Below are 72089 nucleotides of genomic sequence, written 5' to 3'. Positions count from 1 at the left end.
ACTTGCAGAGCCCCCAAGATGCCAGAAGAGCAAAAAAAAACTACACCTACCCCATTTTGTAAAACTAAACCCTGCAAAAAATTAATCTGGGGGTGTGAAGAGCATCTTTTATCCTATAAATATTTCACCAATTTCTTTACAATTGGGATGTGTGAAAATAAAATTTTACAGTTGTTAAAATAAGATTTAAAATGTTTCGTCTTTATCAGTGTTACGAAGAAAAAATGGACCCCATAATTTATTAGGCTATTTCTCCTAAATATGGCAGAGAGCCATTTGGCTTTTAGGGCACAGGGTTTCCTAGAGTAGTTTGTTCGATTTGTAGCATAACCCCTAAGCTCCCAAACAGCAGAGTCAAAAAGTTACCCCATTTTGCAAACTACACTGAGGGAAATCATCAATGGGTGTAGTGACTATTTTGAAACCACTTGCGTTTTGCAGAAATTAGTGTGCAATGGATGTTACAGAGTGAAAATTGTAAAGATGCCTTTTTAGGGCCCAATACATAGTGTTCACCTTGTATTTCCAGAGACACATGTCCCATAGATTCTTTAAAGGATTGTCCAGGACTTAAAAATTCTTAATATGAGATTGGTGTGGGTTCAACATTCTCACGATCAGCTGAAACTGCTCCGGCAGCTGCCCAAACTAACGCTAGGTTCACACTACGCTTGTGGACACTGTTGGGTGTATATACCCGGAAGATATGCGCCCATCAATGTTCAATGTCAAGATGGATCTCGAAGTATCCTTTCACCATAGTGACCCATGTAAAGAGATGTATATCTAATCATATACATGGCTTTGCAGTGAGCCCCTGTGTAATCACGTGCAGTTTGCTGCTCTTTCCTATACAGTTACATAAGTGCATGCCACCAAACAGAGACACACTTTACATTATAGTATATGTATGGAAAAGTTTCCAGACATATATTGTAGGCTAGGTGCATGGACGCAGTGTCCACCTGACCTACGCGAAGTGTGGACTAAATACTGCAACCCTGTACATTGATTGGTGTCTTCTGCCAGAATACTGTACTAAATTCACTTCAAAGGGAGATAAAGTGCAGTACTTGTTTGGGCCATTAAGTAATGTACTGGACTTCTGTATTCCACCCATATATTGCTTAGGTCTGGCCACTGCCGGAACAGTTTTCAGCTAATAAGTGGGTGTGTCGGTGTCAAACCTCCATCGATCTCATATTGACCCCCACTGATCTCAATGATTAGACTCAGGGAACCTTTTTAAGTGCGTGCCCCTGTCTGCAGCAGTGTCTGAAGTCCCCATCACACAGCGATCTCGCTGGCAAGATCGCTGATTTTATGATGCCACAGCGTTCTTGCCAGCGAGATCGCTGTGTGTGGTGGGGATCAGCGACCGGCTCCCCTGCCGGGTATCGCTGATAGTGCTTGATCGGTCTGGGCCACTGGTCTCCCGCTGGCCAGCACGCATCGCTGTGTGTGGCAGCGGGAGCCAACGATCAACGAGGCTCCCAGCACTCTAAGCAGGCGCTGGGAGCTGGTCTCTAAGGTAAAAATCGGGTTATAAGCGGCATGTGTCACTTAGTTACGCGTTGTGTACCTTAGAAACCTGCATGCTGGCAGCTCCCGGCACGAGCACGCAGGTTTCTAAGGTACACATCGGGTAACTAAGTGACACGCGCTGCATAGTAACCCGATATTTACCTTAGAGACCAGCGTCCTCGCTGGTGCTGATCGCTGGTGAAGCTGCCTGTTTGGCAGCTCACCAGCGATCCTGACAAGGTCGCATCGTTGTCGGGATCCCTGGTGCATCTTTATGTGTGACGGGGCCTTAACATGTTAACATTTAGTATGCTTTGTGCACGTTGCAGGGCTCAGAAGGGGAGCCATTTGGCTTATCTAATGTAGATTTTACTGGATTGTATTTTGTTGTGTTTCCAATGCCTTTAAACTACTAGAAGCATGTAAAACTTCAATTTTTGCATTGACAGATGACAGGTCTGGGAAAAGACTTGGTTTTGAAGGATAAGATGAAGTTTTGGTGCCATTTTGGGGTATACATTTTTTATTCACATTTTATTTCACTTTTTGAGAAACAGAATGAACAAATAAAGAGCAATTCAGGAATTGTCTTTAAACTGTCTTAAAATTTTTATGCCATTTTGAACTGTTCACCGTGCGGTAAACGTGATAAGGTGACTTTATTCTTCGCGTCAGTACAGGTTTATATTTTATTTTTAGAAATAAATATTTTTGCACTCTAAAAACGCTGGTTTACAAAAAATGTATTTATTATTTCATTGACATATTGTTTGAGCTTTATCTTTTTTTAACTTTAGGCTGAATGAGCAGTGACTGGGCTTGCTTTTTGCTGGATGAGTTGAAGTTTTTAGTCGTATGATTTTGATCTACGTAACTTTTTTTTTATATCTTTTTCTTGATTTTTGGGGGGCAAAGTGAACATAAACCAGCAACTCATAAAAGGTATTTATTATTTAATTTTTCATGTAATTCATGATGCAGTAATAGTAATCAAACAACTTTTTATTCTTTGGGTCAGTATGATCGCAGTGATATCACATTTATAAAGTGTTTGTATGTTTTGCTTCTTTTGCACACTAAAATCAATTATTTTCAAACATTTGGTTTTTCCATTATTGTATTCTGATAGCCTTTTTTTTATTTTTTGCTGATAGAGCTATGTAAGGGTTTGTATTTTGCGACAAGAAGTGATATTTTAATTGATATAATTTTCTTTGAATATGATTTTTTGATCACTTTTTATTCTCGTTTTTTTGTTTCAGTATAACAAAAATAAACTATATTTCTGGCTTGGTTTTCACTTATTTTTTACAGTGTTTACCAAACAGTATAATTAATATGTCAGTTCTATGGATTGGATCATTCTGAATGCGGCAATACCAAATGTGCATTTTTTTTCTTTACTTTTGTTTTTACAGTAAAACAGCATTTTTACTTGCAAAACAATGTTCATCCTTTTTTTCTTTCCCTTAAATTTTTCCACACTACTAGAAACTTAATTTGACTTTTTTTTTAACTCAGTCCTACTATGGGACATCAACTTTCACCTGTCAATCTCACTCTGGTAGGAGGAGTGTCAGGTCCTGCTTATGTCAGGATTTTACAGTGCACCTGAGCTATAAGTGACCCCTTGTCTATTATTTGACCTGGGGTCACTATGGAGAGTATCGGCATGCTGCATTTACAATCACGTGGCATCAGAGAGGTTAAAGAACCGTGACTGGAGCTGGCACTGATTATTTCAGTTACTGCAGGGTGTCAGCTGTGATATACAGTCATATGTAAAAGTTTGGGCACCCCTATTAATGTTAACCTTTTTTCTTTATAACAATTTTGGTTTTTGCAACAGGTATTTCAGTTTCATATATCGAATAACTGATGGACTCGGTTATATTTCTGGATTCAAATGAGGTTTATTGTACTAACAGAAAATGTGCAATCTGCATTTAAACAAAATTTGACCGGTGCAAAAGTATGGGCACCCTTATCATTTTCTTGATTTGAACACTCCTAACTTCTTTTTACTGACTTCCTGAAGCACTAAATTGGTTTTGTAACCTCATTGAGCTTTGAACTTCATAGCCAGGTGTATCAAATCATGAGAAAAGGTATTTAAGGTGGCCACTTGCAAGTAGTTCTCCTATTTGATTCTCCTATGAAGAGTGGCATCATGGGCTCCTCAAAACAACTCTCAAATGATCTGAAAACAAAGATTATTCAACATAGCTTTTCAGGGGAAGGATACAAAAAGTTGTCTCAGAGATTTAACCTGTCAGTTTCCACTGTGAGGAACATAGTAAGGAAATGGAAGAACACAGGTACAGTTCTTGTTAAGCCCAGAAGTGGCAGGCCAAGAAAACTATCAGAAAGGCAGGGAAGAAGAATGGTGAGAACAGTCAAGGACAATCCACAGACCACCTCCAAAGACCTGCAGCATCATCTTGCTGCAGATGGTGTCACTGTGCATCGGTCAACAATACAGCGCATGCATAACGCCTTTTTGTATGACCAAACAACTCAATCTTTGTTTCATCAGTCCACAGGACCTTCTTCCAAAATGTAACTGGCTTGTCCAAATGTGCTTTTGCATACCTCAGGTGACTCTGTTTGTGGCGTGCTTGCAGAAACGGCTTCTTTCGCATCACTCTCCCATACAGCTTCTCCTTGTGCAAAGTGCGCTGTATTGTTGACCGATGCACAGTGACACCATCTGCAGCAAGATGATGCTGCAGGTCTTTGGAGGTGGTCTGTGGATTGTCCTTGACTGTTCTCACCATTCTTCTTCTCTGCCTTTCTGATAGTTTTCTTGGCCTGCCACTTCTGAGCTTAACAAGAACTGTACCTGTGTTCTTCCATTTCCTTACTATGTTCCTCACAGTGGAAACTGACAGGTTAAATCTCTGAGACAACTTTTTGTATCCTTCCCCTGAAAAGCTATGCTGAATAATCTTTGTTTTCAGATCATTTGAGAGTTGTTTTGAGGAGCCCATGATGCCACTCTTCATAGGAGAATCAAATAGGAGAACTACTTGCAAGTGGCCACCTTAAATACCTTTTCTCATGATTCGATACACCTGGCTATGAAGTTCAAAGCTCAATGAGGTTACAAAACCAATTTAGTGCTTCAGGAAGTCAGTAAAAAGTAGTTAGGAGTGTTCAAATCAAGAAAATGATAAGGGTGCCCATACTATGCACCGGTCAAATTTTGTTTAAATGCAGATTGCACATTTTCTGTTAGTACAATAAACCTCATTTGAATCCAGAAATATAACTGAGTCCATCAGTTATTAGATATATGAAACTGAAATAGCTGTTGCAAAAACCAAAACTGTTATAAAGAAAAAAGGTTAACATTAATAGGGGTGCCCAAACTTTTACATATGACTGTATAGCTGACATTGGCTGGTGATTTTGGCGGCTCTGCTAGTGAGCAGGCACGGTCATCGTGCTGTACATGTATGGCGGTTTGCGAGAATGCCCTTTCCATTGTGCCATGGATGTACTGCGGATGTTGGGGAGGGGATAAAACAGGTGGCATGATGAGAAGTTTGTGAGAGAGGAAAGCATGTGGACACGTGTGTGTGGGCATTCTGTGAAAGAGTGGGTAATAGGAAGCAGTCAGATCATTGGGAGCAGTTCGCGTGAGGGGACGACATTGAACACAGTCTCAGTGTAGTGGGAGAACTATGGGAGCAGTCTGTGAGAGAGATATGGCATGAATAACCATTCAAATTAAAAGTGGTACATGGAATGTAAGAGAGGGGAACAATAGGTCTATGAGAAAGATTCAGGGATGAATATCAATCTGAACTTCCCTGTAGCATAGGAAGCAGTCTGATAGAAATAGGGCATGGATAGGATGCTAAAGAATGAGAGGACAATAAAACGCATTTTGTGAATATGCTAAAACTGTCTATAATTCGATAACCATTTATTACAGCTTAAGTGAAAATGTTTTGGATTTCCAATAACAAGATCAGTCATATAAATATGACTCCTGTACGTGTGGTGCCTTCATACTTTATGTCAGTCATTAGTCTTATATGATTGAGCAAAAGTAGCAAAGTAGGTTTCTATCTATATATACTGTATATATTTTAAAAAAGTAAGATAGAAAAGAAAGACTGGAAGGATATACGAGTAATACTTACTAGTGTAGGCAGATATTTCTATGCCATTTCCAAGCATGTTAGGTTCACCGACAACAGAAAAAATTTGGAATGAGTATAATTTTCCAGGCGTCAGATCTTCAATAACAGACTCATTTATAGATGTCTGTAAATACACAATGACAGGACCTGCCATCTCTATCAGGTAGAAAGTGACATTTCCATCTGGTATTTGCCAGCCTAAAGTTATAGAAGTGGTGCTGATATTTAATGTTCTTAGATCTGTGACAACATCGGGCTCTGTAGAAGTAAAAATAAAGAGTATGATGTTACATTTCAGGACAACACTTATTTATGTGTAATATATATATAACACATCACTGCATTTAGAATAGGTCATAAATATGGAAAGTAGACGTCCAGTTGTCTTATCTTTGCAGCAGAATGACATTCATGTATGTATTTGGCTGTGGCTATTCAGACATCCAGCTATGTATCCCCTTTGCAATAGGTGACATAAGGTTAATAGAGTCTAATGGACACAGAAAGAGGGTAGGAAAGGTCCAATGGCTGCATGTTTTACAGGGCAGAAATGTCCAAAAAGGATGGGAAATTTTGCTAAATGAAATTCTCACTGCACAATCGGTAGCTAACAATCCCAAAAAGAAGGAATAATTGGAAGTATTTAAAGAGACCAGGATGGATGAACAGAGAACATAATAATTTGTTGAAAAGGAAAAAGAAATGAATATTAAAGAGAAAGAGGGGGGCATATTGAAAGAAGAATATAATGCTGATTGCAGGGAATGCAGGGCAAGCGTTAGAAGAGCTAAAGCCAGTAATGAACTGAGGCTTGCAAGGGAGACTAAAAGCAGTAAGAAAGGATTTTGGGGTATGTCAAAAGCAAAAGAAAAGTCAAAATGCTATAGGATTTTTACAGGATGAAAAGGTGAAGTGGTAAAAATGATGTTGCGATGGCCGAACTTTTAAATTCTCAGTTTGCATATATGTTCTCTAAGAAAGCAAATGTAACATCAACTGATATTCACTTTGATATCAAAGGAATAAAAAAATCCACACTATCTACAAACAGAGAGATGGTGAGGGAACACTTAGCTAATTTAAATGAATTGAAATCTCCTGGTCCAGGTGAATTGCATCCTAGGGTACAGAAAGACAACAGAGGAAATTGCAAAATCACTAGCCAGAATCTTTGAAAAATCCGGGAGAACAGAAGTACCAGAAGATTGGAGAAGGGCAAATAATGTCCCCATCTTCAAAAAAGGAAAGAAGATGGAGCCAGGAAACTACAGACCAGTGAGCCTTACTTCTATACCAGGAAAGATATTTGAACAAATTATTGAACAGCCTGTATGTAAGAATACAGTAATTAACCAGAGCCAGCATGGGTTTGAATCAAACAAGTCATGCTAGACTAATCTAATTTCCTTCTATGATGAAATCACTGCCTGGGCGAATCAAGAAAATGTAGTAGATACAGTATATCTCGACTTCAGAAAAGCATTTTATAAAGTATCACTTTCTATCTTTACTAAAAAATTGACCAAGTATGGGATTTACAAGGCTACGGTTAGGTGGATTTATAATTGGCTAAGTGATTGTATTCAAAGAGTGGTAATAAATGGTTGCACATCCAATTGGAAGAGTGTTTCAAGTGGGGTACCACAAGGCTTCGGTCCTTGCCCAGTGTTGTTCAACATTTTTATAAATGACGTAGTTAAGGGAACTGAAAGTATACTAATCAAGTTTGCAGACGCTGCAAAGCTAGAAGGGATAACTAACATTAGAGAAGCCAGAGAACGATTTCAGAAGGATCTAGATAAATCTAGCTTGAAAAATGGGCAGCGACTAATAGATTGGTATTTAACAGCGAGAAATACAAGATTCTACATATGGGCAAGAAAAATGAAAACAACATCTATTGAATGGGAATAATAGAACTAAGCAAAAGCAAATATGAAAAAGACTGGAATATACTAATAGATCACAGAATGCACATGAGTCAACAGTTTGATGCAGCATTAAAAAGGCAAACACAGTCCTGGGATGTATTAAGAGAAGCATAAAGTCTAGATCACGTGAAGTAATTATCCCCCTCTACCCATCCTTGACCTCATCTGAAATACTGTGTCCAGTTCTGGACACCACATTTTGAAAGACATCGGAACCTGGAGCAAGTTCAGAGAAGCGCTAGCAGGATGGTGAGCAGACTACAAACAATGTCCTACAAGGAATGGTGAAAAGATCTGGGAATATTTAGCTTGCAAAAAGGAAGGCTAAGAGGAGACTTAATAGCTGTCTACAAATAGTTGAAGGGATGTCACAGTGTAGAGGGATCATCATCTTTATTCTCATTTGCACATGGAAACACGAGTAGTAATGGACTGAAACTGAAAGGGAGAAGATACAGATTCGATATTCGAAAAAACTTTTTGACAGTGAGTGTTATCAATCAATGGAACAGGCTGCCATGGGAAGTGGTGAGTTCTCCTTCAATGGTAGTCTTCAGAGGCCGTACAGACATCTGTCTGAGATCGTTTAGTGAATCCTGCATTGAGCAGGGGGTTGGACACGATGACCCTTGAGGTCCCTTCCAACTCTAACATTCTGTGATTCTATTATTCTACTGAGTGGTCATGAAATGCACCCTAATGATGATGTAATTGTAAAACAGTGATAATGACTCACTTGTGTATGTATACGTAGTATTCTTTTTTCCTTGTACACTGTTATTTCCCACAAGAGCAAAGACCATGAATGTGTAATAATATCCAGGCATGAGGCCTCCAACTGTATTGAAAGAAGTTGTCACAATTCCGTTTAAACTTGGATCTTCAATGATCTGGATCATATAAGAATCAGCATTCCCATTCGGTTCCTCCCAGCTCAGAGATATAGAAGTGGTTGTGATATTCTCTGTCCTAAGATTCCCCACTATGGCTGGTTCTAGGATGTAACCACAAGCAGCATTTATATTTCAATTTACAACAAACTAAGTATCATTATAAATTATTTAGTTATGTGCTTAAAGGCATGACGGTCCCATCAGCACACCAGTAGATTTATCCGTGCCATAGAAACCCACCTGTATATGTAGATATGGTATTCTTATCTCCTTGCACCGTGTCATTTTCCACAAGACAAAAAACCATGAAAGTGTAAAAATATCCAGGCATGAAGCCTCCAATTGTATTGAAAGTGGTGTTCACAATTCTGTTCATACTTGGATCTTCAAGGACCTGGATCATATAGGAATCTGCATTTCCGTCTGGTTTCTCCCAGTTTAGAGACACTGAGGTAGTAGTGATATTGTCCACTGTAAGATTCTTTACTACACCGGGATCTAGAAAGTAAACATAATCCTGTAGTTATATCCCAAGGTGAAGCATATAAAATACTAATCCCTTCATGACTTTTGGCATACAAGTACTGCAGAAATACATCATTACCGCATGGAGCAGCACAGGAAATGAGACAGCTCCAAACGGCATTGATTACAGCTGTGTGATATAGTTGGCACCCAAGAATAACTGCTGCGTATAATCGTTTAGCCCCTTTGAGATGGAACCTGTTTTCACCTTCCTGACAGGCCAATTTTTACAATTCTGACAATTGTCACTTTATGAGGTCATAACTCTGGAACGCTTCAACAGATACCGGTGATTTAGAGTTTATTTTCTCATTACATATTGTACTTTATGATAGTGGTAAAATTTCTTTGATATGACTTGTGTTCATTTGTGGAATAAATGGAAATTTGGCAAAAATGTTGAAAATTTTGCAATTTTCAAACTTTTAATTTTTATGCTCTTAAATCAGAGTCATATCGCACAGATGAGTTAATAAATAACATTTCCCACATGTCTAATTTACATCAGCACAATTTTGGAATCATAAATTTTTTGTTAGGAAGTTATGAGGGTTAAAAGTTGACCAGCCATTTCCCATTTTTACAACACAATTTGCAAAACCATTTATTTAGGGACCACCTCTCACTTGAAGTGACTTTGAGTGGCCTATATGACAGAAAATACCCAAAAATGACACCACTCTAAAAACTGCATCCCTCAAGGTACTCAAAATCACATTCAGAAAGTTTATTAACCCTTCAGGAGCTTCACAGGAAGTTTTGGAATGTGGAAGAATTTAAATGTGAAATAAAAATAAACATTTACTTTTTGTTCACAAAAATCTTCCTTTAGACCTATTTTTTTTACTTTCACAAGGGGAAGGCTATGTGCCCACATTGCAGAAATGCTGCGGAATTGTCTGCAGCATTTCCCAAACTCCCCGCACTGGGTTTTAAGCATGCGGAATTCCCACAAAAAACAAGCGTTATGCAAGCATTTTTTAGCTTGCGGAATTCAAGCACTTTTCAAAGCGATTTGAATCATTGCTTGGAAAAGTGATTGACAGGTTGGTCACACTTGTCAAGCATAGTGCTTGACAAGTGTGACCAACTTTTTACCAAGTTTTGCAGCATCAATAGTAAAAGATAGAATGTTTAAAATAATAAAAAAAATATGGATATACTCATCTTCAATCGGCTCCCGATCTCCTCAGCCGTGCTGCCGGCAAGTTCCATTCCCAGGCGTGCTTTGCGAGACTGACCTTCATTGACGTCACGCCACCGCGACGTCGCAAAGGTAATTTTGTCGCAAAGCACGCCTGGGAAGCACCGTTGAGTGCCAGGAGGACTCCAGGGGCCAATAGAGGGTAACTATATCCCTATTTTTCATTTTAGTTCTATTTTTAACAGGAATATGGTACCCAGGGCATGGAGGAGAGTCTCCTCTCTTCCAGACCCTGGGTACCATCCACACATGAAATGCTCACTTTACGTATGGTGGGCATAGTCACATGCGTAAAGTGAGCCTTTCAATGCAATCCTATGGCCGCGATTCTGCAAAATTAATGGACATGCTGTTGATTTTTCCGCAATGTGATTCCGCAGCGGAAAAAAACACAACATTGGCAAAGCAACTGCAGAATCCCATAGGATTGCATGGGATGCGTTTAACTTGCATTTTTTAAGCATTTCCACAGCAGCCTTACTGCTGCGGAAACGCTTAAAAAACGCAACGTGTGCACACAGCCTTACAGGAGAAAATGGACCATACATTTTGTATGGCCATTTTCTTGGACCATACATTTTGTTGGGCAATTGTTGGGAAATTTCTCTTGAGCATGCTGATCCCCCATAAGTGGGGGAAATCTACTGTTTGGGCACACGGCAGGGCTCGGAAAGGAAGGAGCACGATTTGACTTTTTGAATGTAAAATATGCTGGAATAATTAGCAAATGCCATGTCTCGTTTGGATAGCCATTGATCAGCCTAAATAGTGGAAACCCCTCACAAGTGACACCATTTTGAAAACTAGACCCATTTGGGACCTTATCTTGATGTGTATTGAGCACCTTGAACTCTCAGGTGCTTCATAGAAGTTTATTACGTTAAGCCGTGAAAATAAAAAATCACATTTTTCCCATAAAAATCTTTTTTAGCTACAAATTTTCTATTTTCACAAGGGCAAAAGGAGAAGATGGACCCCAAACTTTGTTGTGCAATTTCTCCTGAGTTCACCAATACCACCAATACCCGATATGTGGTCGAACACTATTGCTGAGGCAAGGTGCAAAGCTCAGAAGGGAAGTAACGCCACATTACAGTGCAAATTTTGCTGCATTTGTTTGAGGGTGCCATGTTACATTGACAGAGCTCCTGAGGTGCCAGAACAGCAGAACCCCCCATAAGTAACCCCATTTTACCAATTAAACCTCTCAATGAATTCATTGGGATCCAGTGATTATATTGACACCACAGGTTTGTCATAAACTTTTATACCATTGGGCAATGAAGAAAAAATTATTTACATTTTTACCACCAAAATTGTGTTAGCCCCAAGTTTTACATTTTCACACTTAAAAATGGATAAAAATGGCACGCGACTTTGTCCTATAATTTCTGCTGAGTGTAGAAATATCTCATATGTGGCTGTACAGTACTACTTTGCCATTTGGAGTGACTTGAGAGGGTCAGAGCGCTATTTGCTTCCTTGAGCGCAGATTTATCCTAGACTAGTTTGTGGATTCCATATAAAGATCCCATAAGTGCTGGAAAAGCAGAATTCCCCCTCAAGTGACTCCATTTTGGAATTTATAACCCTTTAGGAATTTATCTACAGAAGTAGTGATGATTTTGACTCAATGGGTGTTTCCCAGAAGCAGACAGCAGTGGATGTTGCTGAGTGAAAATTGCAAACTGCCACAGTAGTGACCGTACAGTGTAGCGACCAGTACGTTGCAGTCACCAGTACATTATGCCCAGCTCATGCTTCTTGAGACATGCACCTGTAAATTAGGCGGTCCCTCATCACTACTGAAATGCCAAACATGTGGGCGCTATATGTGGTTTAGGCACACTGGGACTCAGAAGGGAGCGGGCATTTGAACTTGGGAGCAGAGAATTTGCTGAATTTCTTTTGGCGAGTGAGGAGACGTTTAGCTTTTTCCAGAGCCTTAGTGCTACCAGTAGCATGGAAGCCCCCTATATTTCCATTAACAAATGAGAGAGCTGAGTGGGGACTTGTTTTTTTGCGGATTGAGTGGAAGGTTTTATTGGGAATATTTTACAGAACGTTTGGGATCAGAGTTATCCGGCGCTCTACGCTGGCCACTTACTTTGGGGTTTCCATCTGAATCTCTGAGTGACATGATTTAGATGAAACTCCTGATGGATCCATTCACTATAGTGAGGCAGCAGAGTTACTCTGGACTCCGTCTGGCCTCTATTCCATGGTGTCCTTTTAAGAAGTTCACAAAACTGTGGCTGACGGCACTTTCATGCAATCCTAAAATGACTGACACCATCAGATCACAGGTCAGACAGCATCCACAGTGCCTCCATCTGCCTCATTATAGGGAATCTTTAGACAGAGGTTCTGTCTGAATTATGTATTTCAGAGATTTACACGGAAACCACGGTGTAAGTGCTCAGCGTAGAGTGCAGGATAAATGTGTGCTGAGCCTTACTGCTATCTTTGAGAGGCAGAATGACAAAATCAACAGCATGTGAAGAATTGGTTTTATTTATTTTTTATGCCGTTCCTCGTGCGGTATAAGTGATTAGGTGACTTTATTCTTCGTGTTGGTGCGATCACAGCGATACCAGATTTACATCAGGTTTTTATTTTTGGCTGCTGTAACACACTAAAAGACGCTTTTTATTGCGAAAACTAGTTTTGTCGTCACCATATTTTGAGAGCTATAATTTTTACTTATTTCGGCCGACAGAGTCATGTGAGGGCTTGTTTTTTGCGGGATGAGCTGACGCTTCTATTGGCATCATTTTCCGGCACATGACATTTTTTGATTGCTTTCTATTCCAATTTTGGGAGACAGAATGAACAAAAACCAGCAATTCAAGAATTGCTTTTTTTATATACCCGTCTGCGTGTGGTAACATTGGAAAGGCAGCTTTATTATTCGGGTCAGTACGATTGCAGTGATTCCTCATTTTTTTTATGTTTTGGCACTTTACACAATAAAAACTATTTTATAGAAAAAAATAATTATTGTTTTATTCTGAGAGCTATTACTTTTTTATTTTTCTGCTGATGGAGCTGTGTGGTGGCTTGTTTTTTGCGGGACAAGATGATGAGAAAGCATTATTTTTTGCCTTTTTTTTGGTGTTCACGGTGTTTATACAGCTGGTCATTACGGATGCGGCGATACCAAATGTGTATTTTTTTTATTTTTTTTTATTTACATGAATAAATTTATTTATTGGAAAAATATTTATTTCTTTTATTTTTCTTTAGTTAAAATTTTTACACTTTATAATATTTTTTTTTAACTTTTTTTACATTGTCCCATATGGGACATTACTATATTGCATCAGATTGCTGATCTGATGCTCTGCACGGCAGAGTATCAGATCAGAATCTGACAGGCAGGGAAGGAGGCATGCCTGAGCCACAAGCCACCTTCCCTGCAGGACGTTATTCTGATAGAAAGCACACAGAGAGCCCCCTCCCTACTCAATGCTTCTCTATGCCGCTGTAACTATTGACAGTGGCATCAGAGGGGTTAAATGCCCACGATCGGTGCAAGCACCGTTTGTGGGCATTGCTGTGGGGTGTTAGCTGTCATATACTGCTGACACCCACACGCGATCGCTGCGGCGCTCAGCATTAGGCCGCGTGAACGTGGCTAATACTGTGGTTAGCACGAACACACCTTCCACAGAGCAGTACTAGTACGGCACATGTCGCGAAGGGGTTAAATACCACTGCCAAGCACATCAACACCCAAGTGGCTTATCTATGGAGCCCATTGTTCCCCAGTCTTCATATGGAATGCCTCCTTGTCTGCCATGGTATTACCTCTATGAAGCCCTGTATGTGACTGGGTTTCATAGGATACCGGTAATTGTACAACAGACTGAAATATTGCAGAATTGCTTTTTTTTCTTCATTTCACAATACTTGGAATTTTTTCCCCATTTTCCAGTACACGTATCAGTATAATAAATGATGCCTTTCAAAAGTACAACTCGTTCTGCAGAAAATGCCGTATTACTTTTTATGTGACTTGAAAGAAAGTTAACATGCTTATATGCTGCATGTATACCGACTTTAACAAAGCTTAATTTTTGTGTGTTTTGATACTTCCCAAAATAATGAAATATAAACATAGGAGAAAGTCATACAGATACCCCATGGTAGGAACCACTATAGCTCAGTTTATAAAACAAGCACGTTTTACACTGATCCTCACATTTGGCTTGCACTTCCCTTACTGTGGAGATCCCTTCTGGAGTCATCTTATCATCAATAAAACTGTAAGGCAGTGGCTCCTGTTACAGCTAGGGGGGTGCTGTATGTGCTCCTAAGGATATGCATGTAGGCGTCTCCTTGATTGTGATGGGGAAACAGTGAACAGCATGGTTGTAAATGGCTGGTATGTATCACAGAGATGGGTGGCCCTGTGATAGAAGTCTGTGCATGTTTTGCTCAGCAGATCTACTGCTGAGGGTTTTGCTATAGATTGGGAGGCTTCCAGGTGACTTGGTGAGATGGGTGGGACCAGTCACCTACATATCCACCCAAGGGGGTGTGTGTCTGAACACCCAAGATGAAACCTGTGCATGGTTGTATGTTTGAGGATCTGTGGTAATGTCATGATCACCTGACTAGCCATGTGATTTGTACCTGGGTGTGGCTAGACCTATGTAAGAGAGTGAGTCAGAGTGGTCTGTGAGTAAGGGCCTGGAAGGTCTATGTGTTGGAAGGGCCTGGGACTGGACTTCCTGAAGATCCAATGGAAAGGCCCTGGACCTGGTAGAGTCTGTGACGGCTCTGCGTAGGGGAACTACTGCCCAGCTGTGGGTCTGGAGCTGTTAGGTGGCCTAGTTAGCAAGGCATTGTCCGGAACGGTGATCCCAGTGCGGCTGCTTCCTTGATAACCCGTGGGTGATACTGACCGGGGTCAGTAAGAGACTGTGTTTATGTTGTAAAGCTGAATGTTTAACCGACATTGTACTGGAAACTGCATGCTATTACATTCCTGAAGAGCGGTTTATGCCTAGAATGCTATCCCAAAGTGAACGAGTTATCTCCTGACTAGAGATCCCTATGTGACTGTAAAACACCTCTAAACCTTAATAAACCAAAGCAGAATCTCTGGTGAAATGGCATACACCATAATTGCATGAAGAAAATAGAACAACAATTTATTAACATCTTCCAGACATGTCCGTTTTTTAATATGTTTGCTTTCATTTTCTCTTCCTTTTCTTCCAAGAGGCATAACTTTTTTTTATTATCCCTTCCACAATTCACACCTTTTGCATTAATCAACAACACTTTAGTTGTTCGGTAATAAAATTTATCGTCAAAAATACAAAGTTCCCAATAATTCTGCACACAGTGTATAAGTTACTGGGTGGCTTAATGCTTACACAGATCTTCTAGTCATAAACATTTTAAGAAACCCAGTTTTTACTGGGCATTGTACTGGTCCAGTGTGGAAACTCAACTAAAAGCTCCATGTAAAAGGTGCTCTTGTAAACTACTTGGGGTGGATCAGATCAGTGAGATTGTGAGAGCAGCTCAGAGCTATCATGCAGATTATAATTTAGGATCAGTGCGAAAAATAAAAGAGAACATGCGAAGTATATATGCATTGCATAAATAAATTTACATTTGGTTCAAAGTTTGTATAAATAAAGTATATCTAAAGAATTACACATAACTGTGTAAAACATATGCAAATATATGTATATTTTAAATATTAAAAATCAGATAGTTTTGATAATACCAATTAATAAAAAATCTCTCTTCACAAAAATCCTTTATTAAACATGTAATTTACAGTATGTTTCTTGTGTTAAATAAATCTTTACCTATCAATGCTAATAGGTAGCTTAGGCTAGTTTCACTGCTGCGGACTTCCTCCGCGAAGCTCCGCCTCTGCTGCACCTCCTCCAGTCAGCTCCACCTATGGCTGCATAATCCTTCATGCGGCCTGCGTACCTATCTTTAGCATTGGGTACGCAGGTCGTGCGGATGTATGCTGATGCCTCCGCATGCGTCATTTTGACGATGTGGCAAACAAAACAAATTCCAACATGCTGCGTTAGGCGCCGGTCGCCGCACCATCAAAATGACCTATGCGGAGGCATCTGCATACAGCAGCATGGCCTACATACCCAATGCTAAAGATAGGGTGCGCAGGCCGCATGCTGAAGCATGTGGCCATAGGCGGAGCTGACCAGAGGAGGTGCGGTAGGGGCTGCAGACCTCAGCAGCTCCTCTGTCCGAAAATGTGAAACCAGCTAACACATACAATACACTCCCTTCAACAAAACCATCATTGATCTCTAGGGTATCTCAGGCCTGGCACAGACTTTATGAGTTCTCCTCTTTTCCTAGTTGGGCAGAGCGCTAATGAAGGGCTATGATCCCAATGAGGAATGTGGAGCCATAAGCTTCATAATAATTTCTATCTCTCTGTACTCATCACTATGATAATTGCAGGAAAGAAACAAGAAGCTAAGCAATCAGTTCAGCTGCCTGCCTGTTTTCTAGTTACAGGATCCGGTCATATTATTGCCACTAAATATGAATCTTGGACGTGGTGCTTTTACACCGTATATCACAGTCATTACACTCTTCTGTGAGGAAGTCTTGACGAAACGTGCGTTGGGGTGGCAGGGACGGCGTATCATCAGTCAGTTGCTATCTTTATTCTTGTAAGTATTTTTTACTCCTTTGTTTAGCGGTTCACATTGGCTTTTAGTCACCACCACAGCAAGCCATTTATGAAGAGTAGTGGAGCATTGCACTTTGAACTTTATATATTATGTCTCTGACTCCTTTTATGGTGTAGCTTTTTTAATTAGTGATATTGGTTTGCACTAGCACTTTACATCTATATGATTTTTTCTGCTATATGTCTGCACATTATATTTAATGAACCTGATTGTCTTGCTGCCATGTTTACAAAGGAGTTTGTGTTATTTTATAAGTGGCTGTATTTATGGTGATACTAGGTCCCTGGTCATTTGGTACTTAGTAGCTTCTGATGTTATTTATTGCTATTGTACTTCAATGAATTCATTATTATAAGGATTATACTCTGGGTGGTGATATTTTCACATACCTTATATTTTTTTTGGTGTTCGTATGTGAATGAGCAAAAGAAACTAAGTATGTCTCCATCCATACCGATATTTTCCGTAAATCACATTTAGACTATGGCCCCGATTGATCATTGCCTTGGCACCTGTTTTTGTCCAGCTATATGTGTTATGCGTCTTTTTTATTGTTTGTGTCCAAGTCAGTGATCTATTTGAGCCTTTTATGAAGCTTAACTTCCATATAATATCGCCTATATTTTTACTTCTGCTTTGTGAGAGCAGTCTAGTAATTCCAGATTTTTTAGCCTGATTCATCAGTTGTGGCCTTGATGCAATATTTGGAGTAAATTCATCCCAGTTCTCTGGTGAATCTTTGAGTGCACCAGTATTTTTGGCACGTTTTTTGCTACTATTGCTGGCAAAACTCGCAATAACACTTAAAGACTGGAAAAAGAACGTGTTTTACTTTGCGCCAAATTTATAAATCGTGTGCGCCACTTTGGTTAATTTGTCGCTAAAAATGGCAACTAATCTCACAAGACAAAAAGGAAAATTACTTAAAAAATGCAAATGATGAATCAGGAACTACATGTAATAAAAAAGGTAAGATATAAAAGAAAACATAGAACGATATATGAGCAATACTTACAAGTGTAAGCGGATATGTCTACCCCATTTCCTTGCACCTTAGGTTCACCGACAACAGCAAATACTCGGAATGAGTATAAATTTCCAGGTGTCAGATCTTCAATAACAGACTCATTTATAGATGTCTGAAAATACACAGTGACAGGACCTGCCATCTCTATCAGGTAGAAAGTGACATTTCCAACAGGCATTTGCCAGCCTAAGGTTATAGAAGTGGTGCTGATATTTAATGTTCTCAGGTCTGTGACGACATCGGGCTCTGTAGAAGAAAAGAGTATGACGTTACACTTCAGCACAACACATACTTATGTATAATAATAATAATATAAACTGTATAAACGTCATTGCATTTAAAATAGGTCATAAATAGAGTTGAGCGATACCGTCCGATACTTCAAAGTATCGGATCGGAATGGATCGGCCGATCTTTAAAAAAAGTATCGGTATCGCCGATTCCGATACCGGAAGTCCCATTCAAGTCTATGGGACTTCCGGTATCGGAATAAGAAAAACCCTGTTTTTGCCTTGTACAGCCTCTCTGGGGTCTGTACGGGCCTTTCGGGGGGCTGTGCCGGCCTGCCAGGGGGTCTGTGCAGGCTCCGGTGGTCTGTGCCGGCCTGCCGGGGGGCTGTGCCGGCCTGCCGGTGGTCTGTGCAGGCTCCGGGGGGCTGTGCCGGCCTGCCGGGGGGCTGTGCCGGCCTGCCGGTGGTCTGTGCAGGCTCCGGGGGGCTGTGCCGGCCTGCCGGGGGGCTGTGCCGGCCTGCCGGTGGTCTGTGCAGGCTTCGGGGGTCTGTGCAGGCATCGTCCGATGGGACTACAAGTCCCATCGGGCGATGCCTGCTACCATGACAGTGATTGACACATTAGCCAATGATGGGACAGTAGTAGTCCCATCATCCGGCTAATGTGTTAAATGTTAAAAAAAAAAAAAAAACACTACATACATACTACATACATACTACATGCATGCTACATACATACTACATACATACTACATGCTACATACATACTACATGCATACTACATACATACTACATGCATGCTACATGCATGCTACATACATACTGCATGCTACATACATACTACATACATACTACATACATACTACATGCTACATACATACTACATATATACTACATGCATGCTACATACATACTACATGCTACATACATACTACATGCTACATACATACTACATATATACTACATACATACTACATACATGCTACATACATGCTACATACATACTGCATGCTACATACATACTACATACATACTACATACATACTACATGCATGCTACATGCATGCTACATACATACTGCATGCTACATACATACTACATACATACTACATACATACTACATGCATGCTACATACATACTACATGCATGCTACATGCATGCTACATACATACTACATGCTACATACATACCACATACATACTACATACATACTACATACATACTACATGCTACATACATACTACATATATACTACATGCATGCTACATACATACTACATGCTACATACATACCACATACATACTACATACATGCTACATGCTACATACATACTACATATATACTACATGCATGCTACATACATACTACATATATACTACATGCATGCTACATACATACTGCATGCTACATGCATGCTACATACATACTACATACATACTACATGCTACATACATACCACATATATACTACATACATACAATACATTCATACAATACATACATAGACATACAGTACATATAACATAGAGTAACATACTTACCAATACTTGTCACATTGTTCCCCGAAGCCATTGTCTTTTCCGGAATAAATATTAACATAACAAACCACAAAAATACTCACCCACGATCCGAAGCAGTCCACGAGTGTGTCCCACGACGATCTTGGGTAGAGAACTGCAGCATCAGATGATGCTGCCGTTCTCTACGGGCTGCAGGAATCCAATGACGGAAGGTAGGTATCTTTCCGCACTGTATTCCTCCGCCACTTAAAAAAAAAAAAAGTCCCTAGTCTCACTTTATGCCATTGCTGTGTGGGAATTTCCCACGCAGCAATGGCATAAAGTGAGACTAGGGACTTTTTTTTTTTTAAGTGGCGGAGGAATACAGTGCGGAAGGATACCTACCTTCCGTCATTGGATTCCTGCAGCCCATAGAGAACGGCAGCATCATCTGATGCTGCAGTTCTCTACCCAAGATCGTCGTGGGACACACTCGTGGACTGCTTCGGATCGTGGGTGAGTATTTTTGTGGTTTGTTATGTTAATATTTATTCCGGAAAAGACAATGGCTTCGGGGAACCATGTGACAAGTATTGGTAAGTATGTTACTCTATGTTATATGTACTGTATGTCTATGTATGTATTGTATGAATGTATTGTATGTATGTAGTATATATGTGGTATGTATGTAGCATGTAGTATGTATGTAGTATGTATGTAGCATGCATGTAGCATGCAGTATGTATGTAGCATGCATGTAGTATATATGTAGTATGTATGTAGCATGCATGTAGTATATATGTAGTATGTATGTAGCATGTAGCATGTATGTAGTATGTATGTGGTATGTATGTAGCATGTAGTATGTATGTAGCATGCATGTAATATATATGTAGTATGTATGTAGCATGTAGTATGTATGTAGTATGTATGTAGTATGTATGTGGTATGTATGTAGCATGTAGTATGTATGTAGCATGCATGTAGCATGCATGTAGTATGTATGTAGCATGCATGTAGTATGTATGTAGTATGTATGTAGTATGTATGTAGCATGCATGTAGTATGTATGTAGTATGTATGTAGTATGTATGTAGTATATATGTAGTATGTATGTAGCATGTATGTAGTATGTATGTGGTAAGTATGTAGCATGTAGTATGTATGTAGCATGCATGTAGTATATATGTAGTATGTATGTAGCATGTAGTATGTATGTAGTATGTATGTAGTATGTATGTGGTATGTATGTAGCATGTAGTATGTATGTAGCATGCATGTAGCATGCATGTAGTATGTATGTAGCATGCATGTAGTATGTATGTAGTATGTATGTAGCATGCATGTAGTATGTATGTAGTATGTATGTAGTATGTATGTAGCATGCAGTATGTATGTAGCATGTATGTAGCATGTATGTAGTATGTATGTAGTATATATGTAGTATGTATGTAGCATGTAGTATGTATGTAGCATGTAGTATGTATGTAGCATGCATGTAGTATATATGTAGTATGTATGTAGCATGTAGTATGTATGTAGTATGTATGTAGTATGTATGTGGTATGTATGTAGCATGTAGTATGTATGTAGCATGCATGTAGCATGCATGTAGTATGTATGTAGCATGCATGTAGTATGTATGTATGTAGTATGTATGTAGCATGCATGCAGTATGTATGTAGTATGTATGTAGTATGTATGTAGCATGCAGTATGTATGTATCATGTATGTAGCATGTATGTAGTATGTATGTAGTATATATGTAGTATGTATGTAGCATGTAGTATGTATGTAGCATGTAGTATGTATGTAGCATGTAGTATGTATGTAGCATGCATGTAGTATATATGTAGTATGTATGTAGCATGTAGTATGTATGTAGCATGCATGTAGTATATATGTAGTATGTATGTAGCATGTAGTATGTATGTAGCATGTAGTATGTATGTAGCATGCATGTAGTATGTATGTAGTATGTATGTAGTATTTTTTTTTTTTTAACATTTAACACATTAGCCGGATGATGGGACTACTACTGTCCCATCATTGGCTAATGTGTCAATCACTGTCATGGTAGCAGGCATCGCCAGATGGGACTTGTAGTCCCATCGGACGATGCTTGCACAGACCCCCGGACATCAGCACAGCCCCCCGGCAGGCCGGCACAGCCCCCCGGCAGGCCGGTACAGACCCCCACAGGGTGCACAGACCACCGGCAGGCCGGCACAGCCCCCCGGCAGGCCGGTACAGACCCCGGGCAGTCCACACAGCCCCCCCGGCAGGCCGGCAGAGACCCCCGGAAGGCCCGAAATGATGGCGCATCATGATGCGCACACACCGCGCATCATGATGACGTCAGGCTGTCAATCAACTTTGAACTTCCGATTCCGATGCCGAATTCCGATATTGAAAAAATATCGGAAGTTGGTATCGGAATTCCGATACAGCAAGTATCGGCCGATACCCGATACTTGCGGTATCGGAATGCTCAACACTAGTCATAAATACATAAGAAAACATTCCACAAACACAAAAACTGATGCTACGGATTCTAAAGTAGAGATCCATCTTTAGCTGTCTCTGCAGCAAAATAACATTTAAGCTATGTTCCCATGATGGCTTTTTGGTGTGTTTTTGCTGCTGTAGAGATTATACACCATTTTTGCACCTATTATTTAACTTACGCTACTTGCGGTTTTGTGCGTTTTTTTAACATGCTTTCTTAGCGCATTCTTGACTCTGCGTTTTCCATCTCATGTTAGCGTGTCATGCTTTAAATAAAGCTGCTTTGTTTTTGATACTTCCTTGTATTTGGCTTTAACAAAATTTTATTGACATACTTAGATTTGGATTACATGTGATTTTGATGCGTTTCTGCTACAGAAATGCACTAAAAATGCGTGTGCATTTTTTACCTGTGGAATTTTGGCATATTATGCAAGTTTATGGGGAAATTCTGCACAGAAAACTCAGTTTACTCGCAAGAGAAATTGACATGCTGAAGGTTTTAAACAGGCCAGTTTATACTGCATTAAAAAGAAACACATTGGGCATGAGATTTATATAAAGCCTATCCTTTCAGCTGGAACTGTAAGGAGCAGTGTTTTATAAACAGTAAAAATATGCAGCATCAAAAACACACTGTAAAAAAGCTAATTATTGGAACATAACCTTATTGTGCAGCTAGGCAGCCCCTTCCTTATATGTGATGTAGGAGTATATCATATGTTAGGTACGGTATATGAATTTCCCACGCAGCAATGGCATAAAGTGAGACTAGGGACTTTTTTTTTTTTAAGTGGCGGAGGAATACAGTGCGGAAGGATACCTACCTTCCGTCATTGGATTCCTGCAGCCCATAGAGAACGGCAGCATCATCTGATGCTGCAGTTCTCTACCCAAGATCGTCGTGGGACACACTCGTGGACTGCTTCGGATCGTGGGAGAGTATTTTTGTGGTTTGTTATGTTAATATTTATTCCGGAAAAGACAATGGCTTCGGGGAACAATGTGACAAGTATTGGTAAGTATGTTACTCTATGTTATATGTACTGTATGTCTATGTATGTATTGTATGAATGTATTGTATGTATGTAGTATATATGTGGTATGTATGTAGCATGTAGTATGTATGTAGTATGTATGTAGCATGCATGTAGCATGCAGTATGTATGTAGCATGCATGTAGTATATATGTAGTATGTATGTAGCATGCATGTAGTATATATGTAGTATGTATGTAGCATGTAGCATGTATGTAGTATGTATGTGGTATGTATGTAGCATGTAGTATGTATGTAGCATGCATGTAGTATATATGTAGTATGTATGTAGCATGTAGTATGTATGTAGTATGTATGTAGTATGTATGTGGTATGTATGTAGCATGTAGTATGTATGTAGCATGCATGTAGCATGCATGTAGTATGTATGTAGCATGCATGTAGTATGTATGTAGTATGTATGTAGTATGTATGTAGCATGCATGTAGTATGTATGTAGTATGTATGTAGTATGTATGTAGTATATATGTAGTATGTATGTAGCATGTATGTAGTATGTATGTGGTAAGTATGTAGCATGTAGTATGTATGTAGCATGCATGTAGTATATATGTAGTATGTATGTAGCATGTAGTATGTATGTAGTATGTATGTAGTATGTATGTGGTATGTATGTAGCATGTAGTATGTATGTAGCATGCATGTAGCATGCATGTAGTATGTATGTAGCATGCATGTAGTATGTATGTAGTATGTATGTAGCATGCATGTAGTATGTATGTAGTATGTATGTAGTATGTATGTAGCATGCAGTATGTATGTAGCATGTATGTAGCATGTATGTAGTATGTATGTAGTATATATGTAGTATGTATGTAGCATGTAGTATGTATGTAGCATGTAGTATGTATGTAGCATGCATGTAGTATATATGTAGTATGTATGTAGCATGTAGTATGTATGTAGTATGTATGTAGTATGTATGTGGTATGTATGTAGCATGTAGTATGTATGTAGCATGCATGTAGCATGCATGTAGTATGTATGTAGCATGCATGTAGTATGTATGTATGTAGTATGTATGTAGCATGCATGCAGTATGTATGTAGTATGTATGTAGTATGTATGTAGCATGCAGTATGTATGTATCATGTATGTAGCATGTATGTAGTATGTATGTAGTATATATGTAGTATGTATGTAGCATGTAGTATGTATGTAGCATGTAGTATGTATGTAGCATGTAGTATGTATGTAGCATGCATGTAGTATATATGTAGTATGTATGTAGCATGTAGTATGTATGTAGCATGCATGTAGTATATATGTAGTATGTATGTAGCATGTAGTATGTATGTAGCATGTAGTATGTATGTAGCATGCATGTAGTATGTATGTAGTATGTATGTAGTATTTTTTTTTTTTTTTTAACATTTAACACATTAGCCGGATGATGGGACTACTACTGTCCCATCATTGGCTAATGTGTCAATCACTGTCATGGTAGCAGGCATCGCCAGATGGGACTTGTAGTCCCATCGGACGATGCTTGCACAGACCCCCGGACATCAGCACAGCCCCCCGGCAGGCCGGCACAGCCCCCCGGCAGGCCGGTACAGACCCCCACAGGGTGCACAGACCACCGGCAGGCCGGCACAGCCCCCCGGCAGGCCGGTACAGACCCCGGGCAGTCCACACAGCCCCCCCGGCAGGCCGGCAGAGACCCCCGGAAGGCCCGAAATGACGGCGCATCATGATGCGCACACACCGCGCATCATGATGACGTCAGGCTGTCAATCAACTTTGAACTTCCGATTCCGATGCCGAATTCCGATATTGAAAAAATATCGGAAGTCGGTATCGGAATTCCGATACAGCAAGTATCGGCCGATACCCGATACTTGCGGTATCGGAATGCTCAACACTAGTCATAAATACATAAGAAAACATTCCACAAACACAAAAACTGATGCTACGGATTCTAAAGTAGAGATCCATCTTTAGCTGTCTCTGCAGCAAAATAACATTTAAGCTATGTTCCCATGATGGCTTTTTGGTGTGTTTTTGCTGCTGTAGAGATTATACACCATTTTTGCACCTATTATTTAACTTACGCTACTTGCGGTTTTGTGCGTTTTTTTAACATGCTTTCTTAGCGCATTCTTGACTCTGCGTTTTCCATCTCATGTTAGCGTGTCATGCTTTAAATAAAGCTGCTTTGTTTTTGATACTTCCTTGTATTTGGCTTTAACAAAATTTTATTGACATACTTAGATTTGGATTACATGTGATTTTGATGCGTTTCTGCTACAGAAATGCACTAAAAATGCGAGTGCATTTTTTACCTGTGGAATTTTGGCATATTATGCAAGTTTATGGGGAAATTCTGCACAGAAAACTCAGTTTACTCGCAAGAGAAATTGACATGCTGAAGGTTTTAAACAGGCCAGTTTATACTGCATTAAAAAGAAACACATTGGGCATGAGATTTATATAAAGCCTATCCTTTCAGCTGGAACTGTAAGGAGCAGTGTTTTTTAAACAGTAAAAATATGCAGCATCAAAAACACACTGTAAAAAAGCTAATTATTGGAACATAACCTTATTGTGCAGCTAGGCAGCCCCTTCCTTATATGTGATGTAGGAGTATATCATATGTTAGGTACGGTATATGAAATAGGCTCAGAAGTTGAACATACACTATTCCCAAGAGATGCTGGCTGTTTTACACTGGCTGTATCTTTCTAGAACAATAGCCAGTGCAGCCAGTTCACTAACAGCAGCATTTACAGTATTGTTCAAAATAACAGCAGTCCAATATGACTAACCAGATTAATCACTGTTTTTGGTATAAATTATATTACCACATGTCAAACAATTTACCAGTTGGTGAGGTAGATTCTAAGGCCGGGTTCACACCAGCATTTGAGTCCGCAGCATGGTGCTGCAGACTTCTCTCCTTAAGCTCTGCCTACTTCCGCATGTGTCCTGCATACCTATCTTTAACATTATGCACACAGGGACATGCGTTGTATGCAGATGCATCCATCGTTTTGAAGTGCCCTCTGAACGCAACATGTTGCATTTTCTTGCATTCGGTGGGCACGTCAAAACGACGCACACTGTGTTAGGCGTAGGGATTCTCCATCTGCACAGGAAGAATCCTAAGCCATGTCTTCTCCTGTGGTCTCCCATTCAGTCTCAGCAGATCCTGATCAGCAGAGACATCGGTCTCAGCGTCTTGCTCAGACCCGTGCTGTGCGATTGATTGCTGAGGCCTCTCCAGGTTCAGCTATAGCAATCAACAGCAAATAGCAGGCAGCAGAGGGATTAAGTCCAGGATTTGCCCTTCTGAGCATGCCCATGAGACGATCACTCATTGGTGGTCGGCAGTCAGCTGCTCAGGTCCTCAAGCGATTTCAGATTGGTCAGCTAGCAAGGTCCCGGAAGACTGAAACCTATAAAGGGATCTCATGGCCGCACGGCCATGCGCTAGTATAGACCATGTGGTTTGTGTGTTGTATGCACGTATGATTGTCTCTGGTGACTGACTCATTATGAAACCCTTATCCTTGGTATGCATGTGTTGCTCAGCCCTGCCAGTTAGTGCCTAGGCTGATAGTGCAGGTAGGAGGCAGAGTCCGTGCCTAGCATCGGTACCAAGTAGTGGCATCGCTTGTGCGACACCGTGCACTTTGTGGGTCCGGTCAGACTCTAATCCCCACGTTCTTGGGGTTGAGCCTAGAGATCTCATTCGTGCAATATCAGCTGAGCCCTGTGACATTTAACAGGGAACAGCGTTCTATTACGTAGTTGCTGCGGCTCCTTGAAGTAACAGAGTTCGCCACAGTTCATACCGGGTGACATGTAACCAGCGTGTTTTTGGCGTTCAACCTCCATCTTGTTCCGACAATTGCTCAGCAGCAGGTTCCATCTCTGCATGGTGGACCCCGTGTTGCGACCGTACCTTATTATTATTATATTTCATTTCCATGTTTTTGAGTCTTTGTATTAGAATAATTAATTGAAAGGGGATGTGTTCAAAATAATAGCAGTGTGGAGTTCAATTAGTGAAGTAATTCATTCTGTGAAGAAACAGGTGTGAATTGAATCAGGTGGCTCTTAGTTAAAAGTGAAGCCAGGACATGTTGTACATGCATTTTTCCTTGAAAGCCTGAGAAATATGGGTCACTCGAGACATTGTTGAAAAGAGCAGGGTACTTTGATTAAAAAGTTAATTGGAAAGGGTAAAATTTATAAAGAAGTGCAGACAATGATAGGCTGTTCAGCTAAAATAATGTCCAGTGCTTTAAAATGGAAAGCCAAATCAGGGAGACGTGGAAGAAAATGGAAGACGACCATTCAAAGAAATGGAAGAAAAGCCGCAATGTCAAAGGCATAGCCAATTATCAGCTCCATGATGATCAAAAACAGTCTAAAGTGACCTGTGAGTACTGTCACAGATAGAAGACGCCTGTGTGAACTAATCTCTTATCAAGAAATCACCGCAAAGATCTACTGTTAAAAAAAGATATGTACTGAAGCAGATACAATTTGGCAAAGAACACATCAACTGCCCTAAAGAGAAATTGAGAAACATTTTGAGGACTGATAAAAATAAAAATTGTTTTTTTTTGGGTCCAAGGGTCGCAGACAGTTAAGCATGGTGGTGCAAGCATCATGATATGGGCATGTTCCTCTTACTATGGTGCCGGACCAATTTACTGCATACCAGGGATCATGGACCAGTTTGCTTATATTAAATTACTTGAAGAGGTCATGTTGACTTACACTGAAGAGGATATGCCCTTGAAATGGGTGTTTCAACAAGACAACGACCCTAAACACACCAGTAAACAAGCACAATCATGGTTCCAGTCCAAGAAAATTGAGCTTATGGAGTGGCCAGCAAAATCTTTGGACATTAATCCGATAGAACACTTGTGGGGTGACATTAAAAATGCCGTTTCTGAGGCAAAGCCAACAAATGCCAAAAAACTGTGGGATGTAGTCCAAACATCCTGGGCTGGAATAACAGGAGACAGGTGCCAGAAGTTGATGAAATACCAAGCAAGACAAAATGATCCGCATCATTGCAGCACATATGCTGGATTAATTGTACAAATCCAATCCGCTATATTGGCTGCCCAAATCAGCCCCCCGGATGCCCACTCATGAAAAAGACAATAATGTAGTCCACATAGCAAATAGAAAAACTCACTTCATTTCATCAATTTTTAAAACATCCAAGTCAGGAGATTTGTTGGTGGAACAGAGAGCTGGGATGACGATCGTTTCGCGCTCGTTTGCTTCAACAGGTCCTTCAACAGGCAATTTAAAAATTGCAGAAAGTTGAAGCGCACGAGCATGAAACAATCGTCACCCCCAGCTCTCTGTTCCACCAACAACTCTTCTGACCTGGATGTTTTAAAAATTGACGAAATAAAGTGAAATTTTAAGAACGGTGGATGCAATTCTTTTTATACTTGCTGCAAAGTACCAGAAGTTGGTTAACTCTATGCAACATGGATGTGAAGCAGTTCTAAAGAACTGTGAGTATACAACCAAATATTAAGTTAGTGATTCATAGGAATACTAAATCCACAAAACGTACATATTGTGAGTTTGTAAAGACAAATGCAGACACTGCTATTTTTTAGAAAAGCCAATGCTCAATTTTTGTTATTTTCTGTAAAGTAGATAAATGTATATACATTTCTCTTCTTGTTTTGAATTAGAAAACAGTGTGCAATGTTCCCAATGTATAGAAATAAGAACTAGTATAACAATTTTGTGATTAATTCATGTGTTTGAACACACTGCTATTATTTTGAACACTACTGTATAAAGCATAACTGCAGGGGAGGGTTGTTTTTTTTATGGCAACCGGTGGCCTGCTGAAAGCCCCTAATTTAATCCCACCCTGGAGCCCAGACTGTAGTTAGTCTTTGTAGTTAAACAATATTTTAATTATATACTGCAATACAGTAAAAATAAAGGGAAAACAAAAGTGTTTAAAAGCATAAAAAGCAATCTAAAAATTGGATTCCCTCCCTTTTCCCCTTTTAGCAATAAAGAAATCTAAAATAAATATTATTGATATTGTCACATCCAAGGATATCTGATCTATCAAGCTCTAAAATTTAACATACGGTAATTAAAAAGACATAGTAGTGATTTTTTTAGTCTCTAGAAAATGCAATAAAAAGCAATCAAAGCATACAATTCCAAAACAGTTTCAATAAAAACATTTGATTGTAATGCACATAAACACACAACAATTAGCTCATTTGACAGAAAAATACAAAATTGCTGCGGGCCTCAAAATTTGGCAAGCCAATTTAATATAAAAACAAATCAGATTTCTTTAACACTTAATTTTAAAAAAGGATATACATTATTGATACCACTGTGTTCATACTGACATGGGAAATCATATTATCGTGTTATTTTTATGACACAATTAGTACCATAAAAAAGTAAAAGTAGACCAATATTTTTTTTTCTTCATTTCACCTCACTTGCAAATGTTCAACTGAAAAGGTGAGCAAATTCCGAATGGGAACTTATTGAGTGGTCATGGTATGCAGTTTTCATAACCCCACCATGATACTGTAATAATTGCAATGACTCACTTGTGTATGTATATGTGGTATTCTTTTTTCCTTGTGCATCGTGATTTCCAACAAGAGCAAAGACCATGAATGTGTAATAATATCCCGGCGTGAGGCCTCCAATTGTATAGGTATAGGTATAGGTTGTAAGCACAATTGTCACCAAAGTTGGCTCTTCAAGTATTTTAATCAGATAAGAACTTGCATTTCCAATCGGTTTCTCCCAGCTCAGAGATACAGAGGTGGTAGTAACATTCTCTGTCCTAAGATTCCCCACTACTTCAGGTTCTAGGAAGAAAACAAAAACTGTAGGTAATAGGGATTGGCAAATTAATTTGAATTGAATTGAACTCTATTTGAATTTCATCAATGTTCTCCACATTGGTAATTTATTTGTAGTTAATTCAGCAAAATGGTGGCCTCCTGCTTCGCTATTTTGTTGAACTGTAGAGGGCAAGAGAAATGTTAAAAAAACATAGTAGTCTTCCCAACACTTACCTGTCCCTGAGGTCGCAAGAAACCTCAGAGCAGAGAATACGAATCAAATGTCCAAGTAAAATCCCCCACAATTTCGCAAACTTGAATCTTGCCAGATCCATTCATTCTAGCACATATAATTCAGCTAACAACATGGCAAGTGTCATTATAATGTATTTACTCGTATGCTTAACGGCATGGTGTGCCAAAAATATATAATTTTACTACCACAATAGTAACCCACCTGTATATGTAGATATGGTATTCTTTTCTCCTTGTACACTGTTATTTCCAACAAGTGCAAAGACCATGAATGTGTAATAATATCCTGGTGTGAGGTCTCCAATTGTATTCAAAGTGGTGGTCACAATTCTGTTCAAACTTGGATCTTCAAGGACCTGGATCATATAGGAATCTGCATTTCCATCTGGTTTCTCCCAGTTCAGAGACACTGAAGTCGTAGTGATATTGTCCACTGTAAGATTCTTCACTACACCGGGAACTACAAAAAAAAGACAATCCTGCCATTAACATAACTGTAGAATAAAGACTTGGATCGCACAGCCAAAACATATACTTATATGTATATATACAGATACTTATATGTATATATACAGATATAAATCAATATATCTGTATATATATACAGTATATATATATATATATATATACACACATATATACACTGTATATATATATATATATACATATAAATATATATATACATATATATATATATACACTTATACATATACTTATTAATCTATTGCAGGTAAGAAAACATTTACAAAGCTGAACATAAGGTTTTTAGTTAATATTCTGATCAGACGGTATAAAGCTCACTGCTACATCATGCTGAACCTCTTAGTGGGTGCCTAACCTTAAATGTGGGATGCCTTACAGAGACAACTGCCAAAGTGATACCGCCCCAGCAGGTGGAGCAATCCAACTGTCCCACAGCACCTGTGCTGTAAGGCACTGCTCCTAAGGCTCAGTAGAAAAGCACCTCACTGGCACAGCACCACAGCTACAATGACCACCACACAGAACCGACACCAATTGAAAAGATCAAAAAGATTCACTTTCCATATGGTCTCAGACAAAACCTGAGAGGAAATAAGTTGGAACCCCTCTTGTATTCTCTTTCTAATTTAAAAACCTCTGGATCAAATGAAGAAATGTTAGTACCAAGGAAGACAAAAAAATGAGAGGACAGACTTTGCAATACACATAATTGTACAAGAAAGAATTGGACCGCAAATCTGACTGCTGCACTGTCACTGTATGACACTTCAGTTTTAAGTCATCGGCATAGGGAGGATGGGAGCAGGAGTGGAAATGACGACAGCTGTTTCGCTCTGCAGTAGCATGTTTTAAAAGTTCTGGAATAAAGAAGATTTTAACCGGTGAGTGCCGTCCGTTTTCTTTTTTGGTGTAGCCGCTGTGACTAATTGCTTTGGAGTGGCACCCCGGTCTATGGAGCACTTCCCATAATATGCATATTTGCAGTACCAGCTTATATAGCTATTTGTGCAATGAATGTGCTTCCCAGCTGTGCGGATTAACACTTTGTTGGAAATACTTTGGACTGTTCTATATATCCAGCACGCGTGTGGTGTTCTTGAAGCTTTGCACTTTGCAATACTGCATGGACAAAATATCTTGGCTGATGGAGTCAGAAGTTGCTCCAGATACAAATGGCTTACAAGCGGGCAAGGACGATGTGGCAGCTTACTTCAAGGAGTGTGAACAGCATGATGTGTTGCAATTACTGAGCACAAAGGCTTTGGAAAGTAAACCGTTCAATCTAACAGAAAAAGAGGTCAGATTGTTTTGGACTAACAACTCTCTTAAATCATATTTGGAAGCTGGCAGAGTTCCGCGAGGCTTAAGGATTTTTACAGAGGCATCACATTTCAGAGATGATCCCCAATTTTTGGCTGAATGGCAAAAAGTATTTTCAGAGTGTTCAGAAAAATTATTGAAATTGGTCTATGAGTTTAATATGAAAAGTTATATTCAATTGGAGTTGGACATTAAAAAAACCAAGGACGAGGTTAAGTCCAGATTATCAGATCCACAATGGTTATCTCTGACTAAAAAAAAGGATACTAAATTAACTACCATTCAGGTGAATGTGAAACAAGTTAAAAGGGATAAATTTATTCGAGACAAAGGTGATTATGACTCTGACCGGGTTTTCACATGGAATAAAAATAGGAAAGAAGATGAGAGTGGGAAACCACAAAGGTCTTTTCACTATAAGAGGAACAATATCGCAAACTCAACTTCTCCAACGATGCTCTAGGAGTGCTGAACGCCTATGGAGAAAAACCCGTGCACCAGAAGACTTCATCCACTTCAAATTTATGTTAAGATCCTATAACGCTGCCCTTCACCTCGCCAAACAGACCTATTTCACCACCCTGATCTCCTCACTAGCCAACAACCCCAAGAAACTTTTTGACACTTTTCACTCCCTCCTCAGGCCAAAAGCACAAGCCCCTATCACAGACATTTGTGCTGATGACCTGGCCTCCCACTTTACAGAAAAAATAGATAATATCCATCAAGAAATCTGATCCCAACCACCAAGTGCTGTGACTCCCATCCCTTCCTGCATCTCCGCTGGCTCACTTTCCACATTTGATCCCATCACAGAAGAAGAAGTCTCCAGACTCCTCTCTTCTTCTTGTCCGACTACATGCACTACCGACCCCATGCCCTCACATCTCCTCTAGTCTCTCTCTCCAGTCGTCACAACCCACCTAACTACAATCTTTAATCTCTCCCTCTCTTCGGGCATTTTCCCATCCTCCTTCAAACACGCCATTGTTACTCCTTTACTAAAGAAACCCGCTCTCGATCCATCCTGCACAAACAACTACAGACCAGTCTCCAATCTCCCCTTCATCTCTAAACTTTTGGAACGCCTAGTTTATTCCCGCCTTACCCGTTACCTCTCCACTCACTCTCTTCTAGACCCTTCACAGTCCGGCTTCCGCCCCTACATTCGACTGAAACTGCACTCATCAAAGTGACCAATGACCTTCTGCAATTTCACCCCTGATTATATGGCCGTCCAGCTGGGGATTTTACCCCTTACTGCTTTTCACTGGTCCGCCTGTTATATATTGGGTGTTTATACTTGGACACTTATTTATCTTTACCACCAGGTGTTTACTCACGATAAGGGTCAGAGTGAGGTTTTTGACACTGTATACCCCTTTGCTCTGCTTCTGCTTGTGTCACCCTTTGTCTGTCATTGTTTGTGCTTTTCTACCTGTGTTATCTAATAAAGATTTGTGATTTTACCATACCTTGGACATCTATGCACTGATTTCCTTTTGCTGCAGCTTTCGATACTGTTGACCACCATCTCCTACTCTCCAGGCTCCAGTCACTAGGCATTAAGGACACTGCACTCTCCTGGTTCTCTTCCTATCTCTCTGACCGCTACTTCAGTGTTTTGTTCTCTGACTCCACGTCATCTCCTCTTCCTCTTGCTGTCGGGGTACCTCAGGGCTCAGTCCTTGGCCCCAATTGGTCAGACCATCAGCAGATTTGGCGTTCAGTACCATCTTTATGCTGATGACACACAACTATACACGTCTTCAACCCCGACCTTACCCCCACTGTACTACAGAGCGCCAGTGACTGTCTGTCCGCAGTCTCCAATATCATGTCCACTCTCTATCTGAAACTCAACCTCTCTAAAACTGAACTTCTTCTGCTCCCGCCGTCTATATAAACTCCCTAAATCTGACATTTCCCTCTCCATGGGTGGTACCACAATAACACCCCGGCAGCAGGCGCGCTGTCTGGGTGTTATGTTTGACACCAATCTCTCCTTCACATCCCATATACAATCTCTTGCCCGCTCTTGACGCTTACACCTAAAGAACATCTCTAGAATCCGCCCTTTTCTCACTATGGAAACAACAAAAACCCTCACTGTTGCATTGATCCACTCCCGCCTGGATTACTGCAATGCTCTATTAATTGGCCTCCCCGTCACTCGACTATCCCCTCTCCAGTCCATACTTAATGCAGCGGTCAGGATCGTCCATCTGGCTAATCGGTACTCGGACGCGTCCGCTCTTCGCCAGTCCTTACATTGGCTGCCCATTCATTATAGGATCCAATTCAAAGTACTTGTTCTCACCCACAAAGCTCTCCACAGTGCGGCACCCCCTTACATCTCTTCCCTCATTTCTGTCTATTGGCCTAGCCAATCACTGCGCTCTGAAAATGACTTTCGACTAACCTCTGCACTAATCCATACCTCCCACTCCCAGCTCCAAAACTTCTCCTGTGCTGCTCCTATCCTCTGGAATGCTCTACCCCAAGAAATCAGTACTATCCACAATTTGCATAGCTTTAGGCGCTCCCTCAAAACACACTTGTTCAGAGCGGCCTATGACGTTCACTAATCAAAGTCATTCTATGTGTAAGTGTGCGTGTGTAGCCCATTCACTATCTCCATCCATCCTTCACTCCCTCAAGATGGCTGGACCTTCATTGTAACTACACAATTGTAAATACACACCTGTACTTTGTATCTCCCTCATCTCATTGTAGATTGTAAGCTCTCACGAGCAGGGTCATCTTATTTTGCTTTAATTATTGTATTGTTAACGTTGTTACTTATGAGTTGTATTTTGAAACTGTTAAACTGTAAAGCGCTGCAGAATATGTTGGCGCTATATAAATAAATATTATTATTATAATTATTAACAATAGAAAATACGGAGGCAAGAAACATAGAAATGAATACCTGACAACAGAGTCTGATTCCAGTGCGCAAGAAGAATCCTTTACTTCACCTGGTCCTTCAGACAGAGTTCATGCTAACTCAACAGAGCCTATCCTGGCGCCCCTTTAGGCGGAGAATGCGCAGAGGGGGGAAGGGGATAAAATGCAGGAAGCAAATGGAAAAGGAAACGTGTGTCATGGAGAAAGAAACAGCAATAAACTCTTGTGACAACATGTTGTTAAATTTAACTGACCATATTTTGAATAGCTCACATTTATCTGTTCTTTCAAAAGGACTGGGCTTCTGTGTTCCGGAGGCTTTTAATTTTGTGGACGTTAAAATAAATCTTTTTAGGGCTATTTGGAAAATTCATTTACATAAGTCGTTTTTTATTGAGTGTCACGGAGGTGTCAACATCAGAAGGGGAGAGTCCGTGTCAGGTGGGCTCTTTGGGGTTCCTTGCCAGCACTGACTCACTGGCTGATGTAAGGGCGGATTCCCAGATCTTGTGTGACCTAACTGCCCCAGAGTCAGTCCACCCCATAGATGAGGAGTCTTTTAAACCTTTTACAGGGGAGGTGCCATCTACGTTTATACCCCAGGTGACCCCTGGGAATGTAATTGATTTATTTGAAACACAGGTATTGAAAGATGTTGAATCTATTATATATCTGATTGCTTCGCCTAACCTCACAAATTTAAAGAAACGCGCTCTCTCTGAAATTAGAGAATGGCCTGATGTGGTTGTGCGAAACGGAGACAAGGGCGATAACGTAGTCTTATTGCCAAAAAAGCAGTTTTTGGCGGAGGCCATGAGACAGTTATCGGATACGTCTACTTATCTAAGATTGACACAGGACCCGACAACTAGGTTTAAGAATGAATTGCTGAGTTTTTTACGTAAAAATGTGGAATTGGGTGTGTTGTCTAAGGTATTATATCCCAAAGGTCCATAAGTCCCTTACTACCCCACCAGGACACCTCCTTGTGTCAGGGATTGAATCCCTTACAGAGCCATTGTCACAGAATATGGATTGGTTAAGGATGAGCCCTTTGTTGCATGAGATTCCTTCTTATATCAAGGATACTGATGAGTTTTGGGGGGTCCTTAGAGGCATTACGTGGCAAACAGGCTTTTCCTTGGTTTCTGTCAATGTAGAAAGTCTATACACAAGGATCTCTCAGGATTTAGGTGTAACAGTTTTGAGGAAAATTTTGGGGTCATTAAAGAGAAGTGATAGTTTTGTCAATTTTGTATGTGAGGGCGTGGACTTCATATTGAAGCATAACGCGTTCAAATTTGAGGACTCCTGCTTTCTACAATGCACTGGGACCGCGATGGGAACTCCGGTCGCTTGTACTTTTGCGAACCTTTTTCTGGCTTTGTTGGAGGAGGATTATGTGTACAATGTTAGAAACAATTTCAATTTTTTGAGACACATCAGACTTTTTATGCGCTATGTGGATGACATATTCATGATATGGGATGGACCTCGTGAATCTTTTGACGAATTTGTCCAGTATCTCAATGAGTCTAACCGAATGAATATGTCGTTCACATTGAGATACGGAGGTCTGGATCTAGATTTTTTGGACGTGCAAATTAATTTTGTAGATGGTGAGATGTATACCAAAGTATTTTGTAAACCATCTGCCACAAATTCTGTTCTACGGTTTGATAGTTTCCATCCGCACCACGTAAAACGTTCTCTCCCCTATAGTCAATTATTAAGATTGAAGAGGATCAATAACACGCAGGAGGGTTACACTCAGCAACGAAGGAATTGTGTAACAGGTTCCGCTGCAGGGGTTATCCCAATGACCTTTTAAATGAGGCTAAGGATAGGATTAATCAGGCAGGAGAGTATAATCGTGGTTCTGCCCACAACTTGACAAAAGATTTGTTTTTTGTTTTAAATTTGGCCCTATGGATGGTATTATACGTTCTGCCATTCGTAGGAATTGACACATTCTAGAGTGCGACAAGGATATTGTGGAGGTGGTAGCAAGGGGTCCTATTATTTCCAACAGGCGCAGTACCACTCTGGGTGACATAATAGTAAAAAAACGGATGGTGAAGCAACAAAATAATTGGTTAAGTAAAGGTGTCCCGCATGGTAATTTCAAGTGTGGACATTGCCCATTCTGTAATTACCATGATGTAAGTCGAACACTCTGTATTGGAGGAGTGTCCCATGTTGTCAAGGATTTTATTACTTGCAAAACGAGCCATGTGGTTTATGTGGTTATGTATCGCTGTAAGTCTTTTTATATCGGTAAAATCATTCACCCTCTGTACGTGAGGCTCAGAGAGCACTACAACTCGATTGGGTCAGGTAAGGGTGTTCCACGTTTGATTAAACATGTTAGGGAATTCCATGGAGGAAATCCATAGGTGCTTTCTTTTGCTGGCCTGGAAAGGGTGTCTCTTCCAGCACAAGGTGGAGATTTACATAAGCTTCTGTTAAAAAGAGAGGCCATATGGATTATGCGCACTTGAGCGCAGGAATCCGCTGGTTTAAATGAAAGATTGGACATGGCTATTTTTCTGTAATAAGCCGCTTTTATTGTATTTGTGTGTTTTTTGCATTTGTTTTTCCAAAAGCATTTTAATTGTCATGGATAGCTGCACATGTGTTTAAACACCGGGGGTGGGGTTTGGCTATCTTCCTCTGTTAAGAGGTGAGGCCAGTCCCACTCTCCTGTGTGACCAGTAGAAGCGCTACTGCTGCGCGAAACGGCTGTCGTCATTTCCACTACTGCTCCCATCCTCCCTATGCTGATGTTTTAAAAGTTCTGGAAAAAAGAAGATTTTAACCGGTGAGTGCCGTCCGTTTTCTTTCTTGGTGTAGCCGCTGTGACTAATTGCTTTGGAGTGGCACCCCGGTCTATGGAGCACTTCCCATAATACGCATATTTGCAGTACCAGCTTATATAGCTATTTGTGCAATGAATGTGCCTCCCAGCTGTGCGGATTAACACTTTGTTGGAGACACTTCAATTTTAAGGTTAGGTTTGCCATGAAGTGACAGTGCACTTCATACAGTCTGATCAGAATATTAACTAAGAATCTTGTATTCAGTTTTGTACATTTTTGCTTAGCTGCAATGAATGACTGACTATGTTTTGGATGACTTACTTGTATAATTTGAAGTTGATACGTTGTCTCCCTGTACTGCATCATAGCCAGTTAAGGATGAGACCAGGAAGGTGTACTGAGTACCAGGCATCAGGTCTTGAACTGTAAACTCAGTTAGTGTAGTGATTTTATTGTATTTTTCATTTTCCAGGATCTGTATAAGATAAGAACTGGTTCTTCCATCTGGCGGCAGCCAGCTCAGAGATAAAGATGTGTCAGTGATGCTAAAAACTATCAGATTCTTCACCTTTTCTGGTCCTTAAGATAAAAAATACAAAAACATTACTTATGTGAAGAACGATATATTCAGCATCACTGTGTGAAGCAGGTTATATATGTACTATAAATAATATATCAAAAGTGACCAAGAACGATTCGAACATTTCATATTTTTTTTTTACTAAGGTTGAAAATTCTAATTCCAGGCCTGTAAATTTTAAAAAGTATTTTGACTTTGTGATGATGATACGATAGTCATGGAATATTACACTATAAATACAGTGGCATCATATGGCCCTAACCTAACAGCATATTGAATCATAGAGAACCATAGATGTCTGTCCAGCCTCTGAAGACTTCCATTGAATGAGAACTCACCACCTCTTGTGGCATCCTGTTCCACTCATTGATCACTCTCACTGTCAAAAAGTTTTTTGTAATATCTGTATCTTCTCCCTTAAATGATATAAACCTAGCCTTATGGGCCAACATATATGGTACAATATTACATTTTTGCACTTCCACTCTTTTTAATTGACCTATAGGTATTATGAGAAGGTATTACAAAAGCATTGCTGCTGTAACCAATTACTGTAATATATAAATCACGGTAGAGAGTACAAAGATCTGTATAGAAAATACAGCATTTTGTTTAATGAGAGAAAAATCAGAGGATGAAAAAATTGTAGGAAGTGTATGAATTGTAGGTAAACCTTTCTACTCTTAAATATACTCTTTGATGCTTTTAAACCCCTCCTTCCTAATTTTAAACTTGAACTGCTATGTTTTCAGATTAATAGAGTTTAATAGATGTGTTATGGAAGTAGTACATGAAAATGCACAACGTACTGATTTATGTCTGTCACAAGGGAGAAGACTATAAGGCTGAGTTCACACGTCTCGGTTTTTTCACGTTTTCGCGGCTGTTTAAAACACGCAATTTTGCTGCGAAACTACTAAAAATAAGCATCCCATGCAATCCTATGGGATTCCACAATGCTGTGCTAATGCTGCATTTTTTTCCGCGGCGGAATCGCTTTGCTGTAAAAAACGCAGCATGCTCATTAATTTAGCGGAATCGCGGCGATTCCGCCCACATAGGGATGCATTGTTCTGCTTACTTTCTGCATGTGGCTAGGCCCACCATGCGAAAAGTAAGCAGAACATTTGCGGATGGTACCCACGGTCCGGAGGAGAGGAGACTGTCCTCCGGGCTGTGGGTACCATATCCCTGTAAAAAATAGTATTAAAATAAAAAATATTGTTATTCTCACCTTCCGGTGTCCCACTTAGCCTTCCCGCCTCTCTCCACGCTCCCGGTCCCAGTAATCCTTTGCAAGAATGACCGCAATGATGTCTCAATCTCGCGGGAGCGCAACGTCTCATGGTCATTAGCGATGACGTCGCAGGAGCGCGACATCTCGCGGTCATTCACGCAAAGGATTACTGGGACCGGGAGAGTGGAGAGAGACAGGAAGGCTGCGCGGGATGCCGGAAGGTGAGAATAACAATATTTTTTTTTTTATTATTTTTTACATTTTATCTTTTACTACTGATGCTGCATAGGCAGCATCAGAAGTTAAAAGTTGGTCAAACTTGTCAAACACTATGTTTGACAAGTGTGACCAACCTGTCAATCAGTTCTCCAAGCAATGCTCCAGATCGATTGGAAAACGCTAGCATTCTGCAAACTAATTACGCTTGCAAATTGCTAGTTTTTCCACGGGAAAATCGTGGGAATTTAAAATGCGATTTTCCCGCGGAATGGAATTCCGGAATTGTCGAGGTTACTTCTGCGAGAGTTCCGCATCTTGTGAACGTAGCCTAAGAGTTTCACCAAGGATTTGACCACATCACAAGAGAATTCATTTCCCAGGTCCTGAACTAAATGAATTCAATGTTGCTCAGCACTCATTGACAAAGTTCCTCAACTGTAATGTTCAGTACAACACGCGTCAATCCTATTAAAGTTTTATTTCAGCAAATAACCAGACTATAAGGAAGAAACTCTGGTTTATTATCTCATACAAAAAAAAACAAATATCCTAAAATAAAAAATAAATTGCAAAAATTGCATGAAGGTAGTAATAAAAATAAGGGTGTTTAGTAAACATAATTTTGATCAAAAGAATGTACAAGCCATCCCGCCATATCAAGGCAACCCTTGTGGGACAGTCCTAATACTTGTATTTAAAACCCTTCCACTTGTCAGGTGACATAAATGTGAACAAGGACTGAGGGACTGAACCACTAGTAAAAGCATAGGCCAACAGGATGGATTTTCCAACTCAGAAACAGGGCAGTCACACCCTTATATGCACAGAATGCACATTGAACTAAATGATAAACTAGATCGGAGCTGAAAAAGTAAATTAATGTGTATGCAAAATGTAAATGCATATAAACACATAACCTATACACAGAAAAAAGCAAAAACAAATATCCTAAAATAAAAAAGTAAAAAATAAATAGCAAAATTGCATGAAGGTAGTAATAATAATCCTGTCTGGTCTATGCTTTACTGGTGGTTCAGTCCCTCGGTCCTTGTTCACATTTACGTCACTTTTAAATACAAGAGTTAGGACTGTCCCACAAGGGTTGCCTTGACGTGGCAGGATGGCTTGTACATTCTTTTGATCAAAATTATGTTTACTAAATACCCTTATTATTACAATCTTCATGCAACTTTTGCAATTTATTTTTTACTTTTTTATTTTAGAATATTTGTTTTTTGTTTTTTTCTGTGTAAAGGTCATGTGTTTATATGCATTTACATTTTCCATGCACATTAATTTACTTTTTCAGCTCAGACCTAGTTTCTTATTATCTCATACGTTTACTATCTGAGGTTCATTTTATAAGGCCATACCATGCTTGTCACATCTTGTCACATTTCACTTAACAATTTGCTGGCAAGAAAGTTTTAGAAGGTCATATTATCTTCCATATTGAAATCTTATACTGATTATATACTCACTGGTAAAAATGAATTTATCTGTAGAATCTCCAGATACATCTGCTCCAGTGACTGCCCTAATGGTAACTGCATACTGGTTTCCAGGTGTCAGACCGCTGACTGGGAGCGACTCGGAGGTCGTTGTTTCATTCAAATAAATATCACCTGTCACTTCAATGAGATAGTGACTGTAATTGCTCTGAGGAGGGAGCCAGGATAGATCCATAGAGTTGGTGGAGATATTGGTAACCTGGACATTCCCGACCACGCCTGGACCTGTGATTGGGATAGAAAGTAACATCAACCTCAGCAAGGAGTATCTTCTATAGACAGATATTGTTCCATTAGTCTTATTATCACATGTACTGTGGGGTCAGTAACTGTTACACTGGTATCATGGCTATTGTTAATAGGGGAGACATGACAGATATAATTCATCTATTATCGAGTACAAAAAATCTGAACAATATCACTGACTTATAATGGAAGGCATCACAGGTTTACTTATTATTGACTGCAAAACACCTCTGCAGACTGTGTTATTCTTTTTGCCAAAAATATTGTATCACAAACAGAAATCGAGGACCTTATTTTACTTTGTAAAGTCAAATTATTAAGACAGGTGGTAATGTTATCTAAATTGCAACAAGTATGTTGGGGACGTGAGTTTGCTGCACTTACTAATATATAGGTAGTGTAAGTTCTTTTTCATTGTGACGTGCCTCCAGGTTTTTTATTTTCCTTTAGTTACACATTGAACAACTCTCCTGTTCTCAAAATCACTGCTGATGGAGGAACATGTAACCTGTCTTGTCCATTATCCTCCTCCAATAATACAGCTTTCCCCTGTGCAGTGTTTTTAATTGGAGGAGGCTCAGGGACGACTCTGATCACAAGATCCACCATTAATGCTATTCTGAGAACAGGGAAAGTTGTACAGCAGGTGAGGAAGGCTTTACTTCACAAAGGAGAAGATCATCTTTGGGCATGCAATATGTTTATATTGCCTCAAAATCATGTCGAGAGTCAGCTAGAAATATACTAAAGGGATTAAAGGAACAAATTACATTTTAATCAATTGATCTTACAATAATAACAAGTTCCACAATTGGATGTGTTAAAAAATGTCCTAGTGCTGAGATAATCTTATAAATGTGTATAATTCACTATGTCCAACCATGCTGAGCTCCAGTTTATGATCAGCTCATACCAGCTCATACCAGTCGTCCTGGCCATGAGGGGGATGCATTATTCACTTATGATAAGTCAGTATATAAGTGAGGTAACTCGTTTCTCTGTCTGAGGTAACACATTTCCCGGCCTGTTTTATCACAGGATTGAGTGTTTCTGCCATTTCTCCAGCTCATCATAAACCAAGTCAGTTACATAAGAGCTCCAGTGTCCGCTGAGCTTATATGCCACTGACTTGATTTTTGATGATATCACATGACTAGTGATGTGGCATAAAACACTAGCTCCTGCTACAATACAGACAGGGAAATGAGTTACCTCAAAAAATAGCAGTTGTGAGCCTTTGCTGTTTCACCTGTATACTCACTTATCATATGTGACTGTTATGAACGAGTCACCGTAGGAGGCAAAAACAGAAATGCTAGCTAAGTCCAGAAAGCCAGAGAAGTTGGCAGCTATCGGATTGCAGACCCCTGAACCTATCAACAACAACTAGCAGTAGCCGTGGGGGGTTCCTACGGTGTCCTAGACCCCTCGATCACAGCCAGAGAACTAAATAGCCTAAAGACAGAAAGGGAAATCTAAACTGCCCCAGAGCAGACCCCAAAGCAATAGGCAGCCCCCAACATATAATGACGGTGAAGCAAGATGAAAAAACACTCACACAGATAGAAAGATAGGCAGAGCAAATGATGGGGCCCAAGCTAACTAAATAGGACAGGATAGAAAAGCTGCTGTCTGCAATCCGCCAAAAATCCTATCAAAACAAGAGCCAACAGACTGACAGGGAAAAAGGCCCTGAAGACGCTAGGCTTCAAAAAGACTATGTCAGTACTCAGGTATTTTCTGAAGACAGAGCAAAAAGACACAAAGGAATTCAGCTCACCCCAGCAGGGAATGGCAGAATCCAAAAAAGCAAGGCAAAATACAACCAAAACACAAATGCAAAAAGCAAGGCAGAAAACTTAGCTTTTGAGGAGCAGGAATCAGACTGGTCTCCTAGAATCCTTCAGAGAAATCACCAGCGAGGCAGAAGGGCGTCGGCTGCCTTATATCCAGTCAGCAATTCCCGTCACCCAGTCATCCTCTACCAGCTCAGGTGTTTGGTAATCAGCCTCACTACCTTCCTTCACCAGAAGAGGAAGTTCATCAGACCTCAATGGTGAAGGGGAAAATGAACTCATAACATGTGACTTATGCTTCCACCACTGGCCAGTACAGTAGCTGTAGCATGTGCCAACCATCAACTGCACAGCTCCGCATGGTTGGACACTGCCATTACACAGTACATAAAATGGATACATTTATAAAATTATTTCAGCATAGGAACATTTTTTTACACATCCCATTGTTGAACTTATTATTCCAAGATTTTTTAATTAAAATGCACTTTGTTTGTGGGAAAATCCCTTTAAATTAATAAAATAACCAATTCTTTCCTATTCAATTTTTCACAGCTCCAGTGACCTCCACCTGTCCTGTAGTAATGCTGTTACATTTATCATTGTCCTGACCATTGCAGTCATCACTGGCCACCGGGAGGTCAGTGATTGGCTGTAGCAGTCACATAAAAGAAGGATATGTTAATATTGACTACTGGAGCAGCACTGAAGTGGCATGAGATGTATGAGATTTCTGGACAATCTGTTTAAATTTCAAATAATCTTCAGGGAAACAAAATGAATGTACCCCAATTTAAACCATCATAATTAAAAATAATCAAAATGACAAAATTGCAATTATTTTCATTTATACACCTCAGTAAAAAATAAATTGCAGTGAAAAGAGATTAAAAAGTTATATTGATTTAAAAAAGATTTCAATTAAAATGTCAGCTTGCCTTGCAAAAACATAAGACCTCACATATATCCAATGGTGAAAAAAATCAAAAAGTTATGGGTCTCAGAAAATAGAGATTTAAACCAATTTTTTTTTATAAAAGTGTAAATTTATTTTTATCATTTAAATAAAACAAATGCTATGTCTTATATCACTGTAGTCATACTGACATAGAGAATCATGTTGTAAGGTCATTTTTACTACATAATTAACACTGTAAAAACAAATCCTAAAGGACAATGGTAGAATCACTTTTTTAAAAAATTTGAACACACTTTAAATTTGTTTTCCTATTTTCCAGTACATCGACTCCTAAAATAAATGGTGTTAATAAAAACAGTATCATGAGTCTCTCACAAAGCAAGCCATCATATATCAATTTTGGTGTATAAATAAAAAAAAGGGCTCTAAAATATGGGAAGGAAAAAACGGAAGCGCAAAAATAAAAAAAAAGCGGTCAGTCACTAGGAAGGTAAAATGCAACATATCAAATCCCTTTTTAAACTTTTCCTTGGTCAGCAGTAATGATGAGTGAGCATGCTTGCCTTTCGATCGCACATCGGGGTGCTCGAGCGCCATGCTTGATTCCCTATCCTGCATGTTTTGCGGCTGTTAGACCACCAATAAACATGTGGGAATGGCCCGTACAGTCATGGCCAAAAGTATTGACACCCCTGCAATTCTGTCAGATAATATTCAGTTTCTTCCTGAAAATGATTGCAAACACAAATTCTTTGGTATTATTATCTTCATTTAATTTGTCTTAAATGAAAAAACACAAAAGAGAATGAAGCAAAAAGCAAAACATTGATCATTTCACACAAAACTCCAAAAATGGGCCGGACAAAAGTATTGGCACCCTCAGCCTAATACTTGGTTGCACAACCTTTAGCCAAAATAACTGTGACCAACTGCATCCGGTAACCATCAATGAGTTTCTTACAATGCTCTGCTGGAATTTTAGACCATTCTTCTTTGGCAAACTACTCCAGGTCCCTGATATTTGAAGGGTGCCTTCTCCAAACTGCCATTTTTAGATCTCTCCACAGGTGTTCTATGGGATTCAGGTCTGGACTCATTGCTGGCCACCTTAGAAGTCTCCAGTGCTTTCTCTCAAACCATTTTCTAGTGCTTTTTGAAGGGTGTTTTGGGTTATTGTCCTGCTGGAAGACCCATGACCTCTGAGGTAGACCCAGCTTTCTCACACTGGGCCCTAAATTATGCTGCAAAATTTGTTGGTAGTCTTCAGACTTCATAATGCCATGCACACGGTCAAGCAGTCCAGTGCCAGAGGCAGCAAAGCAACCCCAAAACATCAGGGAACCTCCGCCATGTTTGACTGTAGGGACCGTGTACTTTTCTTTGAATGCCTCTTTTTTCTCCTGTAAACTCTATGTTGATGCTTTTGCCCTAAAAGCTCTACTTTTGTCTCTTCTGACCAGAGAACATTCTTCCAAAATGTTTTAGGCTTTTTCAGGTAAGTTTTGGCAAACTCCAGCCTGGCTTTTTTATGTCTCGGGGTAAGAAGTGGAGTCTTCCTGGGTCTCCTACCATACAGTCCCTTTTCAATCAGATGCCGACGGATAGTACGGGTTGACACCGTTGTACCCTCGGACTGCAGGGCAGCTTGAACTTGTTTGGATGTTAGTGGAGGTTCTTTATCCAACATCCGCACAATCTTGCATTGAAATCTCTTGTCAATTTTTCTTTTCTGGCCACATCTAGAGAGGTTGGCCACAGTGCCATGGGCTTTAAACTTCTTGATGACACTGCGCACGGTAGACACAGGAACATTCAGGTCTTTGGAGATGGACTTGTAGCCTTGATATTGCTCATGCTTCCTCACAATTTGGTTTCTCAAGTCCTCAGACAGTTCTTTGGTCTTCTTTCTTTTCTCCATGCTCAATGTGGTACACACAAGGACACAGGACAGAGGTTGAGTCAACTTTAATCCATGTCAACTGGCTGCAAGTGTGATTTAGTTATTGCCAACACCTGTTAGGTGCCACAGGTAAGTTATAGGTGCTGTTAATTACACAAATTAGAGAAGCATCACATGATTTTTCGAACAGTGCCAATACTTTTGTCCACCCTCTTTGTTATGTTTGGTGTGGAATTATATCCAATTTGGCTTTAGGACAATTCTTTTTGTGTTTTTTCATTTAAGACAAATTAAATGAAGATAATAATACCAAAGAATTTGTGTTTGCAATCATTTTCAGGAAGAAACTGAGTATTATCTGACAGAATTGCAGGGGTGTCAATACTTTTGGCCATGACTGTATATGGCAGGCAATCCCAGTATGTTTACTGGCTATCTAACAGCAGCAAAACATGTGAGGCGGGGAATCGAGCATGGCTCTCGAGCCCCTGAGATAGTGGATGCGTACTCCAGCACCCTGATGCGCGATCGAGTAGCAAGCACACTCACTTATCACTAGTCAGCAGCAAACATCAAGGGACAATTGGGCTACAACATGCACATTAGATTTTTAGAAAATGTTATTAACATTGTCATTATATGCAGACAATTACGTAATATCTGTGTCCAGCTTAGGATAGCCATGGAAAGTAAAGTATACTGTGAAGTTTGAGTAAACTGCACCAAGCTTTTGGTCCTGAGGCCTCAACTACCATTAATCCAGGTCTGTTGTCTATATACCATAAATTTCTGTTTAATTTGACCAAGACGTTCTGCCTGTGTGAGCAACCATTAATATAGGAAACAAAAGAACAAATAGTACTTACGTGTGTATAGACTGATCTGACCAACGAAACCATACAAAACCATATATCTATTATACGCAGAAATCTGAATGTTGTAGAAGTTCCCAGATGTCAGATTAGTGATCTGTATTGCTGTAATATTCACAGTCCAGGTGCTGGATGGTTCTCCATAGACAGAAATGTTGTAGGTTGTATTCTCACCAATGCTAAAATCCCAATTTAGCCAGAATGAGGTAGTGGTGATAAATGTTGCAGTGACGTTTCCTGCCATTGTGGAAGAAGAAGTGATATATTACATTCTGGCATATAGCATAATTACTAGATTTCAGAAGCAAGTACAATTTATCCACATTTACTGTGATTAAGTCTGTATAAATGAGATAGGGTTTATGTTGGACCAAATATATGAAATAGGTTTTCCACTCTAAGGAAATCTTTTGACAAGCAATGCAGCTTTGCGATTGCTAACAGCATTCAATGTTAGGATTCTGCTCTGCCTGCCGGTTCTAGCCACCATCATGTGACTTCAAGTTTAAGATTTGCATACTTGCAGTCAACATGTCAACTAGTTTCTTATTCGCTTCTCTCAATGGAGACAAAAGGCTGAGAAGCTAGACACACATGACCGTAACAAATGCCAATATCACATTTACGATAACATGATAACCTATCAAACAGACAGCAGAGCAGACTCCAAAAATTATACTCTTTTATTATCATCTGTTAGTAAAATTTAAAAAGTTTGCCCTTAGGTTGGAAGCCCCTTATATTTGGCACAATTGAGACTGTCTAACAATATAAATATCAAACCTTTGTCACCTATGGCCACATGTAGAATTGCACCCAAATTTGTGAATTTGAATTGCACCCAAATTTGTGAATTTTCAGGCCCAAACTGAACCTCTTTGGAGACAACAGTGACTTTGTCACTTCTTGTTTGTGGGGCAAGAAAAAAATGTGCAAATTTTAGTGACTATTTGTCACATGTCATCATCACGGACAAACTGCTTAGTAAATATAGGTTAATATTTTCCCGATTTTCACAAAAGTGAAATAAAGCTAAAAAAACCACTATGAGGCAGACTTAGGCCTAATTCAGAAATCCCTCTTGAAAAATGGTGTCAGTGTCATCAGTGTTTTGGATCAGTGTATCATCAGTGTTTGGTCCTTGTGTACATTTGTACCATCAGTGTTTGGCCCATGTGTCTATGTTTACCAGTGTGTCATGAGTGTTTGGCTCATGTGTCCGCTTTTACCACCAGCGTGTCATCAGTGTTTGGTCCGTGTGTCCATTTTTACCACCAGTGTGACAGTGTTTGGTCCGTGGGTCTGTTTTTACCACCAGTGTGACAGTGTTTGGTCCGTGGGTCTGTTTTTACCATCAACGTATCATCAGTGTTTGGTCCGTGGGTCTGTTTTTACCATCAACGTATCATCAGTGTTTGGTCCGTGGGTCTGTTTTTACCATCAACGTATCATCAGTGTTTGGTCCGTGGGTCTGTTTTTACCATCAACGTATCATCAGTGTTTGGTCCGTGGGTCTGTTTTTACCACCAGTGTGACATCAGTGTTTGGTCCGTGGGTCTGTTTTTACCACCAGTGTGACATCAGTGTTTGGTCCGTGGGTCTGTTATTACCATCAGCGTATCATCATTGTTTGGTCCGTGTGTCTGTTTTTCAGTGTCTTTCATGGATAGATAAATAAATAAATGACAAAGCCTCCACTATCCTTTGCAATATTAAATATGTACAGCACATGGATGGCACACAGATGCAGTGTTTTTCACAGACCCATAAACTGGTATTGGGATTTTTGATCCATGACCTCAGAAAAAACACAAACATGTAAATAGCACAATAGATTATAATGGGAGTGTGTTGCATCTGTGAAAATCAAAGGATATCAAAAATATGTGCAACGCAAACGTCTGAATGAGGCCTTAGACATTGTTTCTAAACTGAACTAGGGAGACAGCTTTCTATATTCTGGATTAGAGCAAATTTGTATACCCTATTAAGGGAACAGAGTTAAACTGGATATAATATAGGGTATATATAAAACATAACTGAGGGAGGTTGGCAAGTGTCCAAACCATTCCTGAAGCCAGATAGGAAACAAATTAAAATGTAGATGTAATGCTCACTCACCTAATACTAAGATATCGCTGTTTGAGCCTAGAAGTCCATTGCCTGTAACGGCAGAGATCCGCACCATGTACTGGTTCCCACTGGTCAGGTAATTGATTGTCGCTGATTCCGAGTAAACGCTGAAGCTCTGCGGTGGATCTCCTATCACTTCTACCAGATATGAGCTTCTGTTACCTTCTGGAATCAGCCAGCTGACATTTATTGTGCTGCTGTTTATTATGAAGGCTTTTAGCTCAGTTACAGTGGCTGGTCCTGTAAGTATATATGTCTTGTAAATTATATACCGTAATATAACGGACTTTGCCTCACATACATATACAAACATACTTCTTATTACATATTCCTTATATTTGGTTATTTTCCCCAATCTGTTGAATCTTAACTTGACTATTAATATGACTGTGTAACCCTTTAAACGATAAGCCAATCAACCCCTTTATAGCCCAAAAGTGCTGCTCCAGCGACAAGAAATCACATTTTGAAGTTGTGTCTGGAAGTGCATTAGGGCGTGACCTTGCACTTATGGATCCTAAGCAAGTCAAGAAACAACAATAACAAGATAGTAATGAGATTGAAGTTAACACAATAACAACCAAGCCCTGTGTTTGGTTGTGGGCTTTAAACCTACAAAATTGGAAATCTATGGTAAGTCCAGACACAGCTAAGGAACCTGGGGAGAAGAAAGAAGCAGTTTATTTTAACTTCTGTCTTTTCTATTGCTGGCTACATAGCACTTAAATAGCAAAATGCAGTGAATTGGTAATGCTGAAACTTCTCTAGTACCTGGTGATCCCATGATTGCTGGATCTCTTCTGGCAAAGTAGAGCTGCGGGATCCTAACAGACCCACATCAGCTCTGCCAGTGATACTCGGCACAGCTAGGAGGTGTTTTTTCCCTGTAATTAGGGCTCATACGGATGCCCAACTTGAAGTGGGGAAAAAAATTAACAATAAATTAAAAAAAATATTCCCATGAAATATTTTATGATCTCATGGGAGACAAACTATGTAAAAAAACCTCTCCTTGTTTGAAAATACGTATTTGGTCTCTTAAAAACATACAAGATTTCTGACTCTCATAGACCTGTAACTTCTTATTTACGAAGTGGCTTCGTAAGAAGCATATGAAAATCCTGAAATGAGTCTCCAGGTCTCAACGCCATAGAAAACCTTTGGAGGGATTTGAAAGTCCTGTTGCCCAGAGACAGGCCCAAAACGTCACTCCTCCAGAGGAGATCTGCATGGAGGAATGGGTCAACATACCACAAACAGTGTGTGCCAACCTTGTGAAGACTTACAGAAAACGTTTGACCTCTGTCATTGCCAACAAAGGATATATAACAAAATATTGAGATGAACCTTTGTTAATGACCAAATACTTATTTCCACCATAATTTGCAAAATAAATCTTGCCAAATCAGACAAGGGGATTTTCTGGATTTGTTTTCTAATTTTGACTCTCATAGTTGTGGTCTACCTATGATGTCAATTACAGGCCTCTCTCATCTTTTTAAGTAGGAGAACTTGCACAATTGGTGGCTGACTAAATAGTTTTTTCCCCACTGTAAATGGGAATAAGACATTTCTATAATAACGCTTATCATTGCACATACAGCATATAGATATGGCTTCTCCATGTATGTTTTATTCACTGGTTTATAAATATTCTCTATGCTACATCAGGGGTAGATAGTGATACCTCTTTTAACCTATTCATGGATGTTAAAATCTACTTGCTTCTAATCAGAGTAATTATTAAAATCTATTTGTTTCTAATTTGGGTAATTATGAAAATCTATTTGCTTGGTAATGACCTATATTTTAATTAAATAATTACTTTATTAAAGACTGTTGTCTATCCTTTCTCAAACATGTATAAATAATGAATTCAAACAATATACAACATATACACACACCGCTTTTCCATTCAAGTCTATGATAGTATTTGTTACCCCAAAGTAGATAAGATGTAGGCTACACTACAGTCAGTTATCGTTGTCTATCCAGTGAATACGTGATAACTTGTTTATGCTGAATAAAGTCCCGTAATTTGCCAAATGGAATAGACTTGTTTTCCCAGCGCACCCACAGATGCTTTGCTGTATTAGGAGGAAACCGGGGCAGGTCAGCACCTTAAACTCTATATCAAGTTTCTCAAAGCATAAATCATAAATAAGGCTTGCAGTCTGGCAGGACCCAATGTTTTATAGTAGATCACTGCCCATGCTGATGTGCTTTCATGGTAGATGCTGGTGACCATTACAGTTTCTTATAGTGGTAGACAGGGTTCAGCATAGGCTACCTACATTCCCACCATGAGCTTTAGGGGAGTTATTTTGCCTCTCCTCTTTTCAGCAACTATAATTTATTTATTCTTTTTTTAACAAACATAGCTCTGTGAGGCTTTGATATATACAGGCCAAATTGTAATTTTTTTTTATTGCTGTTTTTAGATAATTTTTCTTTGTGATGCATATACAGGAAATAGCAGTTTTTAATTACATTTTTGTTTATATTTTGTACAATTCACATTTTACATTATATAACCTATATAATGAATTCTACAGATTATTACAGTCATGTGTATATCAAATATTTGTAGTTTTTTGTTTCTCTGGTAGAGATGTATACTAAAATATATATTATACCGTATATACAAAAAAAAGCTTTTTCCCTAGCCTTTCTCTTGGAACTTTTTATTTTTTATTCCTTTTTAATATTTTTCTTTGTACATCTTTTTATTTTTTAAATAATTTGTCTCTCATGAGATCATAATGGAAACTAAACCCCTTAATGTATTCTTCTAAGGTTATGTCAACAAATATGTCCAGAAATTAGGTGGGCTCTTCTACAACAATATCAGTATTTTTGCTTTGTGGTTTTTTATTGTGTTTTTATGTTATCTAAATAAAGGTTATTTTTTATTACTCTTGTTTTTGGGATCTCTTCATATTCCTATAAGTATTTCACCATACAGTTGTGGCCAAAAGTATTGACACCCCTGCAATTCTGTCAGATAATACTCAGTTTCTTCCTGAAAATGATTGCAAACACAAATTCTTTGGTATTATTATCTTCATTTAGTTTGTCTTAAATGAAAAAACACAAAAGAGAATGAAACAAAAAGCAAAACATTGATCATTTCACACAAAACTCCAAAAATGGGCCAGACAAAAGTATTGGCACCCTCAGCCTAATACTTGGTTGCACAACCTTTAGCCAAAATAACTGTAACCAACCGCTTCCGGTAACCATCAATGAGTTTTTTACAATGCTCTGCTGGAATTTTAGACCATTCTTCTTTGGCAAACTGCTCCAGGTCCCTGATATTTAAAGGATGCCTTCTCCAAACTGCCATTTTTAGATCTCTCCACAGGTGTTCTATGGGATTCAGGTCTGGACTCATTGCTGGCCACCTTAGAAGTCTCTAGTGCTTTCTCTCAAACCATTTTCTAGTGCTTTTTGAAGTGTGTTTTGAGTCATTGTCCTGCTGGAAGACCCATGACCTCTGAGGGAGACGCAGCTTTCTCACACTGGGCCCTACATTTTGTTGCAAAATTTGTTGGTAGTCTTCAGACTTCATAATGCCATGCACACGGTCAAGCAGTCCAGTGCCAGAGGCAGCAAAGCAACCCCAAAACATCAGGGAATCTCCGCCATGTTTGACTGTAGGGACCGTGTTCTTTTCTTTGAATGCCTCTTTTTTTCTCCTGTAAACTCTATGTTGATGCCTTTGCCCAAAAAGTTCTACTTTTGTCTCATCTGACCAGAGAACATTCTTCCAAAATGTTTTAGGCTTTTTCAGGTAAGTTTTGGCAAACTCCAGCCTGGCTTTTTTATGTCTCGGGGTAAGAAGTGGGGTCTTCCTGGGTCTCCTACCATACAGTCCTTTTCATTCAGACGCCGACAGATAGTACGTGTTGACACCGTTGTACCCTCGGACTGCAGGGCAGCTTGAACTTGTTTGGATGTTAGTCGAGGTTCTTTATCCAACATCCGCACAATCTTGCGTTGAAATCTCTTGTCAATTTTTCTTTACCATCCACATCTAGGGAGGTTAGCCACAGTGCCATGGGCTTTAAACTTCTTGACAACACTGCGCACGGTAGACACAGGAACATTCTGGTCTTTGGAGATGGACTTGTAGCCTTGAGATTGCTCATGCTTCCTCACAATTTGGTTTTGTCCACCCTCTTTTTTATGTTTGGTGTGGAATTATATCCAATTTGGCTTTAGGACAATTCTTTTTGTGCTTTTTCATTTAAGACAAATTAAATGAAGATAATAATACCAAAGAATTTGTGTTTGCAATCACTTTCAGGAAGAAACTGAGTATTATCTGACAGAATTGCAGGGGTGTCAATACTTTTGGCCACAACTGTATTACAGTGCCACCAACCTCAAATCAAATAATATACAAAAAATGTACACAAGAAACATAAAGTGAAAAATATGTAAAAGCATTTATGAAACAAACAAAAATATATATAAGATTGATAAAAGGTGTGAAACCACAAGGTGGCTCCACACACCCACTATTATAACCAACATTTTTCCATTAGGGTTAGGGTTACAATTAGGGTTAGGGTTGGAATTAGGGTTAGGGTTAGAAATAGGGTTAGGATTAGGGTTGGAATTAGGGTTAGGATTAGGGTTGGCATTAGGGTTGGGATTAGGGTTAGAGTTGGGATTAGGGTTTGGGGTGTGTTGGGGTTAGGGTTGGAGCTAGGATTGAGGGGTTTCCACTATATAGGCACATCAGGAGGTCTCCAAATGCGACATGGCACTACCATTGATTCCAGCCAATTATGCGTTCAAAATGTCGAATGATGCTCCCTCCCTTCTGAGCCCAGACGCGTGCCCAAACAGTGGTTTACCCCAACATATGGGGCATCAGCGTACTCAGGACAAATTGCCCACCAACTTTGGGGTTCTAATTTCTCCTGTTACCCTTGGGAAAATAAAAAAATTGGGGGCTAAAATATCACTTTTGTGGAAAAAAGATTTTTAATTTTCTCGGCTCTGCGTTATAAACTTCTGTGAAGTACTTGGGGGTTCAAAGTGCTCACCACACATCTAGATAAGCTCCTTCGGGGGTTTGGTTTCCAAAATGGGTTCTCTTGTGGGGGGTTTCTACTGTTTAGGCACATCAGGGGCTCTGCAAACGCAACATGACACCCACAGAACATTCCATCAAAGTCTGCATTCCAAAATGGTGCTCCTTCCCTTTCCGAGCTCTCCCATGCACCCAAACAGTGGTTCCCCCCATATGGTGTATTTGCATACTCAGGGCAAATTGCACAACAACTTTTGTGGTCCAATTCTTCTGTTACCCTTGGGAAAATAAAAAATAGCGGGCTAAAAAAATCATTTTTGAGGAAAAAAATTATTTTTATTTTCACTGCTCTGCGTTTATAAACTTCTGTGAAGCACTTGGGGGCTCAAAGTGCTCACCACACATCTAGATAAGCTCCTTGGGGGGTCTAGTTTACAAAATGGGTTCACGTGTGGGGGGTTTCTACTGTTTAGGCACATTAGGGGCTCTGCAAACGCAACATGACGCCCGCAGAACATTTCATCAAAGTCTGCATTCCAAAATAGCGCTCCTTCCATTCCGAGTTCTCCCATGTGTCTAAACAGTGGTTCCTCCCCACATATGGGGTATCAGTGTACTCAGGACAAATTGCACAACAACTTTTGTGGTCCAATGTCTCCTGTTAGCCTTTTAAAATTAAAGAATAGCGGGCTAAAATATCATTTTTGATTAAAAAAGGATGATTTTTTATTTTCACTGCTCTGCGTTATAAACTTCTGTGAAGCACTTGGGGGTTGAAAGTGCTCACCACAAATCTAGATAAGCTCCTTAAGGAGTCTAGTTTCCAAAATGGTGTCACTTCTGGCTTTTTTCACTGTTTAGGCACATCATGGGCACTCCAAACGCAACATGGCGTCCAATCTCAATTTCAGCCAATTGAAAAGTCAAACAGTGCTCTTTCCCTTCTGAGCTCTGCTGTGCACACAGTGGTTTACCGCCACATATGGGATATGTGCATACTCAGAACAAATTGCACAACAACTTTGGGGGTCTAATTTCTCCTGCTACCCTTGTAAAAATAAAAATTTGGGGGCGAAAAATCATTTTTGTGGAAAGAAAATGATTTTTTATTTTAATAGCTCTACGTTATAAACTTCTGTGAAGCATTTGGAGGTTCACAGTGCTCACCACACATCTAGATAAATTCCTTAAGGGGTCTAGTTTCCAACATGGGGTCACTTGTTGGGGGTTTCCACTGTTTAGGTACATCAGGTGTTCTCCAAATGCAACATGGCCTCCGATCTCAATTCCAGCCAATTCTGCATTGAAAAAGTCAAACGGCGCTCCTTCCATTCCAAGCCCTGCCGTGCGCCCAAACAGTGGTTTATCCCAACATATAGAGTATTGGCGTATTTAGGAGAAATTGCACAACAAATTTTGTGGTTCATTTTATCTTTTTATGCTTGTGAAAATAAAAAAATTGGTTCTGAATTAAAATGTTTGCAAAAAAAGTTAAATGTTAATTTTTTCCTTCCACATTGCGTCAGTTCCTGTGAAGCACGTAAAGAGTTAATGAGCTTCTTGAATGTGGTTTTGAACACCTTGTGGGATGCAGTTTTTAGAATGGTGTCACTTTTGGGTATTTTCTGTCATATTAACCTCTCAAAGTGACTTCAAATGTGATGTGGTCACTAAAAAAATTGGTTTTGTAAATTTTGTTGTAAAAATGAGAAATCGCTGGTCAACTTTTAATCCTTCTATCTTCCTAACAAAAAAATTTTGGTTCCAAAATTGTGCTGATGTAAAGTAGACACGTGGGAAATGTTATTTATTAAGTATTTTTTGTGACATATCTCTCTAATTTAAGGGCATAAAAATTTTGAAGTTTGAAAACTGCAAAATTTTAAAAAGCCATATCAAAGAAATTTTACCACTAACATGAAGTAAAATATGTCATGAAAAAACATTCTCAGAATCGGTGGGATCTGTTAAAGCGTTTCAGAGTTACAGTTGTGGCCAAAAGTATTGACACCCCTGCAATTCTGTCAGATAATACTCAGTTTCTTCCTGAAAATGATTGCAAACACAAATTCTTTGGTATTATTATCTTCATTTAATTTGTCTTAAATGAAAAAACACAAAAGAGAATGAAGCAAAAAGCAAAACATTGATCATTTCACACAAAACTCCAAAAATGGGCCAGACAAAAGTATTGGCACCCTCAGCCTAATACTTGGTTGCACAACCTTTAGCCAAAATAACTGCGACCAACCGCTTCCAGTAACCATCAATGAGTTTCTTACAATGCTCTGCTGGAATTTTAGACCATTCTTCTTTGGCAAACTGCTCCAGGTCCCTGATATTTGAAGGGTGCCTTCTCCAAACTGCCATTTTTAGATCTCTCCACAGGTGTTCTATGGGATTCAGGTCTGGACTCATTGCTGGCCACCTTAGAAGTCTCCAGTGCTTTCTCTCAAACCATTTTCTAGTGCTTTTTGAAGTGTGTTTTGGGTCATTGTCCCGCTGGAAGACCCATGACCTCTGAGGGAGACCCAGCTTTCTCACACTGGGCCCTACATTATGCTGCAAAATTTGTTGGTAGTCTTCTGACTAGTGCCAGTGCCAGAGGCAGCAAAGCAACCCCAAAACATCAGGTAATCTCCGCCATGTTGACTGTAGGGACCGTGTTCTTTTCTTTGAATGCCTCTTTTTTTCTCCTGTAAACTCTATGTTGATGCCTTTGCCCAAAAAGCTCTACTTTTGTCTCATCTGACCAGAGTACATTCTTCCAAAACGTTTTAGGCTTTTTCAGGTAAGTTTTGGCAAACTCCAGCCTGGCTTTTTTATATCTCGGGGTAAGAAGTGGGGTCTTCCTGGGTCTCCTACCATACAGTCTCTTTTCATTCAGACGCCGACGGATAGTACGGGTTGACACTGTTGCACCCTCGGACTGCAGGGCAGCTTGAACTTGTTTGGATGTTAGTCGAGGTTCTTTATCCAACATCCGCACAATCTTGCGTTGAAATCTCTTGTCAATTTTTCTTTACCATCCACATCTAGGGAGGTTAGCCACAGTACCATGGGCTTTAAACTTCTTGATGACACTGTGCATGGTAGACACAGGAACATTCAGGTCTTTGGAGATGGACTTGTAGCCTTGAGATTGCTCATACTTCCTCACAATTTGGTTTCTCAAGTCCTCTGACAGTTCTTTGGTCTTCTTTCTTTGCTCCATGCTCAATGTGGTACACATAAGGACACAGGACAGAGGTTGAGTCAACTTTAATCCATGTCAACTGGCTGCAAGTGTGATTTAGTTATTGCCAACACCTGTTAGGTGCCACAGGTAAGTTACAGGTGCTGTTAATTACACAAATTAGAGAAGCATCACATGATTTTTCGAACAGTGCCAATACTTTTGTCCACCCTCTTTTTTATGTTTGGTGTGGAATTATATCCAATTTGGCTTTAGGACAATTCTTTTTGTGCTTTTTCATTTAAGACAAATTAAATGAAGATAATAATACCAAAGAATTTGTGTTTGCAATCACTTTCAGGAAGAAACTGAGTATTATCTGACAGAATTGCAGGGGTGTCAATACTTTTGGCCACAACTGTGTAACCTCATAAAGTGACAGTGGACAGAATTGTAAAAATTGGCCTGGTCATTAAGCTGCAAATTGGCTCCATCACGAAGGGGTTAAATAAAAACAATTTTGTCATGTGAGTGATAACTTTTCATTATTCTACTAAGAAAGCCATATATTTTTTTTTCTGCAGCAGGACCTCATGTTCATTAGTACCATTTGGGTGTACATAAGACTTCTGATTTGTCTTGAATTTGTTTTGTTTTCAGGAGTTCAAATGAAGAAAAAAAAGCAATTTCACAGTTATTTTTGTTTGTATTTTTTTTCAAGATTGTTTTATACAGCATTCATCTTAAGGTATGAAGAATATACTAACCAAACGTATATTTTACGTATTTTGCTGTTTTCGCACAATTAATGAACTCTAAAAAATAGATATATATTTTTGTTCTAAGAGCCAATACTTATTAACCATTGCATTAACGGATAGGAGTGAGGGAATGAGTTTGTGCAGAATCAGTCAGAATTAGTTGAAGTTTTTAGTGATAATTTGAAGTACATAACATGTTATGATTGATTCTGCTTTACATTTCTGGATGGAAGACTGACTACAATTCTGAAATTTTAGAAAATTATTGAATCATCTTATTTTTTTTTTTTAGTTCACTGTGCACAAAAAGTAACATTTTAAGAGTAAATTTCCAAAAACTCTATTCGAGGAGATTTGCTTAATCCTGGACAGGTGGAGATTCAATCTGTATTGGATCAATTCAGTGCAAATCCAAGCTGCTGGGGAGGAGTTAAAAAAAAAACAAGCTCCTATACAAACCTCTCATCAGCTCTTGTCATAGATATCCCACCACAGGATTCTCCAAATAAGCTAAACTTTAGACATATTCTCCTTCCACCCACTTCCAGATAGTCTCTCTACTGGCAAAACATTGACTAGGCAGATGTGTACTTATGGGGAACACTGCACATCATTAACGTTAATGACATTGCATCACTTGTGGTCATATAGGATGCAACATTCATCATTGATATTAATAACATGTGCCACTTCTCATGTGACTGAAGCCTAGTTCACAACAATGTCCAAAGAGAGAAAACAAGGATAAGTATTAATGCATTGGGCAAAGGTAGTACTGGTGTGGAGAGGTGAGTCTAAAAGTTTATTATCTTTTCAACCCCTTCCCAGCTCCCAAAATTCACCAATCAGCTAGATGGCTGCCATTTAGCTGTACTAGCACATATCATTGCCTAAAATAGTTAAAATAGATTTGTTGCATTCTAGAGAAATCATTTTAGAATTGATTTAGTCATCTCTAGTAACATGATAACTTTATTATAAGAGCCTGTAAAATAATTACATGATCACTGCGACTAAAAAAAAACAGAATGGCAAAACTCTACCTGTCACTTTTTCTACTGATTTTGTAGTATATTGACATTGTACCTTCGTGGATCGAGGTGCTTTCATATAAAATGTGAAAAACTTAACTTAAGGAAAACTCACTTGAATATACAGATATTGCTGAACTGTTTCCTGTCACATTATTCTCCCCAACAACAGCAGTGACCAGCAATGTGTAATAATTCCCCGGTGTCAGGCCTCCAATTGTATCAGAAGTTGAAGTCATGGTTTTATTAAAAGTTGGTTCTCCCAGAATCTGGATTTCATAAGAACTTGCATTTCCATCTGGTTTCTCCCAGCTCAGAGATATAGAAGTGGTGGTGATGATCCCAATCATCAGGTTCTTCACTACTTCAGGCTCTGTTATAAAACAGAAAAGATATAAAAAAATAATCAAGTCTAATATTAGCATTGAATTATAGCTGGTAAAACGATCTAGCATCTTCCTTGGGTACGATATTACGTAGTATACTTATGCTAGGTAAAAATACCAGAAGATGTTGACTATGATAATGTCTGTAAAGTGCTGTGGAATTAATGGCGCTATATAAATGAATAAAATAAATAAATAAGACTAAAGTTTTAATGGGAATCTGTCAGCAGGTTTTTACTAATTAATCTGAGAGCAGCATAATGTTCCAGGGATGTGTCATTTATTAAGCACCAGTCTAGTAAGTAATACATCTTTGGAATCAAGCTCTCTGGCACTAAATTGTGCTGCTATTAGATTCCTTAACAAAATCCTGTTAAAGGGAATCTGTCACCCCATTTTTCGACTATCAGCTGCCGGCACCGCCATCAGGGGCTTATCTACAGCCTCCCATATTGTAGTGGTGATGTCCTCTTCTTTGCTTCCCATCACAGCTCTGGCGCAGGTGTACTTTACCTGCCCTGTTGAGGTCAGAGTAAAGTACTGCAATGCCCAGGCGCCGGACTTCTCTGACCTGTTCCGGCGCCTGCGCACTGCAGTACTCTGCTCTGCCCTCAACAGGGCAGAGCAGAGTGCGCCTGCGCAGGAGCCACGATGGGAAGCAAAGAAGAGGACGTCACCATTAGAAGATGGGAGGCACCGGACCGGACTGCTACACCCATCGGACCAAAACCGGACACCGACCACCCCTGGGTGAGTATAATATAACTCATTTTTCTTATCTTTCAGGTTACATCAGGGGCTTATCTACTGCATTACAGAATAAGCAGTAAGCATAGCACCACATAAAGACTCCACCACAAGCTGCCCCGATAATCTCATTAACTGACTTGTGTTGTACCCAGAGTCATTCAATGATCGCTCCTGCCAAAAATTCAGTTACTGACAGGGCAGGAATACTGGTGTCATGCTGATTGGTGGAAGCCAGCTGTCAATCAGCATGACACTAGTAGTCCTGCCCTGTCAACAAGAAGAGAAACTGCTGCTCAGTTGACAGCGAGTAGCTGAATCTCTGGCAGAAGCGGTAAATGACTGCAACTACATGCCTTTTTTTAAGTCCAAGATATCCCTTTTAAGTTAAAATTCCATTAACATTTAGATGTATTTTTTTATACTTATAAGAGAAGTCCAACCAACTGACATTAAAGGGCTATTCCCATCTCCAAAATCCCAATATGTAGTAGGTGTAATAAGAATAATATTATCAAATACCTCCAATTGGAAATGTAGTATAGTTTTTGTGATTTGCTGTGTCACCTACCCCATGTGCATGGCATTGCATCCATGCTTACAACCAATAACAACTAACACTATGAGTTGTCATAACCATGGATACCTAAACTACTGCAATGCCTTGCATATGGGATAAGTGGCATAAAGAATCAGAAGAACTATACTAAATTTCTAATTGGAGGTATTTGCTAAAGGGAATCTGTCACTCTTTTTTTTCCTTAGTAGCTGCCGGCATAGACATCGGGGGCTTATCTACAGCATTCTGTAATGCTGTAGATAAGCCTCCGATGTAACCTGAAAGGGCTCCGGCGCAGGGCAGAGCAGTGCGCCTGCGCCGGAGCCATTACAGGACGGGAGAATAGGACGTCATCACATGAAGAAGGGAGGCGCCGGACGGGACGGCGACACCCATCGGACCAGACCGCCCACCTCCGTGAGTATAATATAACGTGTTTTTCTTCTCTTTCAGGTTGCATTGGAGGCTTATCTACAGCATTACAGAATACTGTAGATAAGCCCCCGATGTCTATGCCGGCAGGTGAAAGGCCAAAAAAAGGGTGACAGATTCCCTTTAATACTATTATAATCACACCTACAACATATTGGGATAGGATCTTGAAGATGAGAATACCCCTTAAAGCAGTAAAAGTAAGACTCTTTTTAAATACCTTCACTAGAGAACAGTGTGGCAGTGTTTACTTAGGTGATAATAGAAAAAGCAGCAAAAATGGTGCTGATATGAGTTTGTTTTTAGTGTGGTATAAATGCATGCACACATGGTCTGGTAACAGTATTATAAAACTCAGAACAACAGTTAAAAATTCGTTATTTAGTTTCTTTTCATCATAAAGTTTAGAACATTTTTATCTACTGCATATTTGCATCTATTATCTATTTTTCAACAGACGCAACAGTAATTGTTGCCATATTTGTTGTCATCTTTGAATTGGTTTGTCGCTTAGTTATGATCAACTATCACTTTATAGTTAATAGAGGTTGTCCAAATTGAAAAAAAAATCATGTATAGTGTGACGACACAGCATTTATTCTTAGTTATGCCAGATGTGTATTTGGTAGGCCCAGGGCAATGAGCTATTGTTCATATGAGCCTGAGTGTTGACTCTTGTTGCAGATTGAATTGGTGTTTGTGAGTTGTTGAATGGTTGCCTTTTACCTATTGTATCTGTCCTTGCGGCTTATTGTTCAACTATCCTAGAGAAACAAAGGCATCTTATAATTGAACAATCGTTTGTTAATATTTTGGTTACCCATTGTTTTAGTACATGAAGCTTTTTGTTCTGCAAATATTTAAGGACTAACTATGCAGGTTAGTTCAACACTCGAACAATGAGAGATGACCTCCTCACAACTTCCCCCAAACCTGTGGAAAAATGCCTGAATAAAACCTGGAAACTGTAAAAGGAGGATCTGCCCCTGTTTTGGGAGTCTCTACATAACAGTAGCCAAGTCATCATTGCTCCATCCAAAGGAATACAGATTTTAATCTACAGGACATTAGCTTAAAGGACAACACAGCCAGCTGGACGAATAAAAATGTACCAACACTGAACCCTCAAAGACATTTGGAGAATCCTGGTTTGGACAATCAGGTCATCTGGCTACATATCTCAATGGATTTTGTCAGCTTCCTAAGCCTGCTGCTACCTCTTCTCTGTTGGTGCCCACCAATAATGGGGTGCCACTGATTGGGGTTGTAGGCCCTGGAAGCCCTGAAGTTGCAGATATTCTAATTCCCGGCAAGTTAGTGGAAGGGTGAGACTGTCATTTGCACCATTTTATGTGCTTAATGGAACTGTAGTATATGTTTTTGCCGGCTGGAGCTTGATACACATGTTATTGTCGTGGTATCTGGAGGAGCATGGACTGAGGCTATAGACTATACTGGCATGAGATTCAAAAGCTGTGGGCCAATGAAAAGTTGGGAGACAGTGGGTATTGCCTAGTATGGGGGAAGTGGAACTACCTGCCCAGGATTGGGATCTGGTTGACTAGGAGTATTACATTGTGGCCATCTACACAGAATTGCTGTAAGACCATAGGACATAAGGAATAAAAAATAATTGCATCGTTAACCTGCCTCGGTGATTATTACAACCCACAATCTCAGATCTTCACATATAGCTTATTACAAAATTCTGGTTTAAAAACAGGAGGATTTTTGATAACATAACTGTAGAAAAAGATGTAGACTGCAAATTCACATTATATACATTGATGTAGTTTGGTTAAGAAAAATTTAGACAACTGAACACAAGTTTCTTAGTTATGATTTTGGGAATTTATAAGCACACTTGCACATGGTGGCAAATCTTTGTGCCTTCATGAAGAGGATTTTCTTTTTCAAGATCCTCATCTCTTGGTTACACAGAACATTGTTTATAAAGATTGTCTCTGTCTGGAGGACCTGTCACACCCTACACCTCAATGACAATTAATAACTATGTATCACTTACCTACTGTATGTTGGCACTGCAAAGATATAGAAACATTTTAAAAGTTTCCTCACAAACAGCAATTGACTTATAACATAGTAATTGTTATCTAGCAGTGGAAAACAATAAGCCAATTATTACAGGAATATTCTAATAGGAAGGATTGTTCAAAGCCAAAACCCCTTTTAAACATTTTGTCACAGTTAATAATCAGTTTTAAAATGAGCCCATTTGTTAAGGTCCTCGGAATTAAGAGGGATAAAATGTTTCAACTTTGATTGTGATTTAAACTATGGGTTTAGTAGAATATAGAAACTGATCCATCTTATGTAATAATCATTTGAAAATATCTTAAATTTGAAAATCTGAACACAAGGAATACTCACTTGTATACACAGATATTTCTGAACTGTCTCCTGTCGCATTATTTTCCCCAACAACAGTAGAGACCAGGAAGATGTAATAATTCCCTGGTATCAGACCTTCAACTGTATCAGAAGATGAAGACACAGTTTTATTATATGTTGGTTTTCCCAGAATCTGGATTAGATAAGAGCTTGAATTTCCATCTGGTTTTTCCCAGCTCAGAGATATGGAAGTGGTGGTGATGTTCCCAATTATCAATTTCTTTACTACTTCGGGTTCTATTATGAAACAGAAAATAAAAAAAAATATGTTCAACACTAAATTCATATAGAACTTATGCTGATAGGAGTATATTACATTTTTTTGGGCTCCAATATTTCATAGTTTTCATATATAAGGTATAAATACCAAAAAATGTCTCCAGACCAGAACTAGCAGAGCAAGAATCACAACAAAAGACTAGATGACCACACAGAGACGAGCTTACAGGAACAGGATAGGTAATAGTATATTAGAACCCTGATAGTTAGGAAGAGTTAGGATATATGAAAGAGGGGTTAAAGGAGTAGTAAACTCTTTTATGACCAAGCCCAGTTTTTGAAACTTGACCAGTGTCCCTTTACTCAGGAATACTTCAACATATTCCAGTAATTCTGAATTTTTTTTTTTCGGGAAACATTGCATTTTATGATAGTAGAAACTTTAGGATGATATGCTTTGCGGTTATTGGTGAAAATATCGGCATTTGGGGGAAATTTTAAAAAAGTTGCAATTTTCAAACTTCTAATTTTTATATCTTTAAACCAGTTAGTAATGCTGTACAAAATATGTAAAATTGTATTTATTGATTATGTCTACTTTACATGTGCATTATTTTTCAAACATCATTTTAACTTGTTAGGATATTAGAAAGGTTGAAAGTTTAACAGCAATTTTTCATTTTTTTTTCATTTACAAAACCTGTTTCTTTAGGGAGCTGATCATATTTAAATGGACTTTGACGGACCTATATATTGGAAACTCCCAAAAACTGCTACCATTTTAAAAACTGCACTCCTCAAATAATTCAAAACTGCCATCAGAAAATTTGTCAATTCTTCAAGTGGTACACAGTAGAATGAAAAAGAGAAAAAAGAAAATGTTTCCTCTAAAATGTTTTAGCCCCACATTTTTCACTTTTACAAAAGATAGCATGAGAAAATTGACCTCACAATTTATTACCCATTTAATACCTCCCATGTGGTCAGACACCTCTGTATGTACAAACAGCAGGGTACAGAAAAGAAGGAGCACCATGTGAATTTTGTAACACAAATTTCGCTGAAATAGATTGCGGTCAGCATGTTGAATTTGAAGGGCCTCTAAAAAGCCTAAACAGCACTCCCCCCTACAACTGACCACAGTTTGGAAACTACACTTCCCAAGATTTTTATGAATGGGTATAGTCAGCATTTTGAACCCATACATTCTACACAGAATATAATAAAGTTAGGTCGTCATATTAAAAAATTTAATCATTTCACTAAAATATTACTTTAGCTCCAAATTATTCACTTTTGCTAGAGGTAAAACAAGTGGGTTACCAACTTTCTCCTGAGCTCGGCAATACTCCACATGTAGTTAAAAAGTACTGTAAGGACACACAGCAGGGCTCGAAAAGGAAGAAGCGATGTTTGGTATTTGGAATGTAAATTTGGCTGGAATAGATTGCAGACACCATGTTTAATTTGCAGAGCCCGTGAGGTACAAAAACAGCAGAAACCCCCACAAGTGAAAACCAGAACATTCAAGGTGCTTCACAGAACATTTAAAAATATGGATGTGAAAACAAAAATTTTTTTTTTCAGTTAAAATATTGTTTTAGCCTCTAATTTGTAATTTTCACAATGAATAATAGGATCAAATGGTCCCCTAATTTGTTATGCAATTTTTCACGAATGTGATAGCACCCCATATGTGGCCAAAAACTGCGGTTTGGGCACATGGCAGATCTCGGAAAGGAAACAACTATTTGATTTTTGGAGTGTAAATTTGTCTGGAATATATTGCGAATCCCATGTTCTATTTGCAGAGCCTGTGACATATCAAAGCAGCAAAAACTCCCACAACTGACCCCATTTTGGAAACTCAAGCAATTTATAAAAGGGTCTTCTGAACACTTTTAACCTACAGGTGACTCACAAAATTTTATAACACTTAAATGAGAAAACAAAAAATTACATTTCTTTAAAAAAATACTGTTTTAGTACTAAATTTATAATGAGCATTTGGCGAACCAAACCTCATAATGAATTAATCTCTTGGTATGGTGAGCAATTTTAACACACATCACAGAATTTTAAGATTGGGTAGTGACAACAAAATCTTTGGGTTTGTCTGCTAAAATTTTCCGTTACTCTCAAAGTTTTAGTTCACCCAAGGGCTAGTAAGAGAAAATGGAGAGTACAATTTGATAAGCAAATTTTATAGAACGTGACTGTACCTCAAATGTGATTGTACACAACTATTTGAGCACATGGATTGGATGAGAAGGAGTGCTAATTGGATTTAAGAATGCAGATTCCATTTGAATAGATTGTGGGCGCCATTAGCAGAACCCTTGAGGTGCCAGAACAACAGAAATCCCAAAAATAACCACATTTTGGAAACTTTACTGCTTAGGGAATTCATCCAAGTTTGCTGAGAGTATTTTGAGCCCACAGGTGTCTCACAGAAATTTTTTTAATTAGCTACAAATTTGTAAAATAGTCAAGGGTTAATAAGTGAAACTGGACCCCACAATTTATTGTGCAATTTCTCCTTATTGCCAGCCTACATGTTATCAGAAATTACTCTTTGGCCACACGTCACAGCATAGAAGGAAGTAGCACTTTTTGGCTATTGGAGCACAGTCTTTGCTAGAATAGATTGGGGGAGACATTTTCAGAGCCCCGAAGGTACCAGAGCAGCAGAATTCCCCCAAATGTGATCCAATTATTAAAAAATTGCACCTCTCAATGAGATAATCTATGGCTGCAGCAACTATTTTGTAACACTCACACTATGCTTTTTTTTGGAGAACTGCAAATATGCCAGCTTAGTGCCCGTACATTGTGATCAGCTTGTGCTTCTGGAGACAAGCACCCTGTAAATTGTGAATTGGACTCTCCCCACTACAATAATGCAAAACATGTGGCTGCTTACTGCAGTTCAGGAATAGTGCAGTTCAGAAGGAGAGGGTAATTTGGATTTGGGAGTGCAGATTTGGCTGGGGTTTATTTAAGAGGGTGGGAGTCATGTTGCTGTTTCAGAGCCTTTGCTCTACCAATAATGTGGGAGCCCCCTAGTGACAAATGACAGATGGCATACCTGAGTGAGGGACGGTTTTGTGTGGGATTAGTTAGGGTTGTTATTGGTATTTGATGTACATAACTTTTTTTATCACTTTCAGTGTAAGAAGTTTGTATGATCTCCCCATTTTTGCGTGGGTTTCCTCCGGGTACTCCGGTTTCCTCCCACATTTCAAAGATATACTGATAGGGAATTTAGATTGTGAGTCCCAACGGGGACAGCAATGATAATGTGTGCAAACTGTAAAGCGCTGCATAATATGTTAGTGCTATATAAAAGTAAAGAGTATAATTATTATTATTAAGGCTATGATCGCATTCTTGTGTTCTACGATGAGTACTTATGGCAGGGTTTCCATGAAAATCCCCCAAAAATGTGATTCAGATGCCACTCCCAACAGAACCACTCTGTTTGGACTCCATATTGGCATCTATTCCGGTTGTATTCATCTTTTCTAGTTGACCACATTTGTGTGCTGAAAAGAAGCCTAAACGAATGTGACACCACAAAAGTCCAAAGTGACTCCATCTGCCTATTATAGTGAGTGGTACCATCAGAGATTTGTCTGAAATGCATTTTTTGGGATTCACTTGGAAACCTCAACATAAGCACTAACCACAGAGCAAACGATAAATGAGAACTGAGCCTTATCAAATTTTTTGGAGGTAGAATGAGCAAATAGACAGCAGTAGGCCACTTTCACATGTTCAATATTTAGTCAGTATTTTACATAAAAGCCCTAAAAAACCTATACCCCTAAAAAAAACTTATCAATATATTAAAAATGACTCACTACAAACACATCAAAGATTAATAGTAGTGTGTAGTTCAAATACAGCAACAGAGAAGAAAAATATTTATAAATATTTGGTAGGGTGTATGTAGGGTTAACAGTGCCCTAATATTCTCTAGTAATCACCATATCAATATGTGGAGGTAGGCACCCCAATGTTTGGCAGTATAAAAGAAACCCTGAATGCCCTACTATACACACTAGCAGTAAAGTAAATACACTGCAATAAAAATACTAAAAAGAGGATGGGTTTCAGAATTAAAGTGTATTAACCATTGATAATCATAGGACTAATTAAAGGGATAACAAATGGGTATAGTATCTGAGGATAATCAAATCATACTTGCAGGCGGGTCATGCAGGCAGCAGCATTGACCTACCTTATCCTACCTTGCTGCAGAGGTTGGCACCCTAATGTTAAATGGTATGGTGCCCCCACTCAGCATTGGTAACCCTGAAAACTCTAATATTCATCCTATGATTAACTGAAAATGGGGTAAAAAATGGGTAGATATAAAATATGTGTCAGTCAAAAAGTACTACAAATAGCTCAAAATACTGTATGGAGAGCTAAAAAATAGATATATATGGTTATTGCCAGGTTAAAAAATAACCAAAACACAAGATCTTTAACAGCAAAATACAACAATATGCATTTCATTACGTATATTCTATACACAGACTATTTGTCCCAAGTCAACACCTTCACCAATAGGTAGCATAACTCAATGAAAAATCATGCTCTCTAATATGAGCATAACAAGTAATAAGAAAAGGTGACACTTATCATTTTAAGCTGTCCCTGTCCCAACGCATTTTCCCCTGCATTTTCCAGGGTTCCTCAAGGGATCAATAGGAGACTCCAATCTTTTTCTACGGGGCCAAATAAATGCGCTGCATCCAAAGAAGGCACCGTCATTTATATAGGTGCAGTACTTACTAATTGGCATTGCGAGTGAAAAACACGCTTCCTGGTACTGAAAACCACCGCAACACAAAAACAGGAAGTGACGAGGCCAATGTTGGAAGTGTTGTCAGTGGAATGCATAGTGCGCTCCAAGGAGAACTGGAAGTGACATAAGCAAAGATGGCATCTGGGGAATGCACATTGTGCTCCATGATACCGCACATGAATGCTTATGGATGCTACAGTACTCACAATTAGCCAAAACAATGGGCATTCACATTAAAAGGAGGCACATGTTCCACACAAATATTAGCAGTAAGGTTGTCATAGCCACTGCTTGACAAGCATAAAGATATTCCCAATATCTAACAAGTGCAATAGGACCCTCCTCAGACCAAAGTACCATAATAGTATCACTACAAAAGAGAGTAGAATCAACCAAAACTCAAAAGAGTAACAAGTCACAAAATTAAATAATAAAAATGACCCTATAACAAGTGATTTATATACACAAACAGAAGGTTTCACAGAAACCTACAAAGACTGGTCACACAGGCCACAGGCCACAGACAGTGGTTTCAGATGAAGCTCGAAAAGCTCAACTGTTCATTAAGTCCCTTTGGATTTTACAAAAATAGTCAAAAATAGTAATAATAGTAATAATAATAGTAATAATAGTAATAAATAATATAATATATATAATATATATATATATAATATATATAATATATAATACTATATAATAAATAGTAATAATAGTCAATAGTCAAAAATAGTCAAAAATAGTCAAAATCAGTAGCTGTAATGTTGAACACTAGCTGGCTGAGCTTCAAAGGAGTAACAAGATTCTTGTAGCCCTTGGTTGTCCAAGTTTAAAATAAAAAACAGTCGTGCATAACTTACTAAACAATTACCAGTGTTGGCAATGAAAATATATTAAAAACTTTTAAACATGTTTCCTCATAGACGATAAGTCATTACTATGCTTTATAGTAGTGGAAAAAAGGAAAAAATGATAACCCTATTTTTACAGGAATATTTTAACAGGAAGCGTTGTTCAATGCCAAAAACTCTTTTGAAACATGCTATGACAGCTAGCAATCGGTTTTTACGAAGCTGTTTAAAATATGACAAACAATATGGCTGCACATTCTTCTATAACTTTTGCAAAGAATGGCTGCTACAGCAAACAGGAATCTGTTAAGATCTTTGTAATTAAGAGAAACAAATTGTTCGAACTTTGATTATGACTTAAACTTCTTATCTAGTAGCACATGGAAGCTGATCCATCTTACAGTAAGTAAAAATCATTTGAAAATGTATTAAATATTAAAATATGAATGTAAGGAATACCCACTTGTATACAAAGATATCTCAAAACTAGCTCCTGTCACACTATTCTCCCCAACAACAGCAGTGATCAGCAATGTGTAATAATTCCCCGGTGTCAGGCCTTCAATTGTATCAGAAGTTGAAGTCACGGTTTTATTGAAAGTTGGTTCTCCCAGAATCTGGATTCCATAAGAACTTGCATTTCCATCTGGTTTCTCCCAGCTCAGAGATATAGAAGTGGTGGTGATGATCCCAGTTATCAGGTTCTTCATTACTTCAGGTTCTGTCATGAAAAAAATGCAGCATATAAATATGTTAAATTCTAACTTTTATAAAGAAATTAACCTGGTCAGATTGTATTGCAGCTTCTCATGATCCTAAATGTTATAGTCTCATAGAAATACTCACTTGTATACACAGATATTTCTGAACTGTTTCCGGTCACATTATTTTCCCCAACAACAGCAGAGACCAGCAGTGTGTAATAATTCCCCGGTGTCAGGCCTTCAATTGTATCAGAAATTGATGTCACAGTTTTATTGAAAGTTGGTTCTCCCAGAATTTGGATTTCATAAGAACTTGCATTTCCATCTGGTTTCTCCCAGCTCAGGGATATAGACGTGGTGGTGATGATCTCAGCCATGAGGTTTTTCACTATTTGGGGTACTATTATGAAACAGAAAATATTTCATTTATAATAAAAGTAGCTTTATACAGAATTTAGCCTAATAAAAGTACATAGTACAAGCCATCAGACAATCAATCACAGGTTAAAGGCCCCTCATTGGCTAACAAATATGCTGAAAACTTTTGAAAAAAAAGTTTTAAAAATATGAATAAATATTTTTTTTTAAAAATCGCCCCTTGTGCCTTGTTTAAATGAAAGATATAAAATATATATAATAATAAACATATTTAGTATTGCCAATAACTATACTTAAAAGTCCGATCTATCAAAATATGAAATTAACTAACTTGATAGGTAATTGCCATAAAGAAAAAAAAATCCAAACTGGCAATTTTTTGCCTAGCACAAATCCTCCAAAAATTTCAATAAGAATCTATTGTAAAGGTATAGGTATAAAAAAATGATGACAATAATAAAAATGTCATCCTGTCCTGCAAAAATCAAGCCATTATACAGCTCAACTCATAGAAAAATAAAAAATTGCTGATCTTTAAATTTGCGGCACAACCGAAAGAAAATTAATTTCACCACTAAAGTAATATAAATAGACAAGTTTAGTATTCACTTTACTTGGATCTTTTTTTTGCATTTTTCAGTACATTGTATGGTAAAATGAGTGGTTTCATTTAAAGTTAGGAATGGTAGGAAATATTGAAACCGCAAAGGCTGAAATTGGCTACGTCAGGAAGGACAGGTTCATACTGGCCCACAGTGGAACAGGTTAAATCCTTGGCTGGTCTCTGTGCAAGAGTGGGCCCCACACACCCCATATGAGCAGTAGCTGGTACAATACACTTAATTCGCTATGAACTGACAAGAATAGCATCCTACAGTATCATTCATTTAACAAACGACTCAGTTTATTACTATATAAAAGGAATAGGTACATTTGTGAATGAGGGTAATGTTATATTTGCATTTGGCTGAACACTGGACCCCCAGAATCAATGTTACTAATGGGCCTTTGGCACTCCAGTCCAAGACTGGGAAAGAGGTTAAACTTTGCTTGCGCATTATATCCCTCTTGATTGGTTCCATGCGCACATATGGTCCAACCCATCAAAGTCATCAGAGGGGCCTGGTTACTGCAAGCACCTAGGTTAGTCTGTAGAAGCCAATCAGATCAGTCAGCGCCATGCAAGAGAGCAATGAATTAAGATAATTTTTAGACGTCTTGTAGGATGCAAGACTGCACAGAATGCACAGAATTTTCTCCACTAATTAGGAAAGACAAAACGTACTGGCGGAAGATTAATAATAAAAAA

Source organism: Dendrobates tinctorius, unplaced genomic scaffold (assembly GCF_039654945.1).
Source record: "Dendrobates tinctorius isolate UK_male_01 unplaced genomic scaffold, ASM3965494v1 ptg000107l, whole genome shotgun sequence".
NCBI lineage: Eukaryota > Metazoa > Chordata > Amphibia > Anura > Dendrobatidae > Dendrobates > Dendrobates tinctorius.
Note: the sequence above shows the minus strand (reverse complement) of the source record.